General features: G+C 48.8%; 1 protein-coding gene across 1 annotated transcript; it reads right to left on the bottom strand.

The window, feature by feature from the left end:
- Window positions 1-12,238: 12,238 nt before the first annotated feature.
- On the bottom strand, window positions 12,239-36,644 carry AHCY (adenosylhomocysteinase). The gene is made up of 10 exons (XM_041419302.1): window positions 36,553-36,644; window positions 34,738-34,928; window positions 31,982-32,057; window positions 30,093-30,245; window positions 25,409-25,521; window positions 22,558-22,765; window positions 21,683-21,770; window positions 20,701-20,818; window positions 16,231-16,425; window positions 12,239-13,219 (listed from the first exon to the last, which is right to left on the bottom strand). Exons 1-10 carry the CDS (start codon window positions 36,578-36,580, stop codon window positions 13,088-13,090), a joined length of 1,302 nt encoding a protein of 433 aa, XP_041275236.1. The 5' UTR covers window positions 36,581-36,644; the 3' UTR covers window positions 12,239-13,087.
- Window positions 36,645-57,336: the final 20,692 nt, after the last annotated feature.

Genomic DNA, 57,336 nt, shown 5'->3' with positions numbered 1-57,336 from the left:
ACCTGGAGCTGGAATTGAACAATTAACCCCAATATGGAAATGGACCAAAACTTATAAAAGTGTGAAAACTTGTGACCAGTGTCCATCTTGGGTGTAACCTTGGCCAGGCTCTTGTGCAAGATGCATCCTTTGAAGGTCTTTTAATAAATCCCTACTTTATTCCTTTAACATTGCCTAGCCTCTGTTCCAGGTAGCCTCTCAAGGCATCAGATTGATACTAAAAACATACCAATAATCACATCACTTCTTATGTGGAAACAAGACCATTTGTTTCCTTTCATAACAGGAAGACCATTTGTTTCCTTTCATTAGATTTTACCATGGTCAAGGGGAGTGGGAGCAGAGGGAAGGGAGGGGAAGGAAGGAGAGCCAGAAATCCAACAAACAGCTGCTCTCAACTGCAGCTCCCACTCCAGCTTTGCAGAACCTCAGGATGGTTGAGGTCAGCAGAGACCTCTGGCAGCCATCCAATTGCCCAGGACCACATCCAGGCAGCTTTTGAACATCTCCAAGGAGGGCAACTCCACCCCCTCCCTGGGCAACCTGTCCTGGTGCTCAGTCACCATTAAAACCAGGAAAAGAAATGTTTCCTAATGTTTGACTCTGCAGTATGTCCCTTTCTCTCTCGCACTGGGGAGCCCAAACGGGACACAGCAGTCCAGAGATGAGCTCCACAGTGAGGAGCAAGGAGGGATCCCCCCCTTGACCTGTAATGACAATGCTCCCAACACAGTCCAGGGCACAGTTCACCTTCTGGTGACTCTTGGTCAGTTTGGTGCTCCCCAGGTGCCCCAGGGCCTTTCCTGGTTCCCTGCTGGGTGTCTCCCAGAGTGTCCTGGGCTTGTTCCTCCCCAGGAACAGGACTTTGTGCTCCTCTTGCTGAGCTGTCCAGCCTGGCTCGGTCCCTCTGGACAGCAGCACATCTCTTTGGCACATCAGGGCTGTGTGCCCAGACACCTCTGAGGGGTCCCTCTGCCCCACCATCCACATCATGATGGAGATGTAGCACAACTTGGGGCTCTCAGACAAGGAAATTAAAGTGCCAAGACCCACCCAAGGACCTCCAGACATGGCAGCTGACCCAAACAAGGACAGGATGGCGCATGTAGGCAACGAAGGAAAAGGAAAAAAAGCTGTCAATGACAGTAAGGGGATTTGTCTTTCAACAGATATGGACATAGTTTTTCATATAGCATCTATCTGTAATGCATTTTTCAATTTGATTTATTAATAAGCCTTCTTTGTAACTGGAATTGATTAGAAAGAGGCTTTTGCTTTCTTTGCTGTTCATCTGTCACACCAGAGAATACATATAATCAAATAGTCTGAAATTGTTATTAGCCTTAGTGACTTGACTTTTCTGGGTAAAGATCTCATTCTATGAGGTATTGACACAGGATGCACAAATCAGCAAAATATGTACACCAAAAATTTGCTTCACTGTATTTAGTTTGAGCAGTTATTTATACTGAGGGGATGTTTGTCAATGCAGGAGTCCCCCCGGAGTCCCATCTGAAATGCCATCAGCACACAGATGATGAAACATGCACATGACAAAGATGGAGTGTGTAACTTTTACCTGTCACCCACCAAATTGTCTCCACTGAAAACTTACTGGAATCCAGGGATAGAAATAGTCTCAGGAATGCTCTGTGACAGAGTCATTGTCCTCCTAGAGACTAATAGAAATTTTACCCCAATTGTAGGCTAGTAGGATGAAACACAAATAAATCACTGTTAGCTTTTCCACATATCACCTGCCTTGTGTAAATTTAAAACATATATTGTATTTTCCTGACTTGATTGCTTAACGTCACACGCAAGGCCCATAAAATCCAAGTTTATCCCGATGGATAAAACAAGTGGTAGAATTAACACCTTAATGGCTATACCAAACTATCTCTAAACATGTCATAGTTTTCCAAGCTAATAACTCAAATTCTCTGGAAGACCGCCAAAGGAAACCAACCAAAGCCTTCAGGAATTACTGAGAGAAGGGAAGATGTGATAGAAGGTAAAATGACTTTTTCCAAGTTCTCTAGAAGAGTCTGCAGTGTCTGTGATACTGCTTTGGCTGAGGGTGGTGAAAGACTGAACGAGGTTCCTTTGAGATGAGGACAGCGTTAAACCCATGATGGAAAGAATTACTGGAGCAGCAGAAGGAGATTTGTATAACCAAACCGAGGGGCTGAGGAAGAACTTGTGACGTGCCCAGCTGTGACTCTGTGGGAGCTCTGTTTCACAGGGCACAAATGACATCCATCCCAGTGCTACAGCGAAGATGCCTCTCAGAGCATGGTGGGACACACCCCTTGTGAGGTACTGCAGCCTCCAGCTCACTCCCTGGGTGGGTGCAGACATTAAGTGGTACTCAAGGCCAATGCAAAAAAAACCATTAAACCATAATACATTTCAACAGAGCATTTTAAGATGAATTAGATCATTCTATGGCCAGAAGTGACTCTATAAACATGTTAAACAGACCAGTTCAACACTTGTCCATACTGAATGATCTATTTAACTCCAAGACATGCCTCTGAGTTGCATACTCAGGCCTGGAAAAGAAAATAATTAACAACGTATTCCCTTAGCAAACGCAGGAGCTATTTTTTTTTCCTGTCTATTCCTGAGCTCCAACCTTGCTTCTCTTCTGGACAGTGCTCCTCACATAGTCCACGATCTCCAGAACCCAGCAGGAAACATGTGAGATGGCCCTCTGTGGTTACTGCACTCCAAAATCCCAGTTACCCCTGTAATACCTGTGGAAGATTTGCCACAGGCACCTCATTTCCAAAACCAAGAATGCACAGCAAGCAGCTATTCCTTGCCAACCAGAAATATAATCTTACATTTTTGTAGTACATTTAATAGTTGGAAAGAAATAATTGCTTCCTGCGCCATCTGCAAACCACTTGAAGCACCATGTGCTTTTCTAAGTGTGGGGATGAGAAAGTCACCAGTCACTTTTGGCAAGCTCTGGCCCAAGGCAATGAGTGCAGTCCCCAGCCTTACAGAGGCACAGTTGGCAGGTCACAATGTAGTCATAAGAACACCACTGGGGACATCACAGGTGGGCACACACACACACACGGGCAGAACTGAATCTTGTCACTCCACGAACAATTCTCTCCTCTCTTTGTACAACCTCCACTGTTTCAGCTTTCATTTTGCCGGTGTCCAGATTCCAATGGGTATTTTTCAAAGGCATCAGCAGCTCCTGGGACAGCACAAAGAACAGGAATGCACACACCAGTCCCACAGTGCATTTCCTTGCTCTTAAAATGATTTGGGTTGCAAGGGACCTTAAAAGCCACACAGTCCCACCCTCAGCATAAAAAGCAAAGATCTTTTTTACATCCAGTTTAGATCTACATCTTTCAGTTTACAACCACAACCCTTCTCCTGCCACAACAGGCCCAGCTAACAAGTCTGACCCCATCTTCCCTACAGACCCCCCTCAAGCACTAAAAGGCTGCAATGTGGTCCCTCCAGAGCCTTCTCTTCTCCAGGCTGAGCACCCCCAGCTCTCCCAGCTCAGCTCGTGGCCTCCTCTGGACTTGCTCCAACAGCTCCATGTCTTTCTCCCATTTGTTATGGATGAGTAATGAGATGGTTGGCTCTCCCAGGTAAAGGGTGAACATTATATATGTGTTAAGAGAAGTTTTATGGATGTAGAGTGATGTTACTATAATATGTCCTCCTGCCGTATTGTTGTCACGGGATGGCCTTGGTAGTTGGGGCATTTGGGAAGGTTGGCGTGTTACTATGGCAGCACCTGACTTCCAACCAAGGTGTAAGAAAGTGATCTCCACCACTGGACAGCAAGGAAGGAGTCGACTGACAGGACTTTAGGAGAGGCTGGAGGTATAAGAGCATCCATTTTGAAGATGAGCCAAGTGGCTGGCAGTAATGGGGGTGGGGTAATGGTAACCTTATTTAGTCCTTTTGTTGTGTTTTTTGTTAAGGTCTGTGAGAAATAGCTGCTCACTTTTCATAGTTTAGGAAGGTGTATTAAATCTTATAAAAAATACAACAGAAGACTGAATAGAGAAAAAAGGTTACGGCGCCAGGAGCAAAAGATTTTCCCCACCATTTGCTCTCTTCCCCACACAATGGTTTCCCCTTTTTAACCCTTTAACCCCTCCCAAAGTTCTGTCCATTGACCCCTTTTTCACTGTCCAGTGGTGGAGGTCTCTTCCCCAAATCCTGCCTGAAGGTCAGATGTCACCATAGTGACAAGCCAGCCCTCCAGATGTCCCACCCCGGCTGTGTCTTGATAACCACGTGAGAAGGTAAAACACAATTATAAGTCTGTAAAACTTTTCTTAACATATGTACATGATATTTGTCTGTTAATTGTGAGATTCAATCATCACATTACTCATCTATCACAGGTTTAATAAACCTTTAAAATGTTAAAAAGTGAGCGGTCGTTTCTCACACGTGTGAGCCCCCAGAGCTGCAGGCAGCCCCTGAGAGGGGAGCAGAGAGGCAGGGTCCCCTCACTGCCCTGCTGCCCACACGGGGGGGGTCTGGGCTGCCCAGTGCATGTGGCCACCCACAATAATAGCTCTTGGACCTGTACAATGGGGTTTCACAGCTAGAAAGGGGTTTGGTGGGATATTCTTCCCCTTCACCAGCAAATTATCCCTGATCTGGGTACAAAGACATCCCAGTGTCAGTCTGGCATGACGGGCTAGTTCAAGTTTTTCTGGTCCTTCAGAATAAGTATTTTCTGCCTCTTGCACAGTCACATAAGAGAGGGTTGGGAGAGGGAAATGAAATCCTGCCGCTTACCTGATTTCCAGCAGAGGCCCTGTGCTGTGGAAGAGGTTTCACAGTGACTTCTGTGAGCCAGAGAGAAGTTTGATAAGAGGATCCATGTTTACCTCTGAAAGAATTTCCTACCAAGGTCGTTAATATAGAGACCAAGAAAGAAAGGATAAAGAAGAGAAACCTGCAACTGCCTATTCCCATGAGCACTTTGTTTGTCTTGCCTGACCAATGAGTAAAGTGTCAACTTAGGAGTTTTGTAAGAATGTATAAAAAGCACCCATGCTAGAATCAAAACAGTTTTGAAGCCTTCTGAAAATGAAGTGTTGCTTTGGATTGTGACCATCTCAACTACGACACTGTGCCACAGCAGGAGCACCCATGCCAGGCTGGCAGGCGTGACGTGGGACCTGGGGGACACCATTCCCACGTGGAGGAGCAGCGCCAGGCCAGGGACATGCGGGGCTGCCTGAGAGCACAACCACCCACTCCCAAAGTGCCTGCAGATTACTTTCTGAGGTAATACAAAGATTTTATTGGCAAGCTTCCCAGGTGATATGCAGATGGCCAGCACATGGTCAAGTCACTCTCCCAGAAGAAAAAGGAGGCTTTAGTCACTTCTGCAAGTTTTTTTTTTTTTCTTGTTTTTTTTTTTTTTCAGTAAAATGAGAAACTATTTCAATTGCTGCATGGCATATGCACATATCTTTCCATCCAGGAAATCCTTAAAGATGAAACCCTGCCTGAAATATGGGAGCCCTAAAATGGCTATATTAATGACATAACACAATGCACATGTGGTTTCATTTTATACAGATAAAGGCAGGAAAAAACTAAAATACAGCATTTCCTAGTGATCCACTGCATACCCTCTGAATCAGTGGAAATCATCTGTTGACTTTAATATACTCTAATAAACTTTAATAACCCCTTCATCACTCACTCTCTACATTTTAGCTAATCTATTAGATTCACCTAACAGTGTTCATGTAGTACCCTTGTCATTTTGGGCAGTTTCCTCAGCTAAAATGTCATTTGGGATCTCATATGGGCTCCCCTTTTTTGTGCACAGCTGTCTCAAACAGATGAACAACACTATTTTGTGACTTACAACAGTAATAGCCAGAAATGAGCCAGGAGAATACACAGCCTCACTTTTCCTTGTGTTCCATAACAAATAAGAGTGGCATTTAAAAGATACCTATATTATAAATATATACATAAATTCATTAAAAGAATGCTCTTTCACTTGTTGGTGAAAGACATCAAACCTTAGAGTCTTCTAAAGTGGAAAAAGGAGCATTCAAAGTAATTAGACAGCCAGGGATCCCCCTCCTCTGAAAAGACCTCAGAAATATCTGACAGAACCAGACCACTTTAAACATTTCAAGATTTCGTTGCTATAAAACTGTGATTCAATTAATGTCAGTTTCTCAGTTTGGGAAGCAAATAAACAAGCAGAGCAGATGGTTTGCCTCCCTGTATTCCCTTCAACATTCTCCGTCACTGCTCCTTTGCTCTAGGTCTGGAGTGTGGTCAGAGATGTTGATATTTATCTCCAAAATGACATCTCAGGGGCAGGACAGGCCCCAAAAAGGGTCAAAGGAGTCTGCAGCCAGTTGTGAATAAAATACACAGGACATAAGTTTTGGAGAGGAGGAAGAACAGGACCACAAAATGTTTGTTCTTAGTGGAAACAAGTTAATAAAAAGGCAGATGCTAACAGTAAGCCCTGGCTCAACTTTAAACCTCGTGCCTGATTACTAAGCCTTTAAGGTGCCTGAACCTCTGCATTCTGTTCAGTTTACTCGCAAAATGCTGCTGCTTCATCAGGGAAAAGGAGCACATACCTATGACTGTGGCCCATTAAATATTCCCTTACAGAAATGATTTTCTGGTTAATGAAACCAAAACCAGGGTGCTACGGAAAAGTACCAGGTTTGCTGAAAAATGTCTCTGGACTTTGCAAATGGAACAAGAAGTAAAAACTTTACTACAAACTTTCTAAGTATCCTAAATAATTTAATCTTTCTGTTGTGCAGTTTTGGGGAATTAGACAAGAAGTTGGGGTGTCCCTATCCCATAAAAAGGATGCTGCAGAACCTTAAACCCTTTTTTTTTTATCCCACTCATTTCTGGAAGTATTTTTTCACAGGGTTGGGGTTTTTTATTATTATTATTCTGTCAGTCCTATTGTTTGTTTTTGCTTTCCCTAAGCTGGCATGCAAACCACAGGCATGAAGGGGATTTTAAAAGAGAAGAAAAATAATTGTAATTGTTACAATGGTGCAAAGCTGTCCAGTGACAAACAATGCTACTGCAAACCCTGCTGAGGCCTCCCAGACTACATTTACTACATTTGATTTGTCTTAGCAAAAAGCCCCACGGGCTAAAAAAACCCACAATTAGCTTCCAAGAAGCTTCATATCATCTGCAGGAAGAACCACTGCTATGAAAACAAGCTCAGTCATGAATCTCAGAGTCATCAGTGCAGCATCCATTCAGCCATGCCTCGTTCCCCTCTGCACTGATCTGTGTTTCCCAAGGCATCCTGTGCACCTCCATCAATCTCCATTTCATAGAACTCCAGCCTCAGAGAAAAATAAAGAGCAGGGCCTAAGAAGATGATATTGCAAATTTAAAAATCTCAGAGTCTGGCATTTCTGCTTGAGATAAATGGAGAAAAATGTACAGCCTGTGCTCTCTTACCACTTCTGACTCAACCATGGAGGGAAAACAGAGGCAGGGGGTGCCTTATTTATAAGAGAAGGGTTATTTTCTCTGGTAACAATAAGGAAAGCATTAACAGAATGTTAGTCTGACAGACATTTGAGAAATACTTGATTACTTTTGGCCAAATTAGAGCTGTCTCATTGTACCATGAGTACAATATTTCATAATTAATTTCATTTGATCACCAGATTCCATCAATTTGCAGGGACAGATTTGCCAGGATGACAGTGCTTGTTACCACCCAGAACAACCCAACCTCACTGAAGGCAATAGGACAGCAAAAAACACTTGAAGGTGCTAAATAACAACCTGAAATTGAACACAGCATGAAACAATAACTTTTCCCAGTGTGGAAACAAATCTGGCTTAGCACTACTTTACTACTGAGGGGTTTTTTTTCCTGATCAAGTAGAAAGAAACAGCAGGAAAAGCCCTGCTAAATTAAAAGCCAGGAATGGCTAAATTTAAGGGACAGATATTAATTAGAGTGGACTTGCTATTTCAGTTCTCAGCCTGTGGTTGCTGGTATTGGGGAGATAAGGGTGGGAGGAAGCAGCAAATCTGAGCCAGCTACTGTTGTATGAAAGAGAGCACACAGAGCTCCACCTATTCCTCGCCCATGCCCACACTTTCCCAAACTGCACCTCCTTTGGGCACACGTGGAAATCTCACTTCTTGCACATCCCAGATATCTATCCAAAGATTTTTAAATCTGTATGATGTTCTAATGCAGCGTAAGCATATAAATAAAATCTACCCATCTTGTGCTACAGGTGGTCATTTCAAACATTTAATCACCCATAAAATACTCCCATTTCTTCATCTGTAAAACCACCTGCTCAATAAAGACAGGTGTTAATGCTGTGGACTTCAAAGTCCCTAGAGATTCCAAACATATCTTTTGGGTTAGTATTTTTTTTTTTTAACTTTTTTTTTTTTTTTTTTTGCCCCTCAAAATGAGCCTGCAAACAAGGCTGGGGGAAGAGGCTGCTGAACTGAAGGTAGGGCTGCTTTGGGACTTTGTGCATTTGCCCAGCTGGGTTGGGACAGGGGCCGGAGGGCTGCTCTGGGACAGCCTCTCCCCACACCTCCCACAGGGAGCAAACACCGCTCTGTGCATCCATCCCCTGCTCATCCAGACACCAGACCTGCTGAGCTTCAGCAGGCTGAGACTGAATCTCACCCTGGCTGCCCCCGGCCCCTGCCAGCCCTCCCTGTGCTCGCAGTGACCCAGCTCCCCCTCTCCAGACCCCCTGGCAGACCCAGCAGGCCCGTGGCTCACATCTCGCCCAGTGCTGCAACATCTGCTGTGCAGAGGCCCAGAAGTGAGAAAAGCTGGAGCCTGTCACTGTCCTCTGACTCAGCAGCCAGATGTGGGATGCCAGAGGAGCCCATCTGAGGGGTTTTGGTGCTGGGGAGGGGACACTCCCCAGCCTGGGCACCTACAGAAGTCAGGCTCTCCTCAGTGCTATTCTTCATTCATTAGCTCCTGCTAAAACCGCTGTAAAGCAGCCACAATGGGTCTGGCAATCTGTAGTTAGGCGGTCTAGATGCTCACCCTCAGGCTAGAATGAACTCTGAATTAACAACAAGTGGATTTGAAACAAAGAGAAAGGAGGGAAAAAATAAATCAGTTGTGAATGATTTAGCAAAACTCTGCCATCAGCTGTGTTCTTGCCCATAAAGAGCAAGAAAGCAATAGGGCTGAGTGATTCCAAGTGTCATTGAGGTTGGAAAAGACCTTTGAGACCATGGAGTCCAACCATTCCCCCAAGACCTCCAAGTTTGCCACTAACCCATGCAACTTTTGAATCCTTCCAGGGATGGAGACCCCTGTTGTAATGTGTTTTTATACTTTGTAATGGTTTTGTCTTTGTATTCACTTATTTTTCCCAAATTGTTTACCCCAGATTGTACCCCCTCCCTGTACCTGTGTATTCCCTCCCTCTCCTTTGTTGAGATCATCCCCAAATCCCTGCCCTGGCTCTCTGTCAGTCACTCAGCAGCCCATCCCCTCTATCTAGAACTTTCGGTCCAGGTAGTCGAGTGATTAGTCAGAAGCCAGGGGTCAACCCCCCAAGTGCTACCCCATACGCTATCCCAAATGTCCGTTCCGAAGCGTTCATCCCTGAAGTTTCTTTATTGGTCAGCAAACGTATCTACCTTTGGTTTCCACGCTCCCTTTAAATGTAACCTTGGCACCGCTCCCTCTCAGCAGGAGGCCCCCTGAGGTGTGGGAGCTCCCGGGAGTTCGGAATTAATTAACCCCAGCTAAGGGTCTGCCCTTTTATCTGTGCTGCAAAGGCGACTAGCCCAGCTGCCTCGGTACCCTCGGGCACGAGTGTGCCCCGCTGTCTGCCGAGTCGGGGCTGGCCGGGGTTCCTGGGGGGACCCAGAGAGACGGAGACTCCACCACTGCCCTGGGCAGCTGTGCCAATGCCTGGCCACCTTTTCCATGACATTTCCTCCAATATCCACCCTGACCCTCCCCTGGCAGGACTCAAGGCCATTTCTTGTCCCACCCCAGTTCCCTGGGAGCACAGCCCGGCGCCCCCAACTGTCCCCTCCTGTCAGGAGTTGTGCAGAGCCACAGGATCCCTGCTGAGCCCCCTCTTCTCCAGGCTGAGCTCCTTTCCAGCTCCCTCAGCTGCTCCTGGGGCTTCAGCCCCTTCCCTGGCTCTGTTCCTTTCCCTGGACACACTCCAGCCCCTCAGTATCTTTCTTGTGAGAGGCCCCAAAACTGCCCCCAGGATTTGAGGTGGTGCCTCAGCAGCGCCAGCACAGGGGGCAGTCAGTGCCCTGCTCCTGCTGGACAAACCACGCCTGGACAGCCCAGGTGCCCCTGGCCTCCCTGCCCACACTTCGGCTGTAATGTGGATTGTACACGTTAAGAAACCAGCAGGGAGTCACAACGTGGAAAAACAGCGTGTATTTTTTTAAAGAAGATCAGCTGCTACACCAAAGGTCAGGTTTCAAAGTGTTCTATTCATCCTGGAAAGCTTCTGAAATGGAATAATAATCTGTGTATTTTACTGCAGATAATTCAAAATTGCCCTTGAGAAAGAGTTCAAACAGCTCATATCATAGTGAGAACTAAGATGACCCTACTGAGGCTGAGCAGCTGTACCTAAAGAATGTGAAGTGCACAAAAAAAGGCTGAACAAAGATATTCAACATGCTCCTAGTTGCAGTACCAGTTTCCAAACCACTCTGCTGACAGGTACTGACCACAGCAGTGCTGCAGCTACCAAACCACAACTGCACTGGGAAGGAGGCACAGAAATTCTGCCAGTGATTTTATAGGGCCTGTGTTTGATCTAATCCTCTTCAACAAATAATATAGAAAAATAACATTAGTAACATAATAACAAAAAATAAGCAAAAAATAAATACAAGACCTAATAAATATATTCCAAATATAAATTCTGCATTTTATCAAAACAACATAATCCCACATTGCTAACTTGCTCACAACAGTGGATTTTCAGCAGGAAATCAGATTTTCATTGGTTTGGTTAATGAATGCACTGTGCTAGGAAGTCACTGAACAGTTCTCGCTCTCACAGTGGTACTTTAATGCCCTGACCCAGGGCTTTGCAAAGCAGATGAGATCTTTTTAGAGGGTGTCTGGACACTTCCCTGATTTGTCTATGGAATCACGAAGGTAGTGAAGATGGAACTAGCACCTTCCCAGATGCACAGAGGGAGAAAACAAAGCAGCCAGAACAGGCTGTAACACAGGAAATTCCAGTTGAACGCACAGAAAAATACTTTCACCATAGGGTGGTCACATTCTGGGAGAGAAGCCTAAGGAGATGATGTGATTGCCCCAAGACAACTGAAACTCTTCTGGGCAAGTTCATCTCAGCATGGCCCTGGTATGAGGACAGGGATGAACCAGACCTCCGGGTGGCCCTTCCTAATTCAATTTTAGGAACCCATGATATAAGAGCAGAATTACAGCCTTGCACTTCAGCACAGCAGATTTCAGCTGTGAAATGGGTTGAGAAGGCAAAGCCCAAGTAGTGGAAACTAAGGAATAAGGGTACCAGCAGTCCTTATTTTCCTGCTGCATTTGTTCTACCACAGTGACATTTTCCACCATTGTTACTCTGTGCCACAAGCACAAGGCACACATCACCTACATTTAGACGTGTACTCAACTGCTGTGTGTCTCTTGAAGTATAAGCACCATTAATGGAGTCCCTGTGGGACGCTAATTCAGTTCAAATTGGTGCTTTTTAGAGGTCAATCAAAACAAAACCATGAAAAAAGCTGAACACTGAGCAACATCTTGTTTACTCATCTCTTTTGTTTCCTCCTCCAACACTTCACACACCACACCCATCCAACTGATCACGGAAGTTTGGGCATGAATCTGAGAATTTCAAGCACTTTGTAACATCATTTCAAACCTTTTATCTTCTCACATCCAGAAACAAGAGGTGGTCCGCAGTGCAATGCTGGACTGAAGAGGATAGTGGCAAGAAAGTTTCCATGGCATATGGAGCTAATTCTGTATGGGCAGAGTGACCATCCTGTAAGATTCAGCCCTTCAAATATTTCCTTTGAAGCAGCTTTTCCCAGCACAAGATGCAGAGCAGCCACAGCAAGGGCTTTTGCCTTCAGGATACCCCATGTGGATACATCAAATATTTTCAGTAGCTTAAAGATCACACAATGGTAAACAAACCCATGGCAAACCCCAAAACATCTCACTGCACAAAACAAGTCAGGCCACAGTCAGATCTTTAATAAAAGCACTTGAAGTCAGTGACAAACATGATACAGCAGACATGACAAGTCAGAGAAATCAAGTTGGGGGTAGCAGTGTGCTGCTGGTGTCTGCAGAGGACTGAACAAGGCCCCTAAACCAAATGATAACCTCAGTGGCTCCTCAGCTGCTCACAACACTCTTGAACGCTGCTACAAGTCTCTTGCCTCACCTCTCCTCAAGCTGGTATGGCAGAAGCACAAAATGGTCTTGGTTCTGACCAAAACTGATGGAGTAAATTAACCCAGGAAAAAGCTCCAGCTCTAATCTCTGAACAGGAGGCAGAGTTGCTTTTATAGTGAGGAGAGCAAGCAACCCATATCCTCCCTATTTCCTCCAGTTTCACAATATGCATTTTACCAGGGCACTGTTGTGGAGAGGGCCTGACACTGCCAGTCTCCTACTGGCATTCACCTGATTGGAGCAGGGCATGGCAAGAGCATCTCCCTGCAGAAACCGTTCCCCACCTCATGGTGAGCCTGTTCAAAGCTGTCAGCCACTTGTGTGGCAAGAGTCCATATTCTCATTTAGCCACCTTCTGTCCTGCTCCCCTTACTAGAGCATTATAAACCAACAAAAGGTGCACAGGATCCTTTTCACTGTGACATTAGCTAAGTAACCAATTCTAATTCCAGGAGTCAAGTGATCCTCATCCACTGACAGGGCCCTGAAAGCTCCCTGGTAAGGGGAGGGGTTGTGCAGCACTGAGAGGAAAATGGCAAAAGGCTTGTCCTCAGAAGCCCAGCACACACAAGAGCTTTGGAAGGTTGTATCCCTGCACTTTGGTTTTTGGGTAGTGCCACCTGTTCAGTATCTGTAGTGGTCTGGCTTGAAGGGCCCATCTCTGGACAAGCCCAGGTATTTGGCCTGTTTGTCACTCAGCTTCGTCAGCTTCACACCCAGCTTGTCCAGATGAGCAGCAGCCACAGCTTCATCCAGCTGGCAAACAAAACAATGAGATAAGAACATTAGAACAGAGTTCTATTAGTTCAGGAAGTCAGAGTCCAGAGGGAGAAATGAATATGTGGAAATCAACAGCAGCAACAACAGAGACTTACACTGACACAGCTTATTTCCTGCCAACATCCCTCACTTGTGTGAGCACAGACCTGCACTCACATGGAAGAGTCTTGTGCTTCTGAGGGAGTCAGGTTAATTGAGACAAAATTTCATATAGTCAAACCCGTTTCAACCAGATTTACATATTCACATCCATCCAGCAAGTATTCACATCCATCCAGCAAGCAAAGAACAAAGATCAAACTCCTCAGATAAAAGAATATCCAGTTTGGTAAAATGATAAAGCCCCAGCTTCCACTACAAAGATACCTGGACATACTACACTGTCATCCTACGATATTATGCAAGTCCTAACACTGGAAAAAAATTCCTGCCCTCTCCAGATATTCCATCTTAGGGGCACATGAACAATGATAATGATTCTGGAATAATTAATTCCAGAATCTCCAGTACAGCAAGACTACTTGTATCCACTGGCACTGTCTTCATGAAGACTAAAACCGAGGTGGGCTGTAGGACACACAGAAAGTGTGTCCTGATAAAATTTCTCTATCCCAGAGGTGTCAGGCAGATGTGTAAACTCAAGAAACTGAAAAATTTATGAAGTTAGAAGGCAGTTAAGTGCTCCAGGTCAAGGAGAGTCAGAAAACAAACAGGAGGATACTGACCAAGCTGCTGTTTCAGAGGGGGATGTACAGCCACAGGGGATATTCAGAGGTAGAAAGGACAGCACATGCAGGGATCAAGGACAAGTCTGACTATCTTAACTCCTGCAAAAACCAGGCATTCACTGCAGAGGGAACAGATACAAGGTAAGACTAAATCCCAGCAGCACAGAGAAGACCAACAATATTTCCCTCATAGTAGTTAAGTAGACATGAAAGGCTGCAATATAACCAAAGGGCAGTAGATGAACAAAACAATCAAGAGCCAAACCTGCAGCTTGTGAACCAGCAGGACCCAAATGATTCAAAAACTACTCCTGGATTTCCCCCTCCAAGGGCCTGTGGTAACAAAGCCACTACTCTGAAGTAATGCCATGCCACGAACCAGGTAAAAAGCTCCATCTGCACAGAGGGTAATTCACTGCAACTCAGCCTGCTCACAGTGACCACTGTGGACCTGCCTCTTGGGAACCAGTACAGCCAAAGGTGACAGGACAAAATCAGAAATCTAAGGGGGAATGGTTGAAATGGTGGCAGTGAACCATGAAATCCACCAAAGAGTCAGGTAAACTGTGAAAGAAAGAAAACCTAAGGGAAAGGTCCATGTTTAGAAGGGAAACAAGTATTTAAGCCTACTACATCCTGTCAGGATGCCATGAAACAAAAAAAAGGGGGGTCAGAAATTGTATTCTCATCTGGTTGATTAGACTGAGGTGTGAAGCTCTCACATGTGTATTTCCAGTGAATTTAAGACAGATTCCACCCACTTGAAAAGGAACTGAGTCCCTGACAATTCCCAGATGAGGTTTTCAAGCAGCAGCAGGGATCAATTGTTTCACAGCTGCTTCAACTTGGGGACTTTAAGACTTAAGACACAGAGACACACAAATTTAGACAAAGGTAAGCAGACATTCTCACCTTAAAATCAAAGCTAAGCAGGACAGATTTGGTGCCAAGAACACAGAGACAAGAGTTTTCCTGGATTTCCAGGAACACATGTTGCAGAAATGTGTGCACATTTGTAATGGCCAAAGCAATAGTCTTGCAGTCAAAGAAACTGCAGTGTAAGGTACTTGGTAATTATTAAGTCTTGCATTTAGACCTCAAAGCAATTGCACAGAACAAGGAAAGGCATTAACCCAGAAAATTATCACAGAAAGCTCTTTTGTTGGTTCTGACAAGGAGACTGCTTTATTCTTTGAATAAAGCCCTCTGTGAGGCACAGAGGGTCAAAAGTGTTTTGTCACAGTGGATGAACCTAAGGAGATCACTACCAAATGCTCCCCTAACAGGCAAATTCTTATTTAACTGCTCTGGGCATTACTTCTCATTTTTATGTATTTCCAGTTCAAATATGCTTACTAAAAATTGTTATTCAGTGAGAGGATGAAGTCACATTTTATCAGCAACATTGGGATCTATTTTCAATAGAACTGTCAATAAGACTGTTCCTTTGAAGACAAAATTGTGGCAGTTTGCTGATCCACTCCTACACTGCATTTCTGGTATGCTTTGCTTGATCCTTAACTAATGAGTTTGTAAACTGAAGTTCTTCAGGAAACACCTCATCAGTAAGCCCAAACATTCACATTCTACTTTCCAAATGGAAAGTATTTTCACGTTTACTCTCACACCTGGTTGTGCTCCAAAAGCAGTAGGATTTTACTCCAGCATCTTTTTCCATGAACCATCTCAAATTCTCAGGCTTGTTTTGGAAAATTAAAACCATGTTAGTTTTCTAAAATGAATATGCAAGCTGTGACATGATCCAGACTTTTCCAAGAACAAAGAATGCAGAGATAAGTTTAAAGGGAGATCTGAGGAAATATGTCATTAACATTTCGTGAAGTTATTAGGACCAGATTGTGATAAGCTCTCTCAGGTGCAAACGGGATCAGGACTCTATCAACCACAGTAAAAGGGATTCAGTTCCACTCCAGCTTCAACTCTGCCCACTACACTTTGCTGCTGGACACGTTTGTAGAAGGAACAAGCTGTCTGGGAGAAGCTCTCCAACTGAGGTGCTGAGGCAGCACAGGGCTTCCCAGCCCCTCAGAGAAGTCAAGAAGTGCCTGGATGTTCTGTCACAGTTCTGATCACAAAAGAACAGCCCATTCACACTCAGCACATCCAAAGCCAAACATCCTCTGAAGGACAGAACCACTTTGCAACAAAAACCCTCAGCAGGGAAATGAGTTCAAGCACCAAAAAAGCCACACCTGAAGTTGCCTTCCCCACCAGCACTGCTGTGTGACTGTCACTCACCTTCTTTGGCAGGAAGTGGACCCCCACGGCGTATCTGTCACTGTGGGTCCAGAGCTCTATCTGTGCCAGGACCTGGTTGGTGAAGGAGTTGCTCATGACGAAGCTGGGGTGGCCCATGGCACAGCCCAGGTTGACCAGGCGGCCCTCGGCCAGCAGGATGATGTGGCGGCTGTTGCGCAGGGTGTAGCGATCCACCTGTGGGAGCAGCAGGGCTACGTCAGCCACGGGGCAAATCTGGGGGCTTGGGGGGCCTCCCTGCCCCCTCAGCAACACAGGTATAACAGAGACACCCCTCTCTCCATCCCCGGTGGTTGCAAAGCCTGCAGCAACCCTGGGCCTTCACAGCACACGCATCTTGGCACCTGCTTCATACTTCACCAGCTCTCCAATTCATTCAACCAGCTCTCCAAGTCTCCTGGCTTTTCCACACACCAGTGTAGTCCCAGCCAGCTGTGATGGGAATGTGCTGCTAGCAGTAAACCCCAGTTCATCCACACCCACTGGTCACAACTGGTGTGTGGTGACAGGGAAGAGGGAACACCTCTGCATGCAGCAGTCCAGAGCCTTGGCATCTAACACAGGGAACAGCTGGAGCCCTCAGCCTGCTGAAGGTCCCCTGGAACTGTTCCCACCTCTGCAAGGCAAGTACATACAATAAACAGCTGTCCTGGCTCCTGGTGTACCCTGCTTTGCTCTTGGAGGACCACAGGCATGATCCTTCCCAGTCCACCCTAGGGACAGCAGAACTGCACACAGAATCCAGGCTCAGATGGGCTAAGGAGATAGGGCCCCAGCTGTGAGAGTCCCACACAACTCAGGAGACAGGCAATGCCACTGTCCCACACAACTCGGCAGATAATGTCATTTAGCATGTGCCCCAAATGGTGCTTGGGCCAGACTGGACTCCTGCAATGTTAAACTAAAATCTGCTTCTCCTTTTCACCTCTCCTTAGCTCCTCTCTGCCTTGCCTTCACCCTAGAGGAGCAATAATGAAACACCAACATGGCCCATGAGTCACAAAAATATTCAGTATTGACTGGTATTTATTGCTTACTTCATACCAAGCATTTGGGAGTAGAGCACTTTGGAAATAATTAAAACATAATCAGCAACCAACTTTGACAAAGCCTAATGCTTCAGGCCATTTATCTTCTGCTAGCACAGCAGAGCAACTGTGACAGACTTAAAAGGGTCCTTCCTCACCGCTGTATTTAAACTTCAGAAACTAAAAGTTATTTAAGTAAAACACAATTTTCAATTTTGTTCTTAAAGCTTTAGCCTGTAAGTTAAAAGCTAAGTGTGATGAAGCTGTAATTGTAACAATACCCTCTTCTGAAAAAACATCCTTGTGCAGGGCTTCAGCAGAGATGCCAAGAGCAAACCAATACAAACCATATTTTCTGTAACAGGTATTTTACCTTCAGGCAGGTGGAGGTGTGTGCCTCCACCTGCCTGCCCCAGCAATGCTTCAATCACAGCACCATTTTCTGCTTCTCAGGTTCACATGACAGATTATTATGATTTCAGCACAACACATGCAGGCAGTAACCACCTCAAAGAGCAGCCCTAAATCAGCCTTAATTTCTCCTGCCCAAAAGCGCTCAGCAGGTGGGATAAGAATGATCCCCCCTGAGCAGCTGCAGTTGTTATTTTGGATGCCAATCCTCCATTGTGGACCAGCAGTGACAGTGCTCAGTCCACCTAAAAAACACCATATGGGTCATCACGAGATTATGGGAGGAAGTAACAAAAGAAGGAACCAGATGGGAAGCAGAACATGAAAAATCCTGAAAACAGCTACAGTATTACTTATAACAAAGACTGCATTTACAGACTGAACTACTGAAAGATAGTTGAGCAGTTAAAGTAGCATTTCAGTTTTGAAGTCTGAATTGGGTGATTTAGGTGTCAAAATCTTATATCCTCACATAATATCCATACAACTTGCCCCTGGACAGCTGCTGGCTTGTGCATAGAACCCCACACCTTCAGCAACCTGTGCTAACAGGAGTCATTCAATGCACAGGGGAACAAAGAAAATGTAAAATTAATGCACAGAAATAAATACAAAATAGTAGTGGTACCAGCAGAGGCTTAAGTCAGTACCGTGGAAACACATCTCATATACAGGCAGACAAAACAGGCTGATTTGTAAACTCAGTAAATTGCTCCAGAAGTAGAATTCAATTTACCCAAGCAATAAGCTCTTCCCCACACTTAGACAAATGCCTCCTCCTTCTTCCCATTGGAATTTACATGGCTCTGGACTTTCTGGCTGCTTTGCACCTCCCTTCACATTATATGGGAATAACTTACAAGTCAAAGTTCATTGACATTGACCTTTCCTTGCCCTCTCGAGTTGAGTTTGTGCTGCAGGTCAGTCTCTGATACTCAAGACACTGCATGAGCAGGGCTGCAGTGCAAACCCAGAGCCAAACCAACCTGCCAGCTTTTCAGTAATTAAGCCTATTTCCTCCTTACCTGTCCTCTGAAAGCAACACATCAGTCACAATGGCACAGTAAGATGTTTTTCTTCTTAAAGTATTAAAGATCTCTTAAATCAGCCCAGCACTGGTATTGAAACTGGACACAGTCCCAGTTACTTTGTACCTCCAGCTGAAGTTAACCACCCTCAGCCCTGGCATTAATCCTCTCATCAAGAGAGATGTTCCTCATAGAAAGTCAGGAATTTTTGCTTTTGTACTATGTTCTCCTCTCTGGTTCAGGACACAGAAAAGAAGCTGCCAAGTTTTATTAAAAATCTGAATATTTAGAAAGTTAGATTTCTTCAGCATTAATCCATACGGACAACCCTGACCCAAATTCCATCCTTTTCAAAAGGTAATTTTAGGTTTTTTTTAAACCAGAAACTTGTTACAATTTTCATACCTGGGACCACACTGTACTTAGTGCATTCTGTCATCAATGCCAGACTGGTACCTCAAAGCAAAGCATTTAAAAAGGGTTTTACTACCTCTGTGCTGGGAGTTTGTATGGTGCCATATTAACATCCAATGAAATCTTCAAAAAAAAAAAAAAGTGTTTATTCTTCAATCAGTCCAAGGTTTAGTTTTAAAACAACATGAGCTAGCGGAAAGCAGGCAGGTACCTGTGGGCTCCTCTAGGAGAAGAGCTGCTGAGCAGTCAGCTCCACTAAGGCCATAGGTGAGAACAAACCTGAACACAGTGAGAACTTGAGGGTGTAACTCCAGACCTGGTTAAGGCCATGCAAAATGACCCAACATACCTTTCCCAAGTGCTTAGTAAGACTTTGATGTAGGTGGCCAATAAGCCACAGGGGAGTTATGAAAATTGGAAGGGCAGATAGAGATTTGAGAAGTACATTTGAGCATGGTGTTATTAACAAGTACAAAACCTATCCCAAAATCCAGCTATTAGCAAGGACACTCCCTCTTCAAAAGGTAACCAGAAGTCCCTCACCAAGTCAGATAAAGCTTGGTTTGCTTTATGGTTCTCACTCAATGCTGGCGTGACAAAACAGTTTTGATCTGGTTCAGTTTTGTTTCTCTGCTTTAAGACACACAGCTGAAAAGCTGAAATTTTCAGATTCTGATTTTCCTCGTGGAGCTACAACCATAGCTTAAAGCAAATACATGGCAGGCATGCAAGCTGAGCAAGGGTAAAACATCCTGCCTGGTCTGCCCACGCAGGTTTCTAAAATGAAGCGACCAAGCCTGGAAGAGAAACCCAAGTTTGGCAGAGCACCAAGCAGGCTTTCCCAAGTCTTCAATTTCAGAGTAGATTAAAAAAACACACCACACTTGGAAGACAAAGAGGTGTGAGTTTTTTCAAACTCTGACAGAATCCCCAAAGTCATTCCATTGAGATTCCCTTAGGACCATGACTGTTCTGCTGCAGAGCAGTACATGAGCAAACAAGCTCATGAGCTACATGAGCTCCACAAGCTCCACAAGAGGAGATTCAGGTCAAGCACCAGGCAATCTATGGGCTCTGCTCTTAAAGTTTTATAGAGTGTCTAATGGTCTGCTCTGTATTGCTCATCTACCTTGCTTTTAGAAGCTGAGCTATGGCATTGTTTTCAGCTCAGGGCTATCGAAACAAGTACATTTGCATACCCCCTGCCCATGCCCTAAACATCAAAGCTGAATGGACTTGATGCAATTAATTGTCTCTACAACCAGCACTAAGAGTAGGCTCCTGTCTCTCAAGGAAGTGGGAACACATGGAGAAAGATGTACACATACCAGGCACCTCTCCCCAGAGATCACCAAGAGGGCCTTGGGCACTGGCTGGAAACAATGCCAGCCCAAGACTATCATGTGCAGCTCGTCTCAGGTTAGCAGAATCTGCATTCTGACCAGAGCAACAGTGGCTTCCAACAAAGCTGGAAACACCAAAGAACCTGAAGAGAAATACTCTCTAGAAATGGACACTGAGTAGCTACCGTTTTTTTTCCAGCAGGAGAGTCTGTGGAATGGTTGCCTCACCTGAGGTTTGATATTCACTGCCTCCACTGCATTGTCATTCAGCCACTTGGCATCAACCTCCACATCAAAATGGCCAATATTACACACTATGGCATCATCCTTCATCTGTTCAAAGTGCCTGAAAAAGAAAAAAAGTTGTATCAAAAGTTAATCCACAGTTTTCTCCCTCAGCAGATCCACAGCCCTGACAAGTGCCCAGCTCAGTAACTGCATTGACTCTCACAAGGTGTGTGGGGGCTGGTAACCCCTCCAGGCATGGCAAGTCTACTGGAAAAGACTTTCAAGCTTCTAGGGAAGAACATTTCCCAAAGATATAAAAACTTACTGGAGAGAAAGTATTTCCCCACTATGGAAAGTAATAGCCTTTTGTTTGATTGGTCAAAACAAATACCTGCAGTTATTCTCCTTCTTACACAGAAAAAACAATTTTCATGACTTTGAAGTTCCCAGCAGTTTTACATCTCCTCCCACCTAATCTGATCTTGCATTATAACATGTACAGTCATCATGGCAAAGAAAGGAAGGAGTTTGTGTGGAGCTGGGGCTATAAACTGAGATCTAAGAAGTAGTAACCAAACACTGCAGGGCAGTACACTGAGAACAAGCTGGTTTCAGCTGCTGATACGCACCCACAGATGGAATCATTTTCAACCTTTACCTGCTTCCTCTCCTGTTCACATTTGTCTGGCCTAACACAGAATTCAGCCCCGATGCCTTCATTCTCCAGAAGTCAATCTACACCTCTGCATCTTCTGTTTCTCCATCATTACATTACATAAGCCAGGAACAAGTGCAATGTGGCAACATCCAACCAAACTGACCAAAGACTTAATTTCTCACTAAATTCATGCTAAATTCTGATATCCAGAAGTCAGACTGTGTGCTAAGCCTAACCACACTGCTGACAGGTTATAATTGTATTTTAAAGAAGAAATCTAACTGTACAGATATGCTTTCACTAAAGCAAGTGTCTTCGCCATACCTGCCCTGCACAATGTCAGTGCAGCCAGTGGTGGTGACAAAGATGTTGCCCTCTTTGCAGGCCTCCTCCATGGTTGTAACTTCATAACCTGAAAAGAGAAAATGTTACTTCTCTACACAACTACCAACATTTATTAACAAGTGGGACACAATACTAGAAGTAGAAAAGCACAGAGAAAGAATGAGTCAAATGTTTCTGCCCACATCTGGCCTAGACATGATGCAAGGTAGTGGGATAGTGGTCTTGCTAAACACCAACATGGCACAAAAACCATCCATCCCTCACACTTTCCAAATCGGTGGATCTGTGCATTCAATCTGTGCAGTCTGGCACAGCTCTCAAGACTGGATTCAGGGGGTCAAATTTGCAAAAAAAGTGTTGCCACAACACCTGAAGTTCTTGGCAGGTATAAACAGAAATGGGATGAACTGGTACCAAGAGGCACAGTTACATGAGGCACCCACAGAGGAGAACAGCTCCAGAGCATGCCCTGAGCTCAGCAGACAGACAGAGAAGACAGAGCATGGCACTGCTCTTCAAAAAAACCCATCGAGGGTGTTTTTTAATGTTTTAATTCCAGTCAAGCCTTATCCCACACTGGAGATTAGAACTGCACAACTCTAAGACAATTCCTCAGACAATCCCACCCCCCCACCCCCCCCCAATGGTCTTCTAAACACACATTCAAGGCCTCTAGTAACAAACTCTTTCCCTAACTGCAAGGAAAGAATTCCACAGTTAAACTGGATTCAGCTGTACCTCAGCAGGGACATGGCTGAAATCCACTGAGTCTCTTGGCCAGCTCTCATTTACTGCTCTACACTGACATGCAGACCTTGTCAGATGCCCCAGTTCCTGCTCTGCTCAGCTCCCACCTTCCATGGCTGCCTGGAGCGCGTTGATGGGATCAATTTCTGTGATGATGACTCTGGCTCCGAAGCTCCGCAGCGCCTGGGCACAGCCCTTGCCCACATCCCCATATCCTGCCACCACTGCCACCTTCCCAGCAATCATGACATCTGTGGCACGCTTGATGCCATCGATGAGGGACTCTCTGCAGCCATAAAGGTTATCAAACTTGCTCTGAGGAAAAAAACAGAGCAGTTTCAGAACAAATGAAAGCCACTCAAATGAAATTTCCTTCAAGAAAGCAAATGGACTTATGTGCAAGTACTGTGAGAGTCACTTAAATACTTTTATAACCATGAGGGACAGGAAGCAGACACTCTGGTTTGAAGTTTTTATTTACCCAGTTTCAATCTACGGAAGTATATCAGACACAGGCTTCAACATGGTAAGAAGCATTTCATAAATACACTGTATCAACTGACAAGGGCTTGGACTGGCTAAAAACTTGTTAGAGGTAACCTGAGTGTCTTTCACACCAATGTAGGTCTGAGCTCCTAAGCCAGCTGTTCACCAGTTCCCTGCCGCTGTTTATCAGACAATGAACTGAATCAAGTGCCACAGGAAGGCAAAACAGACCAGCAGCATATCATCTTATCTCTGCAAGACACATCCAGCCTGCAGAGCAGCAAGCTGTCCACACCAACCAGGAGCAACTGGTTCTTGCACCCCCAGAAGATCCAAATTACGTCTTTCCCCATGAAGAATTACTCTAACACTGTCAGGTTACCTTAACACTGTCACTCACTATTGTTCACACTTGGAAAAATTCAGCAAGCAGCCATTCACAATAATGGCCACTGCAACCAGGACCCCCTGGATTTCATCTCCTAATGCCCCATCACACAACATCCTCCTTCTGTAACACTGACATTAACAGCCAGACCCTCCAATTAAAAGTGTCCAGCTAGGTCAGACATCAAGTACTACCTCACCCCTTGAACACCTTCCTAAACTCAAACACAGCTTGTTGTGCTGATTTTTGTAAGGCTCCTTCTTCTTCTGGAGCCTTTTGTTTTGACCAGGAGGAGGGGCTGTACAAACAGATTTGATTATTTGGGAAGTTACAGAGACCAAGAATTTTTAAAGAAGCTAGCTACTACTGTTGTGCTGTGCTTCCCAAAGAAGCAATACTAAAAAATCTCCATTCACGGCAAAATTCTCGTCTCAAAGCCTGTCCTGGCTTTCTACAGCCTTAGGGCACCAATTCTTCTCGCTTTTACTTAACACACCACTGTCTGCTATATGCAATCCTAAGATTAAATTCCCAGAGGCAGCAATCTGGTCTAGTGGAAGGCACACCCACAACACCTGTAGTTCTTATAAGTATGAACAGAAATGGGATAAACTGCCCATGGCAGAAACTGGCCAAAGTCTAACAAATTACACCTCAGATCCAGAAGTTCCTGACTCAGTGCCTATAACCATTACCAGATACATAGCTGCCATAAATATATCAGAAAATTGTGTTACCAATCCTTCAAATTCTAGAGCTAGTGCCAGTTGGTATCCCTCTTTCCTAGTCCTGCAGATTTTCCTTGCAGCAGGAGGAAAACAGCATGGTCAGATTTGATTCCTCATCACCAAATCCCCCAACTGCAGTCGAAGCCTTCCAGGTGTCTGCACATTCCCATGCAGGTAAGAGAGCAGAGTGTTGGATGCAGACATCTGCCCCACCCAAAACACATCTGAGTGGCAGAGGGGAAGAACAGAGCTGGCTGCTGTGCCTGCCTTCTCTCTCCAAATGTTAGCACAGGAACCTGGCACCAACTGGAAATATCAAACTGGGAGAGCAGAATTTGTCAGCTCAGTTGCACATTTTCCCAGAGATCTGTAATTGTGGTTAGTACAAGTCTTGTACTGTATAAATACCAAAGAGTACTTGAAAACAAGCACTTGCTTGGCATTAGAATCCCAAATCCCCTCAAGAGGCTTTGTTAGAAACATCTGAATTTCCAAGTCTACTAAAAAGTATTAATAATTATTATGCAAGCGGTACAAATCTGGGTGAAAAGGATGTGAAGAACTTCTTTCAACATTAACTGGATTCCAGCCCACTACCTATGAAGTGTCAGGTGCATCTTAGTGAGCAGAAAGAAGACAGCAAACTGCAGAGAAGGCAGGCCAAACATGAGAACTGCCAACCCAACAGGATAATGTCTGTATGAGAACTTGAAATAGAGTCAGTAACTAGATTTAAAAAACATCAAGATGCATAAACCTTTAGTACACTTTTAATTCCCACTATAATTCATCTGCAGCCAAAAAGCACCACCACCCTTTAAAAACCATTCCACTTCATTCTCAATTCACCAGGGTTTATCTTGAAAGCAATACTAAAGCTAAGCAAGGAATAGATATCTCCCTCCTGCTCTCTTCTTTTGCATCTGCTGCTCACAGAGATCAGCCACAGGCTGACCACCCAACCTTTACCAGCACAAGCTCAAGGAGGTCACACTCTCTTTTCCAGCTGGTATCTGACACCTACCTGGCAGCTTTAAGCTACTCAGAGTAAGGACAGCCTCCTTGCCACAGGTACTGACTGTGCCCAGGAGTCATCTCCAAAAGTGTGTTCACATTATAAAACAGCAGAAGAATGGATGTCCTTACAAAAAGTCCATACAAAAAGCCTCTTGATGTCCTGCCAACAGGGCATTTACAACGAATCAAGGGCTCGCTTTTAGGATATGGTGGAAATCTTTTCAGAACCAGATCAGGAGACGCTCAGCAAGAGAAGGAATACTTTTACAACAATGACAACATCCCAACACCAAGCTGGTCAGAAAGCAGAACACTGCAGAAGGGCTCTGTCTGTACTACCTTGGTGACAGAGTCATTCACATTGATAGCTGGCACTTTCAGGGTCCCATTGGCCTTCATCTTGTACAGGTTGTGAACCCCAGTGGTTGTCTCTTCTGAAATACCTCTAATTCCTGTGGGAAGAGTCAAATTATTCACCTTAGTTGGAGTCAGCACTGTTCAAATCAGGCCATCCAGCTGCTGGGAGCATCCCCCAGAGGCTTAGGTTAAACAATCCCTTGGCAGAGAGCAGGGAAGGGTTGAAAACCCTCAAACTGCAGAAACACCAGAAGAAGTACTTCAGAGCCACACACCTCCGCACCTGCCGGTGCTGTGCCCGCCCGGATCCCGGGGAAGGCAGGCGGGTGCTTTGCTGCAGCCCCTCAGGGTTGGTTTACCCGGGGAAACAGGATCGGGGCCCGGCGGGAGCGGAGACAGGATCGGATCGGGGCCCGGCGGGAGCGGAGACAGGATCGGATCGAGGCCCGGCGGGAGCGGAGACAGGATCGGATCGAGGCCCGGCGGGAGCGGAGACAGGATCGGCCTTAGCACCGGCCCGGCCCGGCCGCGCTCCGCGGCGCCGCAGCGCCCTCTGCTGGCAGCCCGGGGCGCCCCTCAGCGCAGCCCGCACGGACGCACAGAATGTCCTGGACTGGGAGGGACCCCCAGGATCACCAGCCCAGCCCCAGCCCGGCACAGACACCCCAACAACCCCACCCTGGGCACCCCTGGCAGCGCTGTCCCAGCGCTCCTGGAGCTCTGGCAGCCTCGGGGCCGTGCCCATTCACTGGGGAGCCTGGGCAGTGCCAGCTGTTCCCTGAAATCCTGTCGCTGGTCACAGAAGATATCATTGTTTTCCTCTTCCCCTCACAACGAAGTTGTAACTGCAATGAGCTCTCACCTCAGTCTCCTTCAGCTGAACACCTCAGCTACTCCTTATATGGCTTCCCCTCAAGGTCTTTCATCATTGTGTCCCACCTTTGGACACTCTCTAATAGTTTAACATTCGTGTTATATTGTGGTGACCAAAATCACAGAATATTCAAGGTGAGGCTGCCAAGCCCACAGCAGGGCAGGCCAATCCCTTCCCTTGACCAACTGGTGATGCCACCCATGACACAACTGGTCCTCCTGGCTCCAGGGTACTGCTCACTCACAGATGCCAAGTCTGGTCCAAATCCATCCTCACTCCTCAAAAAATCCAGCTGTGAGCTGGTCCAAGCCCAGGCAGGAAACTGAGCAATTCAACATGGTTTTCACAACAGAATTCTGACACCCCAGTGGAGCCTGAGACTGAGCCGTGAGACCTCCCCGTTGCTCCCCAGACCACTCTGTAGCACATGAAGGAAATGAGACCAACAGTACTAGAAGGGAAAAGGCTGATTAACTGGAGAAGGCTCCAGAGAGCTCACTGCAGCTTTTTAATACTTTAGGTGGGCTTACAAGATGTGGACACACTGTTTAGCAACTGTGTCCTGTTGCAATAGGACAAGGTGGAATGGTTTTAAATTGAAAGAGGATGATTCAGACTAGATATAAGGTACCTTTTTTTTTTTTCAATGAGGGTGGAATAGGCTGCCCTGAGAAGTGCTCTAGGTCCCATCCCTGGGAATGTTCAACCCCTGAGCAACCCGAGTTGAAGATGTCCTGCCCATTGCAGGCAGGTTGGACTTTAGATACCCTTTAAAAGGTCCCTCCCAACCCAAATCATCCTGTGATTAGGCTGACTGACCCCCACCACTTCTATCTCACCACAGAGCCCTCGACAGCCCCACTCCCCTGATGGTCACCTGCTGAGGGAATGCATTCAGGCTTTGGCATATTTCGGGCTTGCTTAGAGGAGAAGGAAGAGTTTAAAGTTCACAATGTAGTCTTGCACACCGAGAAATGGAGGATCTGTAGACAGTCTCCCAAAAGCATCAGTTTCCACAACAATTGCCTGGATCACGGACAGTCATCTCCTTGAAGAAAAGCTTTTGGAGGTCACAGCAGGAACCTCCAGTTCAAACCTGCCCTCTCTCTTCTTGTGTATCTGGCAAACAAGAGACAGACTTCCCATCCTTCAAAGGCTCTCCAGGTGAGAGTCTTGAGCTTAGCAGATTGTCTTTCCACAGCACTAAGCAGACCTCACATTCTGTACACCAACAGCTTCCCCTCCCTGAAGGAACACCAGCCCTGCCCCAGGTGCCATTCACAGCTGGTCTAAACCACTCTGCAGCTGCCCCAAGTGCTGCCTACACTACTCATGGTTAATGCCTGACTGACTGGAGAGCAGAGAAGGGCCTGCACCAAGGACAAGTTTGAATGAAACTGACACAACTGCTAAATGCTCAGACCTGTATTTGTCACCTGAGCAATGAGCAAGTCTGATCAATGAATCACAAACAAGACAGTCTTCCCCACACAGGTCTTTTGCACAGATGACTTTCCCCATTGGTCAGTTCTCGTTTCCCCACTTTCTTCCTTTATTTATCTTGGTATTAAGGGCTTTTGGCTTAATGGAATAAGCCAACAGTACAAAGGCCACTCTGCCCTCTAACTGCAAGCACACTTCAGGAGAGAGGAAGCTTACTGAGCAGCTCCACATACACATTTAACTCATCTCCTAGTTGAAGGAATACTACTTTCAACTGTTAGCTGCACACTTGGACTGAACTATGTAAATTACAAGCAGCTGAGGCATGGAAGACAATTCCCTCTGAAATTAGACCAGAAAACTTACGCAGCCCTTAAATGGCAAATGGCATTTTCAGCTGCCTCATGCCAAAATGTCTCCCATGTTCACAATCCACACACTGTGCATACTGCCAAGGTCACTCTCATTCCACCTCCACAGATGTCAGATTTCCACAGAAGCTGTTAGGATATATTAGCCTCTGTTAGCTAGAAGATACCAAAATTGGATGCTACACTTCTTCATTTAAACAGACTTTGCAGCAAAAGGCTAAGCACAGATCTCAGATTAAGGAGATAAGACTTTACTCCGTGAGTCCCATTCTGGAAGTTTTTCCATTTCCAAGGAGCAGTGGACTGGAAGGTAAAACAGATCAAGTTTGTCATCCTCTACAAGGATCAGTCTTAGTTCACCCAACTGCTGCAAGAAGCTTTTCAATTACAGCCAATGCAGACAGCCACACATTTTGGGAAGGGAAACACTGGCACACTGCATCCTCCCTAGACTTTCTAAAACCCCAGAAGAAGAGTAATTTCTATGAATTTAGGAAGCAAACACAGACAGGGATGTTTTTTTGCCAGAAGCAGGCTACACATGTATGTCAAAATATGAGACAGTTCAAGACCCATTGTCCTACTGCACTATATAATACTGGTCCCTTCTCCACCAGGAGCACAAATCTGGCAAGAGGGTGAAAAGGGCTGGAGAGGAGAAAGAAGTACAACAGGAGGGCTGAAAGTATGAAAGGAGCTCAGCTCAAGTACCTCTGGAAACAGACACCAATCAAGGTGTACATGGTAGGGAAACAACCCTGCAAAACAGAGAATGAACATGGGAAATGCTTTCTTTGGCCTCTGGCAATACCAGGAAGACAGAGAGGGATGACCAATTGTATTCCTGGGCATCAAACATGGGAAAAGCAAGAGGTCATGCATGTCACAAAGAGGCAACCGAGGAAGCACCAGACCTTTGATGGAAGAGAGGCTGAGCAAAGACCAATGAAAACCTTTCATCACAGTTTAAATAACACAAAGATGTTGAGTGTTGGATTATGAGTGACATCAGGCTGAGGATGAAGGACAAAGTGAGGCTTGTCACAGAGAAAGTTTCCCTCTTCCTGGTGCCCCTACATGCAGCAGCACATGGATGAAGGGCAGAGACCCAAACTCCCCACAAACAGCCCTATTCACAGCCTGCCACCTTCACATTTTTTCCTATCTTCTTACTACAGCAGAGCAGCGGTCAGAGGAGAGCTGATCCAGCAGGCTTCTACAGCAACCTCCCCTCTACAAAAGCACCAACACACCCACTGTATCGCCCAATTTCCTTCACATCTCAGATCAAACGTGCCCCTTAACAATCCTGGGCACACGTCTTGCTGCAGCACAGCTGATGGGCACTGGCAGAGCTAAGGGGAGTCTGTCATACTCACCAGGCACAGATCAGCCTGGTCCTGTCAAATTCCCTCCACATAAATCTTTCACATAAACACATGCTAGCAACACTACACTGATCAGTTTTACTAACTTGCACTGAAGGCAAATCAAAGCAAGAGTTCCTGACTTCATCAGCATCTTCACTGACAAAGTGAAAGAGTATTTAAGGTAGAAAACTGTTAATTTTCCACAGAAGGCTACAGGTGATGATGACTTCATTCAGAACAGCACTAAGATGATGGGTAAGAAATGCATTAATGTAAAATTGCTAATTGCAAACAGACATTGAGCAGTTCTAGAACACAGCCCTCTTCCAGGAAGCTTTTGGCATGACAGCAGAACTAACTAGTGGTTAATTAGTTAGCCCATTCTTAGGTAATGGGCACAGTAAAGTATGGCTAGGACAGGTCATTGCAGCTACAGAGCAGAGGTGGAAACAGCTCCTGCAGGTAAAAGATTCTGGTCTTGAACTGTAAGGAATTTTCACAGCCTGTTTGTACATGCCTGTCCCTCTTCCCCCATCCCTTTTTACACACTCGCCACCCAAACAGCCTCCCAGGCAGAACTGTGCCTGCCAAAACAAAACACAAGTCACCTTTCAGCAGCTGTGGGTATTTGGTATGAACTAGGTTGGTAAGATCTCCACCATCATCCAGAATCATGTTGAGGGGCTGCCCATCCTTGAAGTACAGGGTCTGCTCGATGCACCACAAGTATTCCTCATCTGTCTCCCCTTTCCAGGCAAACACTGCACGGGAACAAACAGAAACCATCAGCCAGTTTCTTACTCAGCACGTAGGGAAGCAGCCAAAGGAAGATTTCATCAGCAGCTCCCAGTAGCAGCTGACAGACAGATGATTATCTGTGCCTGCAGGCCAGCAAGGACATTTGCACTGAAAAACAGACCTCAGAATAATCACTGTTCCAGGTCACAAACATGGTCAAAATTTTGAGACTTCATTGTTCTCCTTATTCTTCTTCCATATTAAAAAGAAGGCAAAGTAAACTAAAGCAGACTCACATCCACAGCACCCCATTTGTTAGAAATAGCCACTGGACATAATGATAGAGATAAATGAAAACACAACCACAGCATTTTCTAGTGCAGCAGAAAAGAGGGATCAGACTTCAGCATGAGCTAAGCAGCAGAATATAAACTCTTCACCAACTCTGAGTTTAAATTCTAGTCTCTAGCCCAGCACTAATATCCAAGCTGAGGTGTCTCATCTGCTCTAATCAGGGTGTATTTCTATGTCGTACAGCCCCAGCAACAGGCTGCCACCACTGGTATGTTGCATCCACTAGGATTTTTCTTTCCAGGCGTCTCTACTGTCTTCATGTTATACTCAATCCTCAGAAGTAATCAGCCACTCAAACACGTATTGGGCACATTATTTACACACCCCAACATTTGGCTAAATTGTTGTTTTCATTGTTTACACAGAAAACTGCTTGAGCCGTGAAGAACCAATCACGCAATTGCCTATTCTGAAGCCATGTGTGTCAGGATCTCATATTGAAGCCAAATTCCTCCAGGGTCTCATAAATTCAGTATGTGAGGCATAATATTAACAAAAAGAGCAAGTTCCAAAAATAAGGACAAAGGGCAATGGTCACACACTTTGACAAACACTCAACCTGTAAATGGTTCTTCAGTTGAGCTTTGGGTGTTGAAAGCAGTGAGGAAGACAACCCAATGTCTAAAGAATCCCATATGGCCCTCTGACATTCCACACCAGAGGCAATGCCTGAAGCTGGCAGTGCCAAAGGAGCTGATGAAGGGATCGCTTTGTTGCCATAGAATGTGCCACAGTTAGGGAAAGACCTGTGGTGATAATTAATTATAATAGAAATGAGAGATCCCTCCCAAAGCAGACTGCCAGAAACCAAATTTAGCCTCTGCCAACAGCTGGGCTCAGTCCCCAGCACTGAGGATTACATTTCCTTCAGCTGAGTTACACAGCAGACAGCTTCAGGTATTTATACTGATCCATGAGAAATTGCTCCTTATTGGAACCTAACAGTAACAAGACAGCAGCATCCTGATACAGCACCAAAGGGATATTAGGCAGGAACACATCTGGGCTAATTCAAGCCTAAAAATATCTTGGGTATTGACCCTGCCACTGTGACAGGGCACATGGCAGTTCCCTTACCTTTCCCAATCCCTGTTTAGCACAGAGCTTGCTGGAAAGCACCAAACACATCCAGCTGCACACACCTACACACCACTCCATTTCATTACCCAGCCCATTCTACCATCTTAATGGGATCTAACAGAGCCCAACAGCAGCCTCTGCGGGGAGACCTGTGCACAGGCTGATGCAACACAGCCTAAATCATATGTCCTGGTTTGTAAAAACCACTGCTTCTGATGGGCTGTTTTTATCCTCAAGCTTGCTCAGATCTTGATGTGTACAGTTTGGTTTAGGAGGAACAGGCAGTACAGCCCAACTCAGCCAAGCCAGAACATGGAAAACTTACCAGGGATACCAGCTTTTGCAATAGCAGCTGCAGCATGGTCCTGAGTGGAGAAAATGTTGCAGCTTGACCATTGTACCTGGAAAACAAACAAGTTTTGTTTGCTGAACAAAGTTCTGAGATATCAGAGACTCTATCAAACACAGGACTTTAAAAAGGGAACAAGAACAGAAAGAAACTAGTGCAGATTCCTGCCTCTTTCAGTAGCTCTACAAAGATAAGGTGAGAACTGGGTGTCTGACTAAGTCAGGGAAAATAATGTCACATGGAGAGAATGTGAATGAGCTTTAGTTGTGCCATATATTCAGTCATCTCCTTGCTCACAAGCACTTCTCCCAGACAGCCAGAGCATGCTCCAGGATCTTCAGGGGTGCCCAACAGGCATAGGATGCCCACAGGGTGGGTTTGGGAAGTTTTGGTGAAAAAAGGTCAGATTTTCAGAACACCCCTTTAGTAAGAGTCCACTGAGGTTATGGACATGCAGCAACACACCTGCTGGCACTCACTAGAGTCAGAAATGCAGCTGAAACATTACACTCAATCCAGGCATTCTCTAAGATTATGCTCACCCACCTCCCACTCTGTGTTCCAGTCATGGAAGCTTTTCCAGCTGAGCTAAGTGTTTTCCTCAGATTTCATAACTAGGCTCAGGCACCTAGAAAAGCAACAGCATGTTGCTGAGTTGCACTGAAAAGGATCTGCACACCTACTGCAGCTCACAGCACCACATCCCAGAGCCACATACCCTCTGCTCCCCACAGGGCAGACTGGCAGCTATTTGCATGTTCACTGGTTACAGAGCTTGAGTAGAGATCACAATAAGGCACAATCATTCAGCCTGTTTTCAGATACTCATCCCACCTGATCAAAAAGTGACATTTTGAAGTAAAGGATGGAGTAGGAAGCACTTGTCATGAAAACACACCTGGAAGGAGCACAGGAAAACAGAATCCATAACCTAAAGCTGCACCTCCTCACCTGGGTTTTTGCAAGCTCCCCCCATACCAGCAGAGGTGAGTGACATCAGGAGGTGTCATGACATTCAAAGTATACAGAATACCTATATACTGTTTACACTTCAGACTTGATACAGACTTGTGGTAGTGACATAGAGCCTAGAATAACTGGAACACTTGATGGACTCAGACCCTAGTATTTACACCACTGGTTATGGAAAGGATTATTTTTTGTTACAAATTTTGAGGCACAGAGTATTTATTCTATCCTTATTAACCCAGCCAAAAAATGGACACCAAGGTCATTACGCTGCAGTGACCTATATCCTCATTACATGGGATATGATTTTATCAGTTTCATTCCTCCCTCCCTGGCACCAAAGTTCTGACAGAACAGGTGAACTAGGGTTGAATCCAAACTCAAATCAAAGCCTAAACTAATCCACAGGCATCAGGACAAGGAGTTAACACAGCAACACAAGCCTTTAAAAGTACAACCACATCTAAGAGAAAACAAGTCTCTGCAGGCACCTCCCTGAGTGACTTGGATAAATCCCATATAACACTGATCTGGGGTTATGCTCAGCTTAAAGCAGCTTGGCAATGTTTAACTAAGCACACAACTGCCTCCTCGGCCAGCCATACTGGGATGCAGCAACTACCAGGAGCAGCAAGGAGCTTTCCCAAATTTCAATGGCTACTGCTTCCTTTTAAATCCTGTGGAGGCACAGGAGTTCCACATGGGGCAGCCGGAACAAAGCCAGGACTGTACCTCCACATCAAGGCTCTCCTTCAGCACTGCACCATTTACAACCACAGGACAGCTCTGAACAGGCTGGGAAACACCTGCACAGCAGCATGTACCTTGCCCAGGCTGACCTGGCAAAGTGTCCATACCTACCTCCTCCTCTTTTTGAGGAAACACCTTCACTGCTATGGAGGAAACTCCTCCTTCTCCCAGCACCTTTCAATCAGCATGACACTTCTCAATTCTTAACTGTTCCCAGAGAGGGATCCCACATAGGGCACCTCTGAGCAGCCAAACTGCAGGACAAAGGAACTTCAGATCATATACATACGTAACAATCCATCAAAATTCCAGTCAGCTCCCTGCTCAGCACACAAGCAATGCAGATTGTGCTCAGATACCTGGCTCTTCTCATGCCCTGTACAGCAAACACTCAGCTGTGAAGTCTGGACTTCATTCAGCAAGTCAGGCATGGGACACAAGGCAGTAAATGCCTTCTAAGTATCTCAGAGTTTAATATGGATGAGAATAACTGGTCCGTAGTCACACAAAAAATTCAGTGGAGATCCCAGCCCTCGGTCGCTGAGCCACAGTGCATCCCTGCTCTTTTCCTGCACAGCTGAAAGGCCAGCATGAGCTCTCAGTAAACTTCATTAGATTTTGCTGACTTTACCAGGGCAGTGTGGGGTTCTTAACACAGGCTAATCTGTGCTGGAGGCAGTCCCTAGAGCTGCAGCATGAGCAGCCAAATCACTGCAAGCCCAAGCACAGCATGGCTGCGTGGGAGGAGCTGTGGGCACTGCCCAGGGCACAACAGGCACTCAAAGCTGCAGCTTGTCCACAGAAAACACACACCCCCCACACCCCAGAGGGGCTAAGGGCAAGCAACAAGTTTCTTGCTCGAGGAGAGAAGACAATCCGTACATGTGGAGATTGCAGCCTCATCCAAAAAGCACAGACATTTGCCAGGATTCTGTAAGGTGTTACATAAGCAGGAGCAGTGACCTGGCAGAGCGTTACCCAAGAGCTGAGGGAGAAACTCAGAGCCACGTTACCTCAGCCCCCAGCACAATGAGGGTCTCTATGAGCACTGCTGTCTGCACAGTCATGTGGAGGCAGCCAGCGATGCGGGCGCCTTTCAGGGGCTTGGATGCAGAGTACATCTCCCTCATCTTCATCAGCCCTGGCATCTCATTCTCCGCAATCTCAATGGCCTTGCGACCCCAGTCTGCAAGGCTGATGTCAGCTGCAAGAGAAGCAGGACAGGTGTCAGAGTTTGAATAGCTGAGACCTTGGTATCTGATCACACACTTGTGGGTAGGCACTGGCTGCAACAGCTGAACACCCAGCAACAGCTGGGAGACAGAGTTGCAGAAAAACCAGAACCTATTCCAGTTACTTCCTTGTTCTTTGCTATGGTACACAAGATTAGACCAAACCTAACAGCCCTCTAAAAAACAAGCATGCTACTGCAAGAGGGTATAAATCAACTGTGATCTAGTGCACATACATCCTGAGGTCCATGAATTCAGTAAGCCACAGCCTTAAGCACTTTTTATAGACTATCCCCAAGAGTCCAAAATTTCCTATAGGGACTGACTTCCACAGTATTGACCTGCATGTGGGGAGAGGCTGACTGTAGGGCAGTGGCTTCCCACACTGAGAATGTTCAATAAGAGTGCATCAGGAGCTGAACCCCGCTTAGCTCCCCCCTCCTAACAGCAAAGCTGCAGGTCCTTTCCCCTTGGATCCACAAAAATTATTTTAAGTGACTGTAATTATCTTAGTTACCAGTCTACTTCTACTTTTGTAAAAAGTATCTACAGCAGAAAAGTCCAGCAAAAAATGAGCAGGAGAGATTTCTGACAGGCTTACTGTGTTCACCATGGATGTCCAACCCCAGCCTTAAAAACACAAGGGTCAAGCAGGTAATGCCCAGCTGCATCAGCTCTGCAGCACCAGCCAACACAGAGTGTCCTTTTTACTTGGTTTGAGATTCTTTGAGAGATTTCAGAAGTTCACCACTCCATTTAGACCATAATCAGATGCTTTTTTTGTCACCTACCTTGTGAACACAGATTGTTTAGAGCACTGGGGAACACCAGAACTCAAGAGTCAGATTGCTGGGTTTAATACAGACACGCTAATTGCATTTTCCTGCAGAACGAAGCCTGGGGCCACTGAAGCTATTGCACGTGCTAGAGCTGACTGGAGCACAGGCTGTACACCACTGGCACTGAAATCTGCCTGCAAACAGGCAAGGAAAGGACCATAGAAACAAATATATCAAGAGGAGGAGGTTTAATCTTACCCCTGTTACGGGCTTGGTAGCTTTACCAGGGCTGCTTTAAAAATATCCTGCAGTATTTTAGGTCCAGAGTCTCTAGAATCTGAGCCTTACACACTAATGTACTCTGAATGAAGCCTCCAAGGAACACGCAACTCTTCATAAAAACTGGGGTTCTTTGTGAAGCTTCAGGTCTACAGAAATACCCGAAGGCAAAACCTTCAGGGCACATGAGTCAAAGGTCCCAGGATAGGAAATACTTTCACCTTCAGACCTAAGCCTATTCCCGCCAAGGGCTCAGAGCGGCGGGGGAGGGACGGGGCAGCCGGGCCGGGAGAACGGCACAACCGCGAGTGGGAAGCCAGCGGCTCTTTGCCCCCGAGCCCCCTTCCCCCGCGGTGGCCCCCCCAGCGCACAGGGGGCTCAGGCCCGGCTTCGCCGCGGGCAGGACCCGCCGCCCTCCCCCCCGCGGCCGCATCTAGTGTGGTGCCGCAGCCGCCGAGGCCGCGCTTCCCGCACCGCGCTCGCCCCGGCCCGGGGAAGGTGCCGAGCACAGCGGAGCCGGCCCAGGGCTCGCACTCACCCACTTTGTAGGGCAGTCGGTCCGACATGGCGGAGCTGCGTGGCCGGCGCGCAGGAGGAGGAAGCAGCGGCTCCAGGCGCGCTTTAAGTAGAGGCGGTGCCGCTTGCGTGAGGCGGGGCCGGGTTGCGCTTGGGCGCTGGGCCGAGCCGGCCGCGGGCCCGCCTCCTCTGCGAGCAGCGAGGGCATGGAGTCCGCGGGGCTGGGTTGTTCGCAGAACCTGCGCTCTGGTACGGCCTCTGCCGCAGCTGCAGCCCCGTGCCCGAGTAGACTCTGGCGGCCGCTGCACCCACCGTTACCGGTGCCAGCACAGGAGCTGGTGTATCTGCAGGGATGGCTCAGAGCATGGACCAGGCTCTGCTCCGTGGGGCCCAGCGATGGGATAAGAGGCAATGGGCAGAAGCTGAAGGAAGTTCCACCTGAACATGAGGAAGAACTTCTTTATTTTGCAAGTGACCACTCACTGGAACAGATTGCTAGAGAGGCTGTGGAGTCTCCTTCACTGGAAATATTCCAGATCCATGCTGTGGGATGGCTCTGTTTGACCCAGCATGTGGGACCAGAAGCCCCACTTTGGTCCCTTCCAGCCTCACCCATTCTGGGATCCTGTAACCCAGAGCCACATGCAGTCACAGCAGGTCCTAGGGCAGTGCCAGGGACAGCCCTGATTCCCAGTACCAGGCCTCACCACATAGACATTCCCTGTCACACTTCCCAAAGAGGATCCCTTGTTCAGTGTGAGGTACTACCCTGGGGCACACAGACCCCTCACTGCAGCAGGCCCCAAAGCAATAGGCATGATACAACTGGTGAGATTCCAGACAGAGCTGGAGCCAAGGTGTGAGCAGCTCTATCACCTTGGACCTTGGACTTGGCTGCAGGCAGTTCCCCTCCACAGCCTGCAGCCCTCTGCCAGGTGCTGGGCAGGGCTGCCGGCCCCCAGGCACAGCCAATGCCTGCTGCGCGCAAGAGGCACAGCCCTGCTTTGGCCTTGCCTGTGGGCCATGCACACATCTGCTTCTGTTCTAACATCTGAAACACGTTTTTCGTAAGCCTCAGTCATGAACTGGAATGAACTTTCCAGCCACACTTTATACAGGTCTCCTTTAACCTGTGAAATACACAAGAGTGAGGATCTCCTTATAATTACACAGAAATTCTCATTGAATTCTTTTGAAAAGTTTGAAATAGATCTCAGTGCAGAGTTTATCCTGAGACCCCAGTTCCCAGTCCACCCTGGGAGGGTAATTATGAGGGTAATAGGTAGGCAGCAACTGATCTTTAGTGACTGTCCTACAGTGAACAGACCACAGAAATCCCAGTAGAACGCCTGGACAATCAGTATACGTGGAAATGGCACGATTTTTGTATAATACTCAGAGTACTGCAGGTGCACTGGCACACCTGATACCATACAAAGGAGTTCTGTAAATCAAAAGGTGTAGCCATGATATTATGAAAAATCCTTTGCTGGGATTTTTCCCCTCCTGAGAAGCTGAGGAGCCTCAGGAGAGAAATGTAAACAATTACTATCTGCTGCTGTGGAATGCAACAGGTGCATGCGTGATTGGTCCATGTGGATTGTTTTCCATTGATGACCAATGACAGCCACCTGTGCCAAGGCTGTGAGCAGTCACAGGTTTTTTGTTATTCTATTCTATTCTGTTCTTGTTGTAGCCTTCTGATCTCTCTGTTCTTTTAGTATAGTTTTAATGTAGCATTTTAATATAATATTTAACATAATAAATCAGCCTTCTGAAATGGAGTCAAGCCTTGTGTCTCCACACACGGAGAGTTCACCACAACAAAAAGGTTGATTTACAGAAACGTAAGCCTGAAGTGCAAGCTTCATTCCTTTAGTTTTATCCCTCATCATCCAAGTGTGCTTAGTTCCTCTCCAGGGATAACACAAAATTCCCTGCTGGTGCTCATGAAGCTGCAGCCCCTCCTGGGCTCATCCCTGCCCCAGCTCTGGGGTCCTGAGCATGGGAAGCACCTTGGAGCTATTGGAGGGAGTGCAGAGGAGGGCCCAGAGATGCTGCAGGGGCTGGAACCCCTCTGCTCTGAGGAAAGGCTGAGAGAGTTGGGGCTGCTCAGATGGGAGAAGAGAAGGCCCAGGGGAGGCCTCACTGTGGCCAAGCAGGACTTGGGGGGCCCTGGGGAAGGATGGGGACAGAGTGTTCAGCAAGGCCTTTGGCCAGAGGAGAAGGGGGCATGGTTGGAAACTGGAGGAGCTCAATTTAGCTTTGATCTAAGGAAGATGTTTTTCTCCCACGAGGGCGGTGAGGCCCAAGAACAGGCTGTGCAGAAAGGCTGGAAGCCCCATCCATGGGAACATTCAAGGCCATGCTGGAAGGGGCCCTAAACAACTGGACTGGTGGGAGGTTCATCAGGTTGGAACAAGATGACCTTCAGAGACCCACCCAAGCCAAACCATTCAGGGATTCAATCATTTTAAAACAAAAAGTATCCAATCTGGAGAGGCCCTGGAACTTCTGTCACGCAACAGCTCCCAGATTCACTGTGTCACAGACAGTGTTCCATGTGGCACTTCCAGCATTTCTTGATAAGCACAAGGCAAACACTGCCCTTGTAGCCAGCAGAACCTTCAGTCTGCTTGGAGACCACCCTTCTCACTGATTGCATCAGACTGTTCTCAGCTGCTCCTTGCTATTGGCATCAGTCCTGAACTTTTCCTGATGCCTGGATCTCAGCACCAATCCCACCAAGATGTGCAGTCCTCTCCCAGTGAAAGTACAGTGCCATTCCAGGGAGGGGGGCACCCCCTGACTGCCCAGGCAGGCTGGAGCCCTGCATAGACATACAGGAACAACAGAGATCATGAACACAGTCCCTTCTGTATTTAGTTATCTAAATTGTTCGGTTCTTCTGTAAATATGTTTATTAGATTCTAGGTGTTCTATAGGTCCCCTATACTGTAAACACATTTCTAAGATTGTTGTTTTTATAAATGTCCTTTAGATTGCAAATATGTTTGCTATGTTACTGTTTTAGATAGATCTTCTATACTGTACACATTTTTAATAGATTGCTGTTGTTATAAGAATTCTTATATTGTATATGTTCCATAGTTTGTTGTTGTTTCTGCTCTTCTGTAAATATATTGTCCTTGTTTGTCACAGCCCAGCTTTCTCTGCATTTGCTTTGGACATAAGCAGCATTTGCAGAGTTGTGGTTTCCACTTTCTCTGGATTCCTGGGGCTGGAGGTCCCTGGGGGTGCTGGCATGGCCACCCCAGGGCTGGGGGTCCCTGTCCACAGGGGTTCCCACTGATGCTGTTCCCGGAACTGGGCACTGCTCGTGTTCCTGGGCTGCTGTAGAGAGGTGTCCCCAAGAGCAAAGCTGTCACCAGCAGAGAGGGGGCTCTGACAGCAGCGACCCCTGGAGCGATGCCACCAAAGCAGGCAGGAAACCTTCGGCCACCCTTCCTGCTGGAGCCACAGGGACTCCTGGGCCGAGCCGGTGTCAGGCCACAGGGATACGAAATCCACATTCATGCTCTGAAGGTCATGACAGCCTCGAGAGTTGCTGGAGCCAGGATCTGGGGGGCAGCTTTTGCAGCTGCAGGGGCCAGTGTTAAAGGGTTGGAGGAGCCCCCAAACAGCACACTGGTTCCTTGCTGATCCAGAGCTTTCCCAAGGCGTTACTCCTGATGGTGACCTTGTGGCCAGACCACAGGATTTGGTGACCTCTGGCCTTCCGAGGCTTCTCTTCTACAGGCATCTTCAAGGGCAGACCGTGGCATTAGCTGAGAACAGTCTTTGATGAGGAGACTCCTGTCCTTGTGGAGGAGCCCTCGAGACCAGAGTGCAGGACTTGCTGTCCTGTAACCTTGCCAAGACTTCACTCTTGCAGGTGCCTTCAAGGAACAACTGCAGCACTTCCTGACACAGACCTTTTCCGAGCCATCTTCTCCTGCAAGCAGCCATGAGCCCAGGCGGTGACGTAGAGCAGAGACTCTTGAGCGTGCCCAAGCTGGCCGGGGTGAAGGAGGAGAAAGAAGGCCCTGGAACTGCTCCAGCACAGCAGCCTGAAGAGGTGGAGCAGTTCCAGCCACTGCATAAGGTGAGTGGCAGAGCTGGGCCTCAGGGCTGGTGCCTGCAGCCAGCTTGGCCCCATCCCATCCCATCCCATCCCATCCCATCCCATCCCATCCCATCCCATCCCATCCCATCCTGCTCAGCCCGGCACCGTGCTCGGAGCACTGCATGGAACATCCCTGGCTTCTTGCCCTTCTGCTACAGATGGTTGGCAAATTCATGAAGAGGATTCGGGAGGAAGAGAGCAGCGTCATGGGCACTGTGGTCAGAGCATACTCTCCCATCTTCAAGACCAAGACCAGCGCTGCCCTGCTGGATATGCTTGTGGAGGAGGGTCCTTCCAGTGCAAAGCAAGTAAGCAGCCTGGGGCCTGGCTTTGATCCTCCCAGCAACTGCTTGGCCTCCCAAGCCATGCCTGCTGCTGACTGTAAACCTTGAGGCCATGGCAGTGCGGTGGCAAGGGAAGCACTTCGCTGGGGCAGCTGGGAACATTACTCCCTCGGCAGCTTTCCAAGTCTCCCCGTGCCTTCTCCAGGTGCCCGCCATGGTGAGGTACATCCACCAGTGGCTCGTGGCCAACGAGTTTCCTGAGTACAATCTGTACAGGCCCCTTCTGGATCTGACAGAGGCACAGCCCGCTGATGTGGTGATGGCTCTCCTGCGCGTGGCCCCATCATGTGACAGGTACAGGGCCCACGTGCCCACAAGGCTCAGGGCTCAGCAGCCCATCAGCCCTGTACAGCCTGCCCCGGGTGTCTGACAGACAGAGAATGCCAGGGCCCTCTGGCTCTTCCCTTTGCCAGCCCTGGCCCCTGCCAGCCCCTCAGCGTACTGCCGTGCTCCCTCCGGGCTCCTCAGGGGCCAGTCCTCACTGGGCTGGGTTGCCTGCGTGCTGCCAGTGAGGGCCAGTGGGCAGAGGCAGGGCTGGCAGCCAGCTCAGCTCCCTGCTGCAGACCAGGCCATGGTGCTGTATCCCAGACTCCCCTGAGACAGAGCTCTGACCCCACAGAGCTGCTACCACCATGTGGAAGACCTTTGTTGCATCCCAAGACATAGAAAGGGATGCTGAAGTAGGGATGCCCAGGTAAGAAACACCCCTTTAAGTTAGGGTGACCCAAGAAGATGTTCTCCTACAGTTCCTTGCACCTTTATGTTAATGATCAAAGTCACATCATCCCTTTTCCCCTCCCCAGTTCTAGAAGTTTCCTAGCTCCTGCTTTCCCCATTGGTCCCTGTTCCCTACGGCTCCTCCCCTGGATCCCATCTGGTTGCTGCCCTTTAGTCCTGCCTTTGTACCGCCCCTATCTCTACCCATTGGCCCTCAGACCTGATGCTCTACCTCCCTTATCTTGTACATAACCCTGGATACTCCTTTGTTCTTGGTTCTTTGTCCCTGGTTTCCTTCAGTGTTGTTAATAAACACCACTGGAATACCATACGTAGAACCCCTCCTGCTTGTCTTTCCCTGTCGACCATTGAGTAGCATTGTGTGACATGAGCATCTGATGCATGCTGAGCTATCCCTTCTTCATAGAGATGCTCTCGAGAAGGCGGTGGTTTTGGCAGCTCTTGCCGCACCTCTACAGCTGGCACCGGAACAGGGACCTTTTTAAAGTTGCCCTGAGAGCATCTCCACTGGACTTTTGTCCCTGGACACAAGTCATCTCCAGAGCTCCAGCTCCCAGAAGGGATCACCTCGATTTTTCAAGGTGTTCTCCAAAGGGTGGGCCAGCAACCCTCAACAGTGCAGTTTGTGGATTTGCTGCAGAGGATTGGCTGGAGCTGGCAGACCACCATGAGACCTTTACTTTTGACTTGTTGGTTTGGTGAGTGTTAAGGGCACTGGGGGAGGGTGCCTCCACAAGTAATTTTCAGTTTTTCATTTTCCTTTGTTTTGTGGGTGGAAAATTTTAGTTTAACCACAGTGGGAGCTAAATTATCCATTGGTGTTGCGGTGTGATGTCATGGCTTGCCTCAGTTTCCCCTGGTTTCTCCCTGGTGGGGTGTCAATCACCTTTCCTTTCCCCACCCTTGACCCCTGCTGAGCATTGTCTATCAACCCAGAAATTCCAAGGGGACCGTTGAGTGATTGGCAGGTTTAAAGGATGCTCTCCATGCCCTGAGGGGCCAGGTGTCCTTCTCACCCGAGACCCCCTCCCCCTGTACCTGGTTGGTGCTCCCTGTGTTCCCTCCCCCTCTCCCCAGGTAAAAGGGCAAGCAGACCATGTGGTGTGGGTTCTGTGTCTCTGGGGAGGAAGGACCACAGGTGCTGCTATTTGGTTCAGCAGCTGGGACCAGGCAGACCATGGCAGTCCCGTTCAGTAATATTGGCAACTCCAATACATTGGGAAGCGGGAGGTTTATGCCCAAGTTAAGGGGACCCTTGTAGCAGGAGACGTTAAGTTTTCTAAGGGGGATTTGAAGTCTTTCATTCACTTTTTATTTAAACACTTTCTGGGGCTTACCCAGGAAGATGTTGTTTCGATTAAGTTTTGGTACAAGGTGGAGAAATGTTTATACGTTGAACAGGTTAAATGGGATTTTTAGGTGGGAAAATATTATCCTTTGTTTAATTCAATTTATAAGTTGATCAAGGGAAAAGGGGAAAGTTCGGGATCCAGTTTACCCCAGTTGTCAACTTCCTCCCTCCCCAGTCCTATTCCCTCTTCTCCTAAGAGTGGGTCGGGAGATGGAACTTGCCCTGCGGGACAGGAGAGCCACCTGCCTCCTGCCACCTCCTACCCCTCTCTGTCCCTTTCTCAAGGTGGCACCGGCCATGCCAACTTGAGCCCTAACCTCGCTCCCTGTCCACCTGCATCCCCTTATCCCAGTTCTTCTCTCTTTTCTATGTTCTATGGGTCAGGATGGTGCTGACCTTGTGAGAGGTCCCAGTCAGCCGGAAGGCTTGTGTCCATGTCAATCCTTTCTCATCCTCTTCAGAGGAGGAGGACAGTGGTGATGACTCCCCAGGCTCTACCACCAGGCCTGGGAGAGGCTGGACATGAGTCAGGAGAGAGACTGTCAGGGATGGTAACCTGGAGATGGCTGAGAAGCTACATAACTGGCTCCAGTCATTCTCCGGAGAGGAAGGAAATCCAAATGGGAGCACGTGCCATATTCTGAACAGACCTGCAAAACGACCAAAGATTATGGCAGGAAGTCACCTTACTTTAAAAATATTCTTAGTGACTCTTTCGGGCCATATCCTCACCCCACATGATATCAAAGATGTGTTGCTCCTGCTGTCCCCCACAGAACTCCTGTTATGGGAGTCTTTGTGGAGGAAGCAGTTGAAGCCTTTACTATCCAAACATAAGACTAAGGATGAGAAAGCAACAATTGGTGTTGGAGGAATTATGCAGAGAAGGTGATTTTGATAAGCCTGAAGACCAGGCCAAGGATCTCCCTATACTTGTTCTGGAGGACATTAAAGCTGTTGCTTGCACTATACTGCTTCAAGCATCTGATGGCTTCCTATCTCAACAAAACTCTTCGGACATCCACCAAGGCACTGACAAAACTTTTATTAAGTTTATCAACAGGCTCAAGGATGTGCTGGAGAAGCAGATCAACAACCCTCAGGTCAGGGAGGAGTTGCTCAGGAAGTTGGCAGTGATGAATGCCACAACACCAACTGTAAGAAGGTTATTAGAGCACTGCCCCTGGAACCTGAGCCCACCATCTCACACATGGTGGAGGCCTGTACAAAGCTCAGCTCCACTGAGCACACAGTCGCCCTGGCCGTGAGTAAGGGTATATGGGAAGCCATGGCTACCCAAAACAACATTGTATGTTTCAACTGCAGCCAAGTGGGGTACGTGCAGGCACAGTGTCCGTTCCCTTTCCCTGGGCCAAACAGAATATGCCGTCAATGCTACCAACATCTGTTGGGAAATGGCCTGCAGACCACAACACAACCCCATGTGATGACAGGAAATGGCAGGTCGTTCTGCCCCAGTCTCCCTACCATCCAGGAGCACCAACACCCAGCAGGCACATTTCAGAGGACCGCAATTTCCAGAGCATGCTCTGGTTCTTCTGATGGACCAACCAACTAAATCCTGACGGGTCCTGTCCAGCACACTTCCCATTCAATTTGATGACCATGCCATTGCCTATATTCCAGCAGGACACTTTGGACCCAGGGAAGGATCAGCAAACATTTTATTAGTTGGGGATGTCAAACATACTCCAGATTCCATCCAAGTAATCCCTGAGGTTGTTTTAGTTGACCCAGAACAGAAGATCACCATCTTTGTTATATGTACCAACTCTCCATTCTTTTTAAGTAAAGAAACCCATTTGCACAAATGTATGTCTTAAACAGACAGGACTTTATGGACATGGACAATTATGACATTTACCTGACACAGGTGCTGGGGAAAGACAAACCAAAAATCAAATGCCACGTGAGTTATAAAACAAATCAGTATCTCTTTCAGGTATGGCGGACATGGGAGCAGATGTCACCCTCATCTCTTGCTCTGATGGCCCAGCGACTGGGAGTTGATGTCCCCTTGTGGCACAGTCTCTAAGATCAGCAGACCTGTCACCTCTCTGAGGAGCAAACACCTTATTACCATTGAGGGACCAGAGGGACAGGTGGCAACCTGGCAGTAAGGCCATTTGTGGTACAAGGCCACATGATATTATAGGATAGGGACGTACTGTCCCAATGAGGGGCTAGGCTAGAAATCCCACAGCCATCTTGGGATTTCTAGTCGGGGCCACTGTAGAGCATGCCACCCCACTACTCACCTGGAAAACTGACGAACTGGTGTGGATGGATCAGTGGCCCCTTCCTGAACAAAAATTAAAGGCGCTGGAGTCCCTTATTGAGGAACTCAATTGAGTTATCCAAGGGCCACATAAAACCTTCTACAAGCCCTTGGAACACCCTATTTTTTGTTATTAAAAAACAAGGCAAAGACAGGTGGAGGCTCCTACAGCACCTGCGAAAGATCAGTGAGGTCCTGGAGGACATAGGTCCCCTGCAACCTGGCCTTCCCTTGCCCTCCATGCTCCCCAGAGATTGGCAGCTCACAGTCATTGACATCAAGGACTGCTTTTTACCATTCCACTCCATCCCAGAGACACTCCCAGATTTGCCTTTTCTGTATCATCATTAAATAGGCAGGTGCCCCTGAATAGATACCAGTGGCGAGTCCTTCCCCAGGGCCTGAAGAACTCACCTTCCATGTGCCAGATGTACGTTGCCCAGATTTTGTCACCAATCTGAAAGACGTTTTCTGATGTCATTATTTTATATTGTAAGGATGATATTTTAATTTGCGCTGGACTGACACTTATTTGGAAACTGTATTGCAAAACACCACAAGTACCATCAAGGAGGCAGAATCTGAGATTGCAATGAACAAAGTTCAGCGCACCTGCCCCTGGAACCACCTTGGTCTTCGAATCACCAAGCAGACCATAGTACCCCAGCAGCTCAACATCAAGGACGATCCCAGGATGCTGAGAGATCTACACCAACTCTGTGGTTCCATTAACTGGGTTTGTTTGCTACTGGGGATCACAAAGGAGGACCTCACCCCTCTCTTCAACCTCCTGCAAGGCAACGATGGTCTGGACTCACCATGTACCATCACCACCAGAAGCCAAGGTAGTAATCCAGAGGGTAGCTGAAGCTCTATCCACCTGGCAAGCCCACCACACTGACCCTGACCTTCCTTTTTAGTTTGCCATCTTGGGTAAGTCACCCAAATTTCATGGTCTTTTGTTTCAGTGGGACACCTCACTCAAGGATTATTGAGTGGGCGTTCTTTTCTCATCAGCCTACCAAGATAATCACCACCCCACAAGAGCTGACAGCGCAGCTGATGGCAAAGGCCAGAGCTCGCCTCCGGACCCTTGCGGAGTGTGACATCACATGTATATATCTTCCATTGACACCACACAGTCTGGAGCCTTTGCTCCAGACCAATGAGCACCACCAGTTCGCGCTTGACTGCTACCCAGGCCAAATTTCAATACATTACCCAAAACACAAATTGTTTAATGAGGCCTTTCATTTGGTCCCAAATTCATTAAAAAGTAAAATTCCTCTCAAAGGCCTAACACTCTTTACAGATAACTCTGGAAGATCCCACAAGTAAGTTATTATTGGATTTTACCAGTATCACTGAACGGGACTGCCTTGGTCTGTCTGGTTCCTGCTGCTGAACCAAATAGCAGCACCTGTGGTATTTTCTCCCCAGAGACACTATTCAGTACCTGTGGTCACAGCTGAGCACGTGGGGATAAGTCCGGGCACGTCCCACACTCCAGTGCTTATGGGCTGGAGCTTGCTGTTGAGGGAGTCACTCCTCAGGCCTTCCTGAGCTGGAGAAACCTTTGAGGTGAGGTGAAGAAAGGAGTGGGTCCTAATGGAGAGTTTTTAAACCAGATTTTTTATTCTGGGCTTCATGGCCTCTGAATCCTGCAACAACTCCAACAGAACCCCCACTGCGTGGTCTGCTTGCCCTTTTACCTGGGGAGAGGGGGAGGGAACACAGGGAGCACCAACCAGGTATGCTCAGTGCGTGCAGCTGGCAGCTGTGCCCCAGCCCAGGGCTACAGCCAGGGACCCCAGCCTGCGCCCCACTCGCCACTGCTTTCCCTAGGTCGTGCGGGCTCTGCTCCAGGCTCCTGTGGCACCGAGCCGGGTGCCGATGGAGCCCCAGCCCAGCTGGGCTGTGGAGTGGGATGTCACCGCGGCTCCTCAGGCAGCAGCCGGCCTGCTGCACCCTCCAGAGCCCGGTGCCAGCGGCTGCTGGCCGCCTCGCAGGGCTGTGCGGGCAGGGGAGGCCAGTGCTGGCCGCACGGAGTGCCTGGCACAGGGGCTGAGCCTGCACCAAGTGCACCCTCCTGGCGCTCTCTCCAGCTGGCAGAGGACAGGAGCCGAGCGGCCGAGCACCTGCGCCACGCCCTGCAGTACCTGGACAGCCCGCAGGAGTCCCTGCGACAGGCGGCCATCAGGTTCATCGGTGAGCCACGAGCCCGGGCTGCCCTTCCCCGCCCCGCCCCGCCGCAGCTCGGCCCCAGCCCCGGCTGCTGCCCCGGCAGCGCCGTCCGGGCCCGGTGCGCGGAGCTCCCCCAGCCTCGGCGCTGCTGCCGCCCTGTCGCAGCCGTGCCCTTGGGCGGCAGCATGCGGCAAGGGCCCGGCCCGAGCCCTGCCGGGGCCAGGAGGGCGTGTGGCCACAGGGCCGGCAGCGCCGCTGGCAGGGAGCTGTGCCGCTGGCGCCGTGACAGGCTCTGTGTTCTCAGGGATGGCCGGGCGGCACCTCAGGGGCCAGAAGCGACAGCTGCGGCACATCTGTCAGGGTGAGTGAGGGCAGAGGGCTGCCAGCCCCAGCTGCCGGGGGGAGCTGCAATCCCTGCCCCGCTGCCGAGGGCTCTGCTCCCTGTGTGGAGCAGGACTGGCGTCGCCAGAGCACACACACTGATTTAAGACCCACGAGGGGCAATAGTGTCCGGTCACTTCTGACTGATCCCCTTGCTCCCTGCTCCCTCCTGGCCATGGCCAGAGCCGGCTGGCATGGCCCTGGCACAGGGGTCTCCTCGGGTCACCGCAGATCCGGGATCTGACCGTGGCTCTGTTACCCTCTCTCGCAGCCCTTGAAGACAAGGCAGAGGACATCAGCCCTTCCACCAGAAGCCTGGCTCTCAAAACAGCCTTTGTCTTCTGGGCTATGGAGAGAGCTCCAGGCTCCATCTTGCAGAAGCTGCAAGACCAGTTCTGCAGGGCACACAAGAAATGGCCTTGTCTCTGGGGTCAAAACTGGCTGTGCTGGTGGAGCTCTGAGGAGTGCTGATTTGAGAGGCACTCTATCTGCTGGGGCCATCTGAGCCAGGGGGATTTTTCTTTTCTTTCAGATTGTTTTATTCCTTCTTTTTTGTTCTTCTTTAGAAATTTAAATAAAGAATGTGTTCTAATACTCAGACTCCCAGGAGCTTTCTTTGGTGCCGAGTGTCTGCAGGGCATGGGGGAAGAGGGGAAAACAGGTCCTTGTGCCAAGCAAGCGGCCCGGTGTGCAGGGGGGAAGCAGAAATGGCCAGGAGCCCTTGGCCTTTGGTGGTTCTGCTGAAGCCTTTGTGCTGAGGACAGGGGCTGGAGCTGTGGGGATCCCTGCCAGACTGGTGCCTGGGGATGGCCACAAGCCCTCCTGCCCAGCCAGGCAGCGCCATCTGTGTCCTCCTGCCCATGTGTTGCTGTCTGGATTGCTGAGGGCTCCATGGTGCCTCTCGATCCAGTTCCTCTGGAACTCCCTTGGGGCTGCGCCGCTGCCGGGCAGGTTGGCCGGCCTGGGGGAGACTCTGAGGGGACGACGGGGCGGTGGGAGGCCGTGAAGGCATGAGGTGCTGCGGAGGCCCTGACGGGACAAGGTGATGGGAAGGCACGAGGGCCCTGTGGGAGGGAGTGGGTGGCAGGAGGCTCCAAGGGGACAGGAGGGCCCTGGGGGGCCAGGCTGGTGGGAAGCCATGAGGAATTGGTTGTCAGAGGCCATAAGCAGCCCCCAGGCTGCTGCCTTCTTCCCCAGAGAGTCTCCCACACCTGTGGCAGAAGCCCTGGAGGCTGGGCCTCAGCAGGAGGGTGGGGACACTGCCGAAGTGCCCAGACTGCGCTGGCTAGGGACAAGGAAGGCATGGAAGCCCTGCCAGGGAACCGTCACTGGGTGCTGCTAGGGCAGTGGGCAGAGCAGGGCCGGCGGCCAGCCCAGGCCCCTGTGTCTGCCCAGGCCATGGTGCTGAGGATGAGGCCCTCCCGACAGAGAGCTCTGGGCCCGCAGAGCTTCTCCCTCCATGGCAGGGGCGGCGATGTCTCCTCGAGCAGGGCTGCTGAGTCGCTGCTGCCAAAGCAGCTCTGGAAGCCACAGAAACAGCGCCGGAGCACGCATGGGAACAGCAGCACCCCGAACGCCGGCACCTGCTCAATGAGGCATCTGCACCAGAGCCATGCCAAAATGGGGATACTGTGGGCACCATTGCACATGGTTTAGCAGAAGGCTTCAGCAGGATTGGCCACAAGGGCTTTCTCTTGACTTGCCAGCCTCACAGCAATGCTTGGCAGCTGCAACTGCAGCCTGTACCTCTGACTGACTACAATGACGGTGCTTCTGGGCAGACTCCCCTTCCACTGGCAGGCATCCCAAGGCAGCAGCATTGATGCCATCGTGAGAGGGACACCAGGCTGTGCTGCAGCTGCCATCCCTCTCCTTCCTGCAGGCACCTACAAGACACATGCATGAGCTTCCAAAGTAAATCATGGACTGGCTTGGAATAAAGGAAGGAACAGCAGGCACTGAAGAAAAGCAGGCACTTGAGGCTGACATTCAGGGCTGGAGGGAAGCACTTTCATATCTGCTGAGGACATGGCCTGCTTCACGAGCTCAGGCTTTCCTGCTAGAAGATCCTGCTTTGCTCTTGCTGGAGGCCATTTCCTACCAATGCATGGCCTTCCATTGTTCCTGGATCAAGTCTGGTGGACCTGTGGGCAACAAGTCTGTCCTGTGTGCATCTGACAGCAGAAAAGAGCAGGACATGGCTGCTTCCAGCACTTGTCGTGGCCGCACCTTCAGGGGGCTGGCACCATCATCAGAGACACAGAACAGCTTCTCGTCCCAGAGTTTTCCCTATCCTCTGCACTTCCCCACGTGTCTGCCTTGATGTTCATTGGGGACCTCCTATTTTGTGGCCATCCATTGCCATGCTCATCCAGCAACCAGTTGTGTTTGCATGTGAGCTGCCACTGGAAGACACATAACAAGTGGAGCATGGAATAGCAGAGGCTGGTGCCCAGCATCTGCAGGGCACGGGGGAAGAGGGGAAAACGGGTCCTTGTGCCAAGCAAGCGGCCCGGTGTGCAGTGGGGAAGGGAAATGGCCAGGAGCCCTTGGCCTTTGGTGGTTCTGCCAAAGCCTTTCTGTTGAGGACAGGGCGGCTGGGCAGGGGCCGGAGCTGCAGGGATCCCTGCCAGACTGGTGCCTGGAGATGGCCACAAGTCCTCTCCCAGCCAGGAAGCGCCATCTGTGTCGTCCTGCCCATGTGTTGCTGGCTGCACACCCGGGCAATGTGTAGATGCAATGATTTCTGTTGCACGTCCTGGTCAGAGCAACATCCTGGCCCGAGTAATGTAATGCCTTTGATTCTCTAAGACGAAAAATGCTGCTGGGGAGGTGGTTTTCATTTTCCCACAGTTTCAATGACAAGGGGACCCCGCTCAAAGAAGATGGGATCCTCAAGGCCCACCTCCCTCCTGGATGGAAGGAGAAAACACCCTGGGCCCTTTGCTGAAGGGGGGCACCCAATAATCAGAGGGGGTCCCAAAATCAGCCCTCAGTCCCCTCCCCACTTCTCAAGACATAGAACACGTTGCCCCCCAGCCCTCCCACATCCCCCCTCATTCCAAAATGCTCCCACATCCCCAAGATGCCCTGAAGCTTCCTCAGCCACTATAGTCCCTGCAAAGCCCCCCAAGTCGCCCCAGACCCCCTGAGACCCCTTGCCACTTCCAAACACATAGAGCCAGTCATCCCCCAGCTCCCCAAAACCCTCCAACCTCCCCTTTCCCCAAATTCCCCCAGCACTTCCAAATCCTCCAGGCTCTGTGCCCCTGTAGCCTCCTGAAAATCCCACCAGTACACCCAGGATGCCCTGAGCCCCCCCTCCACCTCCAAACATGTTGATCCAGTCATCCAGCAGAGCAGCAGCATGGCTGAGGGAGCCGCAGGGCCCATTTTGGGGGTGCAGCTCCTTCCAGCTTCCCCTGGAAAGGCTGAAGCCCCACAGGCCCTTGGTTGGGATGCCCTCGCCAGCTCCCACCCGAAGGCCACCAGGGTGTCCCCTCAGGCCATGGCTGTGTGTGAGTGGCATTGCAGCGGGGGAGGGTGGGAAATAAGGGTTTGTTTGAGGTCAGGGAATGTGATATGAGGCTTGGGGGGACTCTGGGGAAGTTATGGGCAGCTGGGGGGGGGGATCTTTTGGGGAGTTACAGGCAGCTGGGGGGTTGATACAGGGGTTGGGAGGTCTCTGGGGCATTTTTAGGGGCTGACACGAGGGTTTGGGTAGCTCTGGCGATGTTCTGGAAGTCTGGGGGAGGACACATGGGAGTTTGGGGGGCTCTACTTAGCTTTAAATCTGCCCTGGGCAAAGAACTTAATATTCATAATCCTGTAAGAAATGAACTGGCTTTTGTAAGAGACAGTCTGGAGCTTCCTTCATTTGCCTCACGATCGTCACAAGTGCCCTGAAGACCCCCGACAGGAGCCCTGGCCTGGCTGAGGTGGACGTTTTCTGGATGCTATGCCAAGTGATTGTTTGCAGGCGTGCTCGTTGTGCTTTCACAGAACACTGCTTTGAACAGGTTCTGAGAGGTGCTGGCTTGTCCTTATACACCTGCACCTGCCTCACAAGTTCTGACAAGCAGTGGCTTGTCCTTGCATGCTTGCTCCTGCCTCACACATCAAGGGGTCTCAACACAATGGCCCATGAATCTTCCCCACCTTTTGGCCAGATGCCACTCGCTTGGGATCAAGACTATATAAACGAACTTCTGAGACCACTTTGGTGAACCCCCCACAGACGACCGCAAATCTATGTGGCTGGACCATGAGGATTCTGCCTCATTGGTAGCTATATTCCCCTTCCCCTCTTTCTCTTTCCAGCCTTTATTTTCTTTTCTGATCCCTCTGTCGCATTTCCTGTTGGCCCTCAATAAAGGTGCATTTGTTGTGATTAAACCGACAGTCCCCTGCTGTTTGTCTTCTGCACTTTTGGGACCTCGCTTGCCCTAGGGGTTCGTGACAGCTTTTAGACACAGTGAGGTGGGGACAAAGTCCCTGAAGCAAAAGAAAACTGTTCAGTAGTGGCAATTCAGCCGAGCCGAATTTGCGTCTCCCTCCCGAGAGCCGAACGCGCACACCTTGCAAGAATCTGGAAAATTTTTGGGCATTTCCCGGCCGGGGCAGTCCCTGTCCCCTTTCCCCTTGGCTGGGTACTCGGGCACTTACATTCGCGCTTCTGCAAGCAGACCCATTTGGTTCTTGAAGATGTGTTCCTAGTGAGGAATCTTTGATGTAAGCAGCAAGGCTTTTCTTCTGCCTACAAGACCTAGTGATATATTGCCAAACAGAGAGCAGAGAAAAAAATGCAGTCGTGGCTGTCTCAGAATTCTTAATCTATTTGGTGAGCCTTAAACACTGCAGCTCTTGGCATTTGTCTGTAGGCGTTTGAAAAGCCCCTGAAACACCATTTTTCCTCCTCATGTGGCTGTTCTAAAGGGAAAGCTTTTCTTCTCATTAATATTTGTAAGCACCAAGAAGCTGTTTAGGCTTTTTCTTACATCTTCCCTTTGTCAGGGAAGACAGAAGAATTCCCGTGACTCAGGAACTAAGCACATCCTTAAAGAGCCAGCAGGTTTGAGAATGGTGAGCCTTAAAAGTGACGCTGTCTGGAGCAGAAACTTTGAACTCCTGTTATGAGCCAGGTCCCTTCCCAGCTGCCCAGCAGGTCTCTGGGGACACGGGAGAGGCAGGGCTGGTGCAGGACCAGCAGGGAGCTGGGATGGGGGGAGAGCCAGGGAGGGCCTCCCCAACAGCCCCTGGAATGCTGGGCTTTGGACCCTTGCAACCATCACAAAGGCCTTGGAATGTTGGGGATATGACCCTGGCAATTGTCACAAAGGCCATGGAATGTTGGGGGTTGGACCCTGGCAATCATCAACAGCTCCTGGCTATTGGGGTTTGGACCCTGGAGCTGTCAACAGCTCATGAACTTTGGGGCTTGGACCTTGCAAAGGCCAACGGCACTTTGATATTGTGCTATTGACCCTGCAAAGGCCAAGGGCCTTTGGATATTGGTGTTTACACCCTGCAAAGGCCAAGGGCCTTTGGATATTGGTGTTTACACCCTGCAAAGGCCAAGGGCCTTTGGATATTGGTGTTTACACCCTGCAAAGGCCAAGGGCCTTTGGATATTGGGGTTCAGACCCTGCAAAGGCCAAGGGCCTTTGGTCACTGGGGTTTACACCCTGCAAAGACCAAGGGCTTTTGGATTTTGGGGTTTAAACCTTGCAAAGACCAAAGGCCTTTGCTCACTGATATTTTCTAACTTCTTGTGGAAGGGGCAGATGGAGACCCGGCGGGTGAGTGAGAAAGCCACTGCTCTCCTTGTGCCAAGGCCAGCAGGGGCCTGGGTGGTGCTGGGCGGTGCCTCAGGGAACAGTTCCCTTTGGCAATAGCAAGGGATTAACAGTTGGCTCTTCCAGAGCTGGCAGCAGCTTTGGAGCTTGCCCTGGGGACAGGCCTGGGAGGGATTGGGGGGCTCCTGGCCATCCCAGAGCACAGCCACATCTCCTCCTGCGTCCTTGTCCCACTGGAGGCTGTGGGCACAAACAAGGGAGCAGTTTTCATTGCCTTCCCCTCACCCAAATTACAGCACAGCCTCAGCACTTCCCAGAGTCAAGAATGGGTTTCTCCCAGACATCTCCAAAATGATCCCCAGTGGCCCAGAGGAGGCCACAAGGATGACAGGAAGATGCTCCAAGGGCTGGAGCACCTGTGCCAAGGGAAAAGCATGCAAGAGTTGGGGTTGTCCAGGCTGGAGAAGGTTCCATGGTGACCTTAGAGCCCCGTCCAGTGCATGAAAGGGCTGCAAGAGAGCTGGAGAGGGGATTAAGCCAGGGCCTTGCAGGGACAGGACAAGGCTTCCCACTTTTACAGGGCAAGGATGGATGGGATATTGGGAGGGAATTCTGCCCTCTGAGGGTGCTGAGGGCCTGGCACAGGTTGCCCAGAGAAGCTGTGGCTGCCCCTGGATCCCTGGGGGTGTTCAAGGCCAGGTTGGATTGGGCTCTGGGCAACTCCCCTTCTGGTGTTCTTAGAAGGGATGAGACACCTTCCAGCATGTTTGTTTGTGCTGCTGTCAAACTACTGGGCTGAAAATATTCCCTAGGAGGGGAGGAAGAGCTCAGCTGGAACTGCTGTGCTCTGGGACAGGCTGGGAAGCACTTAGAGGCAACTGCCTCAGGGGCAGCCATGCAGTCTGAGTGTGCTGTTCCCTGTGCTCTTGCAGGGAGCTCGAGGGCTTTCTCACCAGGGACATTCCTCCAGAGCCCCTGAGGTGAGTAAAGTGCTGAGCTGGCTGGCAGTTTGAAACTGCTTCTCCATGAATGGACACTGTGGGATCAGAAGAGGCATCTCAGGGCTACTTTGGAATAGGAACAGAATACCTGAGTAACAGCTGGATGTGGGCTTTCAGGTGCTGGTAGACAACAGTGACAGCATGGCCAATTCCATCAACTGCACCGACAATCCTGGGAACATCCTCTCAACTCTGACATCCACTGACAAACAGCATCCCTGTGAGCTGGCTCAGGAAGCTACAGAGAATTGTGTGCGCATGTGGCAACATCTTGATCAAATGGAGGAGAGAACCCAGAGGATCAGAAGCCAGTACCAGCTCATAGACGTTCTGCTAGAAGAAATCAGAAGGTGAGCGTTTCCTCCTCTTCCTCATCCTCCTCCTAATCCTGTGTTGCAGAGGCAATCTGCATCCAGGTCTGGGCGGTCAGAGGTGTCCATGCATGTTCATCAGCAAAGTGTTGCATGATTCTGCAAATTGTGTTGCTTTGGGCAGCCACAGAGCCTCTAAAATGGGGGACAGAGCTGGGGAAGGGTCTGGAGCACAGGTGCGACCAGGAGGGACTGAGGGAGCTGGGAGGGCTCAGCCTGGAGCAAAGGAGGCTCAGGGGACACCTTCTTGCTCTCTACAAGTCCCTGTGACAGGAAGCTGCAGCCAGGTGAGGGTCAGGCTCTGCTTCCAGGGAACAAGGGCCAGGACAAGAGGAAACAGCCCCAAGCTGTGCCAGGGGAGGTTTGGATTGGGTGTTACAGGATAGCTGCAAGAGAAGGCTTTGTTTCTCACTGTCTGTCTCAGACAGTCTCAATTCTGGGCAATGTGGTAAGTTTGGCAAATGCACAGCAGAGGTTGTGCTTTGCCCACATCAGCCAGACGTCCATCAGTCACTAAATGTCTGCCCAGCACAAGAGCTGTTTCCCTTGCAAACATCCTCTCCTTGCAGAGAGTGGCTTTGAATACGCGAGGAGATGACACTTAGATGTTCTAGCAGGAGGAAATGCTGTATATTTTCCCTTGATTCAGGAAGAAAATTTATTCTCCAAAGGATTCTTGAAAATGTCCATCACTGAAATAGATCAAGAAAGAAATTTTATAAGCCAAGTAGCAAGTGTGGAAGAAATGCTGTATATTTTCCCTTGATTCAGGAAGAAAATTTATTCTCCAAAGGATTCTTGAAAATGTCCATCACTGAAATAGATCAAGAAAGAAATTTTATAAGCCAAGTAGCAAGTGTGGAAGAGGCAGTGTTTTTGGGAGACAACACGGAGTTTGGAGTAGGGATGTTTGATAGGAAGGAGCTGTCTGGGCCCAGGCAGCAGGGCCTGACACAGCCCTTCCAAGGTAACAGTGCCAGAGGCTTCTGGCAGCCCAGGCTACCAGAGCTGCACAGGGCAGATGCTGTGAAACTTTGAGCCCAGAGCACTGGTGCTCCTTGTCCTCTGGCTGCCTGTGAGGTGGCACTAGCTGGCTCTGCACAGGGCTCCCGAGGAAGGGCTCGAGCTGTACCTTGTCCCACTTGCAGGTTTCCCAGGACCAAGAGTCGTCGAGCTGGTCTCTGGAGCAGCTGAGCTGGGAATCCTCTGGCCAAGGGCACGCCCTGTCCCAGGTGGGCCGAGAGAAGGAGCTGCTGGACCAGAAGGCTGACCTTGAGAGCCGACTGGCAGCCACAGAGGGGCTCCGAGAAGACCTTTCCAGGCAGCTGGCAGAGACCAGGTAAAGGCAGGGAGCTGAGCCTTTTCAAATGTTTTTATATTCCATGGACAGAATATGGAGGAGTCTAAAGAAAAAAAAAAAAGCAAAATGTGAATTTTATTCTTCTGACTCCTAAAGCCAGCAAAGCTCTCGTGAGCCTTGGGCTCCTGTTTGTGCCGCCAGGCACACTGCTGTGGGAAGTCAAAAGCAATCCACCCAGGCCTAAACTGAGTAGTAGTTAAACCATGCAGATGCTGAGTGAAACCTCAAGTTTCTCTTGGGTTTGGTTCCTTGTTCTGGGCATTCTGGGCATCCCTTGTTCCTTTCTGAGTAGCTTGACGTGATCCTTGAAGGTTCATCTTCAGCATTCCAGGCTCTTACCTTGGCACAATGGGGGCAGCACACTGCCATTCAGGGTGAAGCCAGAGGCTCCTGCTGAAAATCTTGAGCCATTTCTTCTTCCAAGCACACTCTTGAGAAGTGTGGGACAGGATGTAGAGCTGGTTAGAGAACAGCAGGGAAAGCTCTTTGGAATTCTCAGCAGCCTCTGGGGATTCTTGCTGATTGTTGATGGGCACCCTGCTGCCAAAACAGCCAAGGTCCCTTTGGATGGTCCCTCCCACTCTGTAAAGAAGGACAAGTCCTTGGGCTACTGCCTGCTTGGCCAGCAACACTAAAATGAAGGCAGCAGGTCTACTCCTTAACCTTGCAAGATTTTAAACTGCAGTCTCTGCATTCAGGTAATTGTTGTTCAGACAAAAGACTGTTCCGATTTTTTACAAGTGCTGCCATGGCCATGACATTTTACCGTGTCTGCAAAGTAGTTCTGAATCCTCTTCAATACCGGGAGTCTGGAAGATGATGTACCTTCATGTCCATTATCAAGAGCATTAAAAAG

The sequence above is a fragment of the Onychostruthus taczanowskii genome, unplaced genomic scaffold (genome assembly GCF_017590055.1).
Source record: "Onychostruthus taczanowskii isolate IOZ18803 unplaced genomic scaffold, ASM1759005v1 scaffold60, whole genome shotgun sequence".
In the NCBI taxonomy this organism is placed as follows: domain Eukaryota; kingdom Metazoa; phylum Chordata; class Aves; order Passeriformes; family Passeridae; genus Onychostruthus; species Onychostruthus taczanowskii.
Note: the sequence above shows the minus strand (reverse complement) of the source record. Positions and strands in the feature narration are given on the sequence as shown.

What these genes read in the sequence shown, in the direction of transcription:
- AHCY (XM_041419302.1), bottom strand. Translation starts at nt 36,580, where the DNA reads ATGTCGGACCGACTGCCCTACAAAGTGG. An exon ending in CCGACTGCCCTACAAAGTGG is followed by an intron (nt 34,929 to 36,552) that starts GTGAGTGCGAGC and finishes CTTCTCTTGCAG; the next exon opens with CTGACATCAGCCTTGCAGAC. An exon ending in TGCAAAAGCTGGTATCCCTG is followed by an intron (nt 30,246 to 31,981) that starts GTAAGTTTTCCA and finishes GTTCCCGTGCAG; the next exon opens with TGTTTGCCTGGAAAGGGGAG.